This window comes from Schistocerca cancellata, chromosome 7, assembly GCF_023864275.1.
Source record: "Schistocerca cancellata isolate TAMUIC-IGC-003103 chromosome 7, iqSchCanc2.1, whole genome shotgun sequence".
NCBI classification, from domain to species: domain Eukaryota; kingdom Metazoa; phylum Arthropoda; class Insecta; order Orthoptera; family Acrididae; genus Schistocerca; species Schistocerca cancellata.
In genome coordinates, this window is record NC_064632.1 from 194225823 (window position 1) to 194297911 (window position 72089).

Below are 72089 nucleotides of genomic sequence, written 5' to 3' on the forward strand. Positions count from 1 at the left end.
TCAGTGGTAAGAAGAACGGGGCAAAAGTAGATTGAACATCTATTTATTTGTTAACTTTCTTTTTTATTTTAACTTAACGCACTAATTTTGACTTACTAACCATCTACTGGAGAAACAACTCCATTGGTTTTGACTAGCAAGAAACAAAAAAATTTACGACCATTAAACTGTACCAGACTTATTAACAGCAAACTGAGGAAATACGATAGTAAAATCTGTAGCAGTATAATAAAAAAGCTAAAAAATTTAATCTATGAAACTTTAAGATTTAAAATCCAAAATAGATGTGTACTCCGCAAATAAGCACCACATAAGAAAATTTCTGCATCGCTGGATAGCGAAGGTGACCAAGGCATGTAAGAGAAATAGTCAGACAAAGCTGATGTTAAATATTGTGTCCTTAATGGTACAAATAGTCATGAAATAAACGGTTGTTAAATCTCATAGTGTTTGGCCATTAAAAAACCAGCAGTGTACACGAGGAGTAAGATCAAGAACTACTCAACTGGCCAAGCTACATTTAAGTAAGTAAATCCAGTAATTACTCAGTTGGCAAATAGCCGGTTAACAATTCAACAATTTATATGAGTTCGAACTAAGTAGGTACAGTAGGCATGCAATGGATACGACACAAATAAATACATCGATGTGTTATTCAGCCCAATCTTGGCTAGGCGTAGTGGGCTTGGAAAGATTAAGTAGGGCAGGTACACTTGCATCCTGCTGCCCGTTCGCTCGAGCTCCAACTTCGCTTCGCCTTCGGACCCTTCGGTTGCTCTATCAACCAGACAGTTTCATCCAAGTCCGACCAAAAGAAACACAAGTGCTGCCTAATTTACCGAGAAATATCGAATTTGGTACAGAAATTGGGCCAGTCGTTTACTAAAGACCGAACGCCTCCGCACAACAGTTCGAATTACAGCAACAAGAAAAACGAAAACAAGTACAAGAAATCTATGAGTTAACGGAGTAAAATCAGTCAGGCGGCCAAAATCTAAAAACAGTTGGTAAACGCAGATACCGAACTGGAAGTTCGAGTGACAACCACAGGTTGTATCAAACTCGCGACACTTGGGGGTGGGGTAAACAAGTAATGACACAACGAGTGGAGCACCAAATCTCAAGCAAACGCCTTCGGCTCGCTAACGAGCCCCTGACTAACAACAGACTCAACATTACCTTCTGGATAACATTACATCCGCGTATAGGATAGTAATAATAAACGGAAAATTAAGTAATCACTGAGAGAGATTTAATAATTAAGATAAAGGGACTCCTCCCTCACAAAGAATAAATGAACACAGTAACTGGGCAGTATTGACACCCAGAAAGACAGTGGGCGAAATTGTGGGCTCCATTAATAGCACATGAAATAAACCCACCTAATAATTAAATGCGCGCCGCCACAAATCCGACGCCTTACAGCAGTATCAACAACCAGAAGCTGAATAAGGAGTGGGACGTACAACTCGAAAACACAACCAGAAAACTACCGGACTAAAGAGTCACAGTACTGGTACAGCACATGGCAATTATAGCAGTGGTTACTGCCGATGCTCGGCTCACTCGCATCCAATAAATAACATTGGGTGTTCACCAGTCATATCTTCACAACGATCCAGGAAGGACAGTGTGGTGCCGACACACAGTTTCAACACAGCTGCGGTCGACCGTCCACCTCCTGGTGCGCTCGTTCGCAGAAGCGCGCAAGGCGCTCCTTCCCTCTGTGCCAGTCCCACACGAACAAAGCTTTGCAGCCGGCCGCAACCGAGGTATTAATAGTTCTCAATCCGGGAACCGGGCTGAGTGTCTCTTCCCGGTATCGCTCCTACGCTCAGAGCTGGTGATTGTCCACTACCGAACTTAAACTACCCATCAGCTGCCAGCGCAACACTCGGCTCACCGCTAGGTTCCAACTCGGCCGTCTCGCCCCGAGCGAAGTATTCCACCCACACGGTCTCACCGTAACTGCCTTCGCCCCTCCAATGTCCGCGCAACCCACGCCCTCCTAAGGCAAGGCCGCTCTACTAAAGACGATGATGGTACCTATCGATCGCACGACGGTTAAGCCATGTTGCCCATTACGCAGTATAACAAAATAACATTTTTTGTTTGCTTGTTTCATTGGGCCTCCAGTTTGTTCTCTGTTTAGCCACCGAGAACAAATGTTCACATAGAATAGGTAAGCATATAGAGAAACTAGAGATGCACATTTGCGGAACTGAAAGCTCAAGCACTCAACTTTTTGTCCATAACCAATGTTTGAGAAATAGAGTGATAAGTAAACTACACATATATTTATGTCATCAGTTCACACTGCTTAAATTTACTGCTAAGTGGCACACATAAATGAAAATTGGAGTCTGACAAACTTTTTCCCCTATGCTCTTAAGAAAGCTGAAAAACATTTTGTACAGACGACTGTCTTTAGGAACCAAAATAGAAGACGCTGATTCAGGGACGATGTAACCTAAATGCGTCAAACTTCCTGGCAGATTAAAACTGTGTGCCCGACCAAGACTCGAACTCGGGTCCTTTGACTTCCGCGGGCAAGTGCTCTACCATCTGAGCTACCGAAGCACGACTCACGCCCGGTACTCACAGCTTAACTTCTGCCAGTATCTCGTCTCCTACCTTCCAAACTTTACAGTAGCTCTCCTGCGAAAGTTGCAGGACTAGCACTCCTGAAGGAAAGGATATAGCGGAGACGTGGCTTAGCCACAGCCTGGGGGATGTTTCCAGAATGAGATTTTCACTCTGCAGCGGAGTGTGCGCTGATCAGTGCGGCTCTCGCAGCCGAGCGAAGCAGACGAGCAGTGTGTGCTCCTCGCCTTCAGCGAGAGCCCGCGCACCTTGTTTACTTTCTTCGGCCGACACTACCGTGACGCCGTAGCGCTACAAGACCGTGGCAAACCAATACTGAAAATCAACTTTGAAATTCACATTTCGGAACGACTTTACCTGACCAAAGGCGCTCAAAGAACGCTTTTTAAAAGAGGAAACCAAGATCCCGGCTGCCGACATTGTCGGCATTCACTTTTCGATCGTCAGTAGCACGGTCCATGTAAAGCTCATAAACGAAAGTACATGCGACAAGGTGCTTCGTGAGATGAAACAATAACTCCGCTTCTGCCACGCAGATGGAAATGTTGGCCACGTCGAGGTCGGCCATGCCGCAATGGGACTGCGGACTATACGCATATTCGAACTTCCATTTGAACTCCCGGCGGCAGAACTTGAAGCGGCGCTCCGCCCCGACGGCACGGTACACGAACACGTGGCTGAAAAATGGACCCAGTTTAAGGCGTATCCAGTACTCAATGGAGTATGCCAAGTGCGCATTGATCTCCAACGACACGTGCCATCCTATCTACAGATATGAGGATGCCGGGCCATAGTTATTTGTGACGGCCAGCCGAAGACGTGTTCCGGATGCGTCAAGGAAGGTCACCTTCGTTCAGAGTGCCTCCAGCGTCGGATCACACAACGCCCACCGAAGGACGTTGCACCACCAGACTTACGCGGCGGCGCTCGTGACGTTCTCCACACAACAGACACAGCCGACCGTTTCAGCGGTACAGGAATCACTTTCCACGGACATAAACCTAGATGATCCGCCGACCTGGCCAGTGGTGGAAAATAGTACTACGACTCTGGAGCTACCGAACGCGACAGACATTGACGACAGCAAGATGGCAATTGATTCCCTTATTGTACCGACGGAAGCGTTTGTCCCGGCGGAGGGTGCGTCAGTGGCGTCTTCTGACAATGAAGGCCTTGTACGGAAACAGTGATCACCGATCACCGGGGAAGCACAACTGACCACTCAAGAAGCCAGTCGCGAAGCTGAGGCTGTTTCCACTGACTCCAACCTTGCAGAACAGACAGAAAAACATGCATCTTTCGACCATGAGCCCATTGACATAAACAGTGAGCAGCGGGAAGGTACCAGTGCAGGCAGCGAAATCGCCCGGTCCCCTACTATCAAACATTCCGAGCCTAGGGAACATGAACACACATCCGCGCCCGCTTCGTGGGCCCAGGACGTCGAGACGCACGATCCCGATCCGCGGCCAGGTGAGGCGCCTCCGGATCATGCAGCATAAGCAGCACAAGGAGGACCGCGTTCGGCGGGGGGTTACATCACTTCCGATGTTCGCTTCTCTCCTACATCAACATGGATAACCTCGCCCAAACAACGCGTTGCCAGGCTTGCCGCCTTACGACAATGAATATGAACATGATAAGTTCTCCTGTCAAGATCCAACTTTGGAAAGAAACAATACGAGCCATGGGAGTTGACTTCGCTTTCCTACAAGAAGTGAAAACGACTGCACTCCCGAACTTTTACGGTTACGCCACACATGTGACGCCCGGTAGCCCTGCAGACACCGGAGTGGCAATATTAGTGCGTGATGGTATTAAAGTTACTGACGTCACGTATCTTCCCTCTGCGCGAGGAATAGCATTTACGGCGCTCAACACCCGATTCATTAATGTTTACGCGCCGTCGGGTACCACAAGACGTCACGACCGCGCCAGATTCTACTCCACAGAAGTCGCTCCCCATTTCCTTGGACGATACGACCACAGCGTCTTCGCCGGCGATTTTAATTGCGTACTTCACCCCAAGGACCAAATCCCAAATTACATGCCCTGTCCGGAACTGGGTGCGATGATCCAAGCGAGCAATCCGTAGGACACATGCAATATGGCAAGGACGTGAATGCGTGACATCGACAGACCCTCGATTTTTACTACGCGGCACGCAGGGACCTCGACGCCTTACCCCCTTCCCCGGAGAGACAACATGGCCAAAGCAGAATCCAGGCTCACATACTATCACTGACGAAGCGCCGACTAGTAGGTGCAGTAGTCCGCTCGCGACGGCACGACCGAACGGTTGCAGAGGAACCCACTATGCACCACGATGTGGCGGATAAGCGCCGACAACGCCAACATTTAATTACACAACTCAGGACACACGACGATCGCTTATGTACGACCAAAGCAACCACAGTAAAGGCGGTGGAGGATCATTTTCGTCATCATTACCAGGAAAGAACCGTCGATGACGAGGCCACTACTGAATTGTTACAGCAGGTAACACGTACTATCGACGAGGCTACCGAGAATGCACTAACAGAGGAAATCTCACTCGAAGAAGACGAAGACGCCGTGGACAAAGGTGCGGCCAATAAGTCTCCTGGACCTGATGGATTGCCCATCGAATTCTACTGGACTTTCCGTGACATCATGATGCCTCGCTGGGTTATAATGTTCCGCGAACTTATGTCTCCAGACTGTGTAGTGCCGCCAGCGTTTGTAGAAGGACTTCTCATACCGGTACACATACCAGGTGGAGGGCTATCGATTAACGACTATCGGCCGCTTACAGTGCTGAACGCTGATTACAAGATTTTCGCCAGGATTATGGCGAGCCGTATTAAGACGACTTTGCCGATGATTCTCGCTCCGGAACAGAGGTCGCATGGCCTCCGGTGACTGCAGGGACTTAATAGCGAACGCTTTAGGGTGCCGTCTGCGAGCGTCCCCGTCTCCATCGATTTCAACCGCGCCTTTGATAGAGTGCACCACAACTTTCTCCTACGCCAGATGGACTGTATGGGATTCCCCCCGGGCCTCATCGACACCCTACGGCGTCTTTGGACCGCAGCCAGCTCACACGTCCAGGTCAATGGAAGGACGGTAGGACCAGTACCCATTAAGAGGTCTCTACGACAGGGTTGTTCCCTTTCTACCTACCTTTATGCAATCGCACTCGAGCCACTCCTAGGGGCCCTTAACCACCGCCTATCTGGCATCACGCTGCGGGACGTCAAATTTCGCTATAGGACATACGCTGACGGCCTGCTACTGCTAGTTCGTTCCAATGACGAAGTACAAAGCGTACTAACCTGGACTGAGCGATACGGACAGGCCGCAGGCAGTTTTATGAACATCAACAAGTCGGCGGCGTTGGATATTGGGCGTGGTCTCGGACCGGAAGCCCTCGCTCCCCTCCCACCAGTTTCTGATCTGCGATATTTGGGAATCACTTTCAAGAAGGATGTACGTAAAACAGCTGCAGCAAACTACCGACGGTTATTACAGATCATACTGCTCCGGGACTTGAATCAGCTACAACGTGTTGAATACCTGAACCTCTACGTCGCATCAAAACTCAACCACGTGGCACAGGTCCTCCCACTACCGCTGCAGATAGATCGCCGGCTTCATGCGGCCTTTAGTTACTACGTTTCCGCAGGTCATATATTTAAAGTACGATACGACACTCTTACCCTCCCAGTGCACAAAGGGGGGCTGGGATTGGTCAACGTCAGGGCAAGAGCAGCTGCCCTTTACCTGAGCAACATGAGGAAACGATGGAAAAGTCAACATACCCCTCTCACGGGTCGTTTACTACAGGTTCTGATGCCAGCCTCTAACGTCCCGCCGGTGTCGGTTGCGCACGTCGCACCACAGCTCTCCCATGTGTAGACCTTCATTATTGATTACAGCTACGTCAGCTCGAACCTCTCCGCCACACGTCCACCAAAGTCGAAAGATTTTTATACCAATCTTCTGCGGGCTGTTCCCCATAACGTGGTGGAAAACAAGTACCCTACGGTTCACTGGCCAAGAGTGTGGAGAACGATACACCACAACTTTCTGTCATCCACGGTGCGTTCGAAGTGGTATCAGATCGCCAACAAAAAATATGCCACACGACAGCGACTTCACACTATTGGACTGGCTGACTCACCTTATTGCCCAGATTGTCACCTCTTGGATACCGACGAACATCGTTTTACTTGCGCATCATCGTCCGGAGTTTGGTGACTAACACAAAAGATATTGGCTTGTTACCTCCGTGTCACACTTGATATGATTGACCCTCAGAACCTACTCTGTCCAGATGAAACTTACTTTCCGGCCGCAAAATACCATGCGCTTACATGGTTCAAAGGACTTACCGTCGCGCCGGCCGTGGTGGTCCAGCGGTTCTGGCGCTGCAGTCCGGAACCGCGGGACTGCTACGGTCGCAGGTTCGAATCCTGCCTCGGGCATGGGTGTGTGTGATGTCCTTAGGTTAGTTAGGTTTAAGTAGTTCTAAGTTCTAGGGGACTTATGACCTAAGATGTTGAGTCCCATAGTGCTCAGAGCCATTTGAACCATTTTTGAACTTAACGTCGCCTATATCTTTAGCGACGGAGAGAAAGAGCAACTTGATTACTGTTGGTTCCTAAAAAATGGTCACAATGCCCTCGAACGCACACCGAAATACCGTACGCTCTTCGCAAATTATTTACGCAGCGTTTTCGTTAAACCCCACTCAGCTGGGGAGTGCCAAGCTGCGGTTAATGTTCTGTGCCGCATAACATTAAAAGCTGAACGTTCTGCCTTGTCAGCCATGAGCGAAGGAAGAGACAGGTTGCTGCAAGGATGCTGTTTTCCTTGAGGCACTAGCGACGCAGAATGCCTCCGTTGCCGATGCCCTTCAAAGGCGCTGTTGAAGATATCAGATAACGATGGCGAAGCACCAAGTGGAACCAGTTACGTTTATTGAAGAACCTTTTAGTTGGAATTGCATCAGTGATTTACATTTCTATTTTTTTTATTACTCTTTTATGCCACCTTTGTTGTTGTAACACTTACTTGTAACACTTAGTTACTAGAATTCTCATTTGTACACGTTCCCTAAATGTAATCATGTAAAAAAAAATAAGAGCGGTCTGAGGCAATATCTATTGATCACAAAAAAAATTGGTAGAGCACTTTCCCGCGAAAGGCAAAGGTCCCGAGTTCGAGTCTCGGTCGGGCACAGAGTTTTAATCCGCCAGGAAGTTTCATATCAGCGCACACTACGCTGCAGAGTGAAAATCTCATTCTGGAAACATCCCCCAGGCTGTGCCTAAGCCATGTCTCCGCTGTATCCTTTCTTTCTGGAGTGCTAGCTCTGCAAGTTTCGCAGGAGAGCTTCCGTAAAGTTTGGAAGCTAGGAGACGAGATACTGGCAGAAGTAAAGCTGTGAGGACCGGGTGTGAGTCGTGCTTCGGTAGCTCAGTTGGTAGAGCACTTGTCCGCGAAAGGCAAATGTCCCGAGTTCGAGTCTCGGTCGGGCACACAGTTTTAGTCAGCCAGAAAGTTTCATATCAGGGCACACTCCGCTGCAGAGTGAAAATCTCATTCTATATGCGTCAAACTTTTCAGAAATTCCAATCGTTCAACGTAAAATTTGTTTCACTAAAACAAGATGTGGTTTATATTAGCTTCTGACTCAGACTCACACTCGAAAATCTTGATTCTGTATCGATGTAAAGGAAACGTGGCTTGGCTAAAGCGGAACCGAGTGGTGGCAGAAGAATGTAAGTCGATTCAGATGCGTCATCGTAAATCACAGCCTTGTAGGAAACTGAGGTTGTAATGCCTAATAATATATACTACTCGATTGCTGTGACACATTCGCATCTGTTGGCATTGAGGTTTCGCGTGGCTCTTGATTTCCAGTAAGTAGTCTTTATACGGCAATTTCAAATCCATTCCATTCATTCCATCAAATGCAACTTTCTTCGCTAAGATATCATCTTCCTCGTTATAGCAGATGCTAGCCTGGAAATGCACCCACAGTAGAATGATAATCTGCCCTCTCCGTTTACAGCGAATATATCCCTGCACCACATCCATTATATAGTAATGAGCCAAAGTATTATAACAACCTGCTTAATAGCTTCTTTGTCCGTGTTTGGAACGAAATAACCATGCGACTGCTACGGTCGCAGGTCCGTATCCTGCCTCGGGCATGGATGTGTGTGATGTCCTTAAGTTTAAGTAGTTCTAAGTTCTAGGGGACTGAAGACCACAGCTGCTAAGTCCCATAGTGCTCAGAGCCATTTGAACCATTTTTGGAACGAAACACATCAATGATTTTGCGTATCAGGGATCCGACAGTGTGTTGGTAGGCTTAAAGAGGTGCGTGGTGTTAGGTGTCTGCGCACTGGTCACGTAACTCGCGTTAATAACGGGATGCTGATGTGCGTACGTGGTGACAGCGCCTCATAGCGACCCGGATGGGCTCCACAGGATTTACATCAGGAGAATGTGGTAGCCGTGAAGTCTACGTGAATTCACTATAACGCTCCTCAAACTACTGTAGCACGTTTCTCGTCCGAGACACGGACAGTTATACTGGTGAAAGATGACGTCACCGTCGGGCAGGATTTCAAGCGCGAAGAAATGCTAGTGGTTTGCATCAGTCAACGTATCTTCAGATGCTTCAAATGGCTCTGAGCACTATGGGACTCAACTGCTGAGGTCATAAGTCCCCTAGAACTTAGAGCTACTTAAACATAACCAACCTAAGGACATCACACACATCCATGCGCAAGGCAGGATTCGAACCTGCGACGGTGGCGGTCACGCGGTTCCAGACTGTAGCGCCTAGATCCGTCTGGCCACTCCGGCCGGCCAACGTATCTTCGATTGCTACCAAAGGTCCAAGGTGAGCGCAGGAGAATGTATCCCATAGCATAATAATACTAGTCCCAACAGCCTGCGTCTGTGGGGAGGTGCACGTTTCGGGCAGCCTTGATGACGATGTCTATGGAGAAGACCATCGATTTAGCACAGAAGGGATGTGATTCATCCGAAAAAGCCGACACGTTTCCAGTGATCGACAGTGTAATCCCTATGCTCCCATGCCCACTGCAATCCTAATTGACAATGTCGTTGAGTCAGCACGAGAACGCGTGTTGAAAGGTATATGCTAAGGTCTTACGAGGGTATCTCCAGAAAATAGTCGGTGGTTGCCAACCGCAAGGTGGAACGAGTATAATATCTTTGAGTAGAAGGATCTTTGATAGTTAAGAGAGTCGGGCGCGCGCAGTAACAAAAAAAAAAAAAAAAAAAAAGAATAAACAGAGAGTTGCAGGTAGGTGCGCGGAGGAAGCAGACGTGTGGTGACAGCGTTAAGGTAAGTCGCTGCCGCTGACCAAAGCATGTAAATGAGAGAAGATAAATAATCATTTCAAATTGGTTTTATTTAGATAATGTTTAGAGTTGGGATTTGAATGTCCAAGGTTTGACGCAGTACGCGTTTTGTAAAATTTTTTGTAAGAGTGATTAGTGCTACGAAAATGTTTGAAATAGTAGGTTTTGTGTATGACTTAAAATTTTAACTATATATATATATATATATATATATATATATATATATATTGTGTTTAAATCTAACAGCCTGAATCATAATCCACATCCTTCGCTTGTATTGAATATGAAAAAGAGCAGTAAACTAAAGTTACCCACCCCAATGAAAGAACCAAGTAAACATCAGGGTCTAAAGTTAATTTTCCAGTACCATCTTAATGTCATTGCACAAACGGCATATATACATTGTGTTTAAATATAACAGCCTGAATCATAATCCACATCCTTCGCTTGTATTGAATATTGAAATGAGCAGTAAACTAAACTTACCCACCAATGAAAGAACCGAGTAAACATCAGGGCCTACAGTTAATTTTCCAGTACCATCTTAATGTCATTGCAGAAACGGCATTATTCTCTTAAACTTGATTGCTGAGTCAAATACACGTTGCATTTCTGGCAAAATGGAGGAGTGCAAGAAACAAGTTCACAGACGCAGTCAGATGGTGGTTTCCTGAATAATTAATTTAGAACAATCTCGTCACTGATACTTCCACAATTTTGGTTAGATAGTGTGCTCCGGAGTTCCATGTTCAACAATGTACGATGAACGGTTGCGCTCCGCAGCGTTGTGCTCTTTCGGCAGAGATGCCGCAGATCACTATCTATCCTACTTCACAGTGCACAGAAGGCTACGTTCTGTAATGAGTCGTGGTCGTTCAAATATTTAGCGCCTATTGACAGTTTCACTATCCTACCTCTGCTCACGACATTAGCACTTGAACAATGTTGGAGATACACGTTCACAGGCTCTGTGTAATAATAATCTGCCCTTTGTCAAAGTCGCTTATCTCAGAGGATTTCCCCATTTGCAGCCCACGTCACAGCTAAGCTCATTCCCAGTCCACATTTGCTCCGCTTATATACATTTCTCACCGCATCACGTGCCCGCAACACCATCAGGCGCCATCCATCGTCGCGGTGGGCACTGGTTTTTGGCTTATCACTGTATAACGGCTAGCTGTCGTATTCCATCTTCGGTGTTGAATACTTTGAGAACACTCTGGGTGTCGGGCACGGTTAATATCTCTAATAAGAAAGTTGAACATACCAACTTAATTGCTTCCAAAATTGCCACCCTTATCCCCGTAAAAAACTAAAGCCCTTTAGGCAGCATTTAGGTTTTACTGGTGTAGATCTAAGGGAATAGAAAAGAACATGCAGTATACTTGTGAAATTTTCGATCAACAATACAGGATATGAAATTCGAATGTCTTGAGCACCCACTTTATTCACCAGGCCTCATGCCGAGCGAATTTCGTGTGTTCAGACTCCCCCGGAAGAGCTTGGAGACAAGCATATCAGAAGAGATGAATAGATCAAAACTGCAATGCACGAGTGGTGGGATCACCACCAAAGGAGTACCTACGCACTTCTGAAGTGGTGGAATGGGTGCAATACACATTATGCGCATTGTGTAAAAAAACAATGCACATGTTATTTATCTATATTACCTCATTTGCATAATAATATATAATGAATATTTTCGTGAATTACCCGCGTATTCTACTGTTTCTGTCACTTACATTTCTGTTGGATTGCTACTTTAAATTTAAAAACGTTGTCAACAAAGATAAAATACGAGGGTGAGTCAACATATAGCTCGCAAACGCCAGAATACCGTATAGCGTTTCCAATTTCGCGCCTGAACACGTTTCTTGGAAGGTAGTCGCTACACAGCACTCTGCCGCCAACGCTTAATGATCTAGACCAAGATGCCAGTCGTGCTGTGACTGCCTAACTAGAACAGCGTCATTTTTGTGAGCGAAGGGACTGCTGCAGAGGACGTTCGTAGTGGCCATCGTCTCGTTTATGGTTACAACGGTATTCCATGAAAAGTTACATTCAGTTGGTTACAGGGATTCAATGAAGAACAAGAAAAATGGCAAACAAGTAGCTTGCTGGTCACTCTTGTTATCCACTGAAGCCACACTGATTTCTCGACTAGGGGTACGTCGCTACATCAGTGACACATCTGCCTTGTGGGTTGCAGCAATGTAAGGAGCTAAATATACTTCTTATAGCCTAAGAGGTCACTCGTTGGATAAAAAACGCTAATACAAGAATTCTATGCTGTAGGCTTTTAAGGCTTTTAAGGCCAAGTCTAACGATAGGATAAGTGTTCAAATTTATAGGGGGAATCTATTGAAAAGTAAGAATAATCTCAGGCTACTACACGCGCACTGCTGCCTCTACCACAGTTTGCGACGTATTAACTGACTCACCCTTGTAGGTATAACACAAAGTCAGATGTAAAAGAGGGGCTTATGGTCTTCATATTTCCAGGATAAATAAGTAAACTAATTGATTAAAGAAAGAACAAACTGTTTAACGTGGGAGAGAAGCCTCGTGGAAATGTTAATGCAACATTGAAAGAATCTAACTGCATTCCAAATGATCTCCGGAAGAGATGTTTTAGAAGAAAATTGTAGATACTTTTCCTCTCGTTTGAATGAATACTGGCAGTCTTTCTATAGAGAAATCGTTACCGCTTAGGCTTCTTTTATGGCCTCGCATTTAAACGCACGAATGCAACTGAATGAAACACGTGTCGGGTCTTTTTCCATAGCGAAACTTTCCTTTCAGAGGGCAGAGGGAAAAGACACGCGGAGGATTCGGAGATGGATGCCGAATGGTGGCAGAGGGAGGGGGAGGGGGGGGGGGTAAGGGGGCAGTGGTGCGCGCTCAGGAGTTCGGACTGTTCCAGCGAGGGGCTGGTGAAATGTATTCGGTCGCAGGCGGCGCTGCGCCCTCCGAACTAATATTGGCGGGAAACTTGGTGTAACCTTTCACGGCCTCTCGGGCCGGTCTGGCGGTCCTGCAGAAGACCGCGCCGTGCTTTTACCGCGGGAGTGCTCCGGAATTTTGACGCTATCCGTTACGGAGCCACGGTGCTCTCTCCTGACGGAGGCCGCCAAGTTCGCCGAAAAAGTAGTCCTCCAAAATTCTACGTAGAGACGTATCGGAAGGCACTGACTGCACTGCTGATCACAGTTCCTCATAGAGACACTGATCCGTTCCACGTAAAACGTTTAGTCTATTAAGTGTTTCTGTCTAAGGAAAAGTTGGGAAAACGAATTAAAATTCAGGGAAAACGATACGGTGTGCTGCTTACACTGTAATTCTGTAAGAGACGACAAAGGAATTGCAAGAACAGTTGAATGGAAAGTTTTAAGACTAATATTAACAAAACTAGGTAATGAAATCAAATCGAAGTGAATAAAGTTACTAGGGAATTAGATAAGGAAATAAGCCAATGAGAGTAGTAGACGAGTTTTACTATTTGTGCAGAAAAATAGCTGAAGATGGAGACCCGCAATAACAACATACTTTCTGAAAAAGAATTATTTGTAACATCGAATATAAAGTTAAGTATTAGAAAGTCTTTTGTATAGGTACTTGTCTGAAGTTCAGCCACGTACCAAAGTGAAAAATGGGCTATAAGCAGTTCAGAGAAGAGGAGATTACAAGCTGATTAAATGTGATGCAACAGCGGAATGCCGCAAAATTAGATGAGTAGTTCCAATAAATAATGATGAGATACTAAATATAATCGAAGGAATAAATAAATTTACGGCACAGCCTGAGAAGAAATCTATTGATGGGACACGTGCTTATGCATTAAAAAATTGTCGATTTGGTAGTGAAAAGAAGTATGGAGGGTAAAATTTTAGATACCAAGAATTGTATACAGTACAGACTAAAATGAGTGTAGAGTGTAGTTGTTATGCTAGGATTAAGAGGCTTGCAAAGTGCTGACTAGGATGGAAAAGCTACTGCAAACGATTCTTGGGACTGCAGACCACAAAAACTATAATTATCTACTACAATTTATTTCTACATTACCACGATGAAAATGAAATTAATAGGTAGATTTAAGTTAATGACCGTCCCTATATTGGTAACTGTGTGGATACGAGATGTGTTTGGTCGGTAGTAAGTTAGTACAGAGTGCCAGTGGCGGGACCACTGTAACTATCTTACGGTTATCGTATTGTGTTCTCAGATGACGTATCATTCTGACTGATGGGTGGCGTTTAGGATGTCTGAACATCCCAGGAGCCGAGTTTCACGCTCTTGCGAGCTACAGTTTGGGGCTTATTAGAGTTTTAGCGATATGTTATTGAGGCTGAGATCGACTTCACACTTCAGCTAGAGCACCAGTTTTGGTATCTGTGAAGTTGAAGTCCATCCACAGGCCCTGGAGGGGCCATCGGTGCCAACCGACCATCATGTCATCCTCTGCCATGACGTCGTGGGATGCGGTATGGAAGGACGTGTGGTCAGCACACCGCTCACCCAACTGTTGTCAGTCTTCATGTGATGCAGTCGCTGCTTCTATGTCGCGTAGCTGCACAGCTGGTATGACGAGGCTGAATATACCCCGTTCTGGCCCTCCCACCAGGGAGAAAAATCTCTAGCAGTACCAGGAATAAAAACCTGACCCAGTGCATGGAAGTCAGCCGCACTGACGATCGTGTGGTGAGCAGCGTTTCATGTTCGGAGTAGTGATTTTTGGGTTACTCGTGTCTGCCTCTGTTTATTCCACATCGTTGTAGATTATCTAGTAGTAATTTTCATCGAAGGTCAAAACTATTAACATATTACTCCACTCTATTTTGGCCCAACGTAGCAACAGCTGCAGAATGTTCCAAAAATAGAAAACAGCCTCTGTTGCAAGTGTTTTATTACTTTTAATTCGCGTCATTATTAATAAAATACCCTCTCTGCTATTTTGGAAACAAAATTATTAATTTCATTGTGCAGAACAGTACAGATTAGGAAACTGTGTCAAGTTTGAAGTTCTTCAGACTGATAACGCAGTGCGTCGAAATTGTTGAAAAATTTCGTCTAAGTTGTCTAGCAAAATTATTTCATTTAGAAAAAATTCCTACTGGCCTAATTTTATAGACAGGAGGTTACGCTTTGTAGTGTGGATAAAGAAAGTGATGTTTCATGGTATAAATACAAGGAGTTAGTGGACGAGCGAGTTGGGTAAAGGGAAGCGGTTGAATGCCTCAGCAAGTGAACACTTAACCTTGGCGAGGTATTGTGCTAATGTAGATTCTGCTGGAGAAATGCACCCAGTATTGACTTAATTATTCTGATGTGCGAAATATGCCAACCAATTTTAACAAGTGTGCTGGGCTCTGATTTCGAACTGTTACATCAAGTCGGGGTTGAAAATAATTTTGGTTATAAGGTTGAAAATAATTTAGGTTATGTGTGTTCAAGGGTGGCACTCTGAACATCATAGAAGGCATTCAGTTCAGAGCTATAAAAAAAGCATACTCGCAAAAAAGCATTTTAAACGTTTGTGAGCGTAGTAGGGTTTAGGCGAGGAAGCATTTGCTGAACTTTTACGAATTTTTTTATTCTTGAACTATAGGATATGAGGATTTAGAACATTTTTTCAAATGCACCGTTTCAAGTATAAACTGGTGCATCCTTTAAAGACATGAATGTTTTGTTTGACTATAAACTGTGTTTACCATTAATATCCTACGTCATTATCCGTATCCTGTTGAGTAAATTATACTGCCAGTGTGGATGTTCTGGCCAAATAAACCCTATTTGAAACTGAAGGATCATGCGTCGCACTCCTATGTGGGGTTAAAAATAAAAGGGGAAACTGGACATTGCTGTAAGAATCGCACAGTAGCACTGCGTCTATTTGACGACGAAATCTGGCCCGGTTCTTTATCTGTCTGACCAGATTTAGCAGACTCTCCGCTTATTACAAATTACTAGTCCTACCAATTCCCTCCGTCAACAGCTTGGGATAAAACGTCCCGAGAACACAAGAAAACGTCTCATACAAACTTTCCCATTTTCGTAATGAGAAGTTATAGAGCAGATACAATACATTTATAAATATTTATTGAAGTAATTTGAACGGAATTATTTAAAATTTTGATTTGGTGGACGGCAAGTGCCTTGGTGTGGCACTAAGAAGGTGAGTGTCTTCCAAAATGGGGATACACATGCAAAAGAGACGGGTTTTATGGATTGATTTAATTCGGCCTAGCTGCTGAATCTTGTAAATTTAATCTCGTCAAGCTATAGAAAGTATTACTAAATAGAAAACAGACGTACTATATACAGTCTCAGAGACTGATTTAGAGACGATTTGGCCTGAGAGCTATTAAAATGGGTGAATCGGAATTCAATTGTGAATTAGCAGCTGTTGACGTCCCATGCCGCAGGGGAAAGAGTGACTGATGTTTTCATACGGTTTGCCCGCGTACATGGCTTAGAGACCAACTGCTCGGTCAGCTGCAGACGGTAGGCCAGGCAACTTTCGGTACATACATATTGTTGTGTACTGGGCTTTTTCCTGTACTCACTGTCGATGGAAGGCAGGAATCTACACACTTCCGTTGCCCATCTGAGCACGTTATTTGCTTCTGTACCTCGTGCAAAAATTTCTTTTGTTTCTCATCGCCTAACTGAATGCCTCTCCTTTTGCATGGTCCCGCTGAAAGTATTCCAATGTTTCTCCCGTGTTGCTGCCATATCGCCCTTGATCCCTTTTCTCGTGATTGCTCACAGTACAGGCTAATCTTTAACAACATCTGACTGGCTGGAACCTTTTCCCTTTCGCTGTTTTTCAAAGCGCCAGCCCATCACAAGTGCAGACAAAGTATCTGACTTTTGGTCGTCATTCACCAGCCATACGGCCGACTACCCATGTTATCAAAAGAGTATACTTGTAATTGGGGCATTAATTTATAGACAGATGTTGCCAAAGTGCCGCATTTGAGGGTTCTTCAGTGGTCACGTTTGAGAAACTTAACAGTCCTAGCCGTAGCGGACTAAATTGTAGAACTTAAGCAACCATTCTTCCCACCGTACAGTACAAATTTTCGCTTATTGGCCACTAGCAACCATTTAAACGGAGCAAGAATGAGGTGAATAGATCATCTGATCATGTCACTCCCTACATCCCTTCATTTTCAGGCTCCACGTAATTTAGAACATGGCTGAGCCCAAAAGTTGTAAGGTATCTCTAAGAGAATGACCTTATCCATTCCATCGGGCAAGGATTCCTTAAACATCGAATGTCTGGTTATGACGTCGAAAAATCGCGGACCAATGCAGGTACAGGCAGTATTTCTTGAAACCCTAGACGCACTTGAGTTAGTGCTACACCAACGCCTGTTAACTACGGTATGATCAGATTTGGTATGAAAGGAATTTTTAATTGTACAGAGGACTCATTTAAGGAGAAGGAGCACCATGGTATTTTGGATCCAGTGGCATCGACTAATGTGAAAGTAATTCCAGGCATGCCTCACTGTAGTGTTCTGGGATCCTTGCTACTGAATTTGTATATTAATGGCGGATGATAATATCGTAGACGTTTCTGTAAACTGTAATGAAGAACTCCGTGAAAGAAGTTGCAGAGTTATGCAGTCACACATTAATAAGGTTAGAAAGTGGCACCGAAAAAGCTACTTCTTTAAATTAACTGAGGCGATAAGTCATGCACTCCACAAAAATTAAAAAGATTAATAACTGGAATCCGACAAGTTGTACTAAAATCCGGATATAATAATATCACTGAACAAAAAATTAATCACACTTAGAGAAACAATTACATCATTTAATGAATGGATTTCTGCCTCTGGACTTGATAATTGCCTCCATTCGGTTAGGAAGTGAATGGACAACGTTGTGCAGGAACGTCGTATTCCGGTTAACCAAATAAATTGCGGCGACGCTGATGTCGGCGTTTTAGCCGCTGTTCTAACATTTCCCGCAGATTTTCTATGGGGTTCAAGTCAAGCGATTTAACAGGCAGTCGAGATTGACAGGGTGTGGGAGTGTTCAGTAAACCAGTTGCATATTCTTAAATCACGATGAACTTTGCTGTTATCGTCTTGAAAATATGGGTATCAATAGTAAACTGTTCATGCAGATGTTAACTAAAAGGCAAAACCCGCTCATTCAGAATGTTGAAATAAACCTGCTGATTGTTATCACAGGTCATCTCAGCCAGCGGTCCCAATCTGTGATTAGAAAGTCATTCCCAAAACATCATAGACCCACCTCCAGCTTGAACCTCAGGATTAAACGCTTCATTTGGATTTTCGTGTACTCGATGATGTGAATGTAGGCAAAAACGTGATGTTTCAGAATACACTGCGAGTGAGCTTCTGTGCACTTCTGTTTATTTCTAGCCCAATCAGTCCCTAAGCTTACACACTACTTAACCTAAATTATCCTAAGGACAAACACACACACCCGTGCCCGAGGGAGGACTCGAACCTCCGCCGGGACCAGCCGCACAGTCCATGACTTCAGCGCCTAAGACCGCTCGGCTAATCCCGCGAGACGCGCAGTTTAATGCGCCTGTGTGATCAATGGTAGCTTGCGAGGCGACCGACTCCAGATGTTCCCTGCATACAGTTCCCTTCGCAGTGTTCTCTCGCTAACAGGTTGGTTTGGACCTTCACTCATTGTTGCTGCAATTCCTGTCGGCTTTGGAACTGATTATGGTTCACAATCGGATCCCGCTGAGGTAGGATGTTTTTCCGAGCATAATTTCGATGTCATCCTTCGTGGCCACATGTGTTACACACTCCCTGTGGACATGTTGAACAGTCCTCCCCGAAACACCGACAAATCCAGCGTCTTCACTCTGCGTACGGCAATAGTCATGGGCAAATACGATTGCCCCCATTCTGCCACTATGTGACATCTATTTTCTCATGTTTACTTACAATGATCACTAGAAACATACATGTCTCGCTGATTCTGTTTACATGTGCTCACATAGAGTCACTGCGCATACAGCTGAGCGCGTGACTCGATAGTTGCGCTATCTGTAAGGGCTTAACAATTCGTCTGTGCGTGCGCATTGGGGTGGCTAATAGATATGAAATACAGGGTGGCGCACGAAATGCGTCACCAATTCTTTGTTTCACAATTTACAACGCACATTAGATATCCCTGTATTCTCTACAGCAGTACCAGCATAACTTGGAAAAACAAATGAGTTACGAAATGACGTTTAATTCACGATACTGCCGCTAGGAGACTAGTAAGCAGCAATGGCTGACAATGGAAGACTGACGACACAGTAACGATCGGCAATTGTGTTACTTTTTCATGGAACTAAAAGCCTTGTTGTGACTCCGAGGCGTTTTTGAAAACAGTTTAATACACAGTTTAACTTGAAAGAAGACCACCCACAGGTTGTACGATAAATTTGTACAGGAAGGAACAGTATTGGAAGCGAAGCGACCTCTGTCTAAGCCTGTTTGTTCGCCGGCGAATATTGAAGCGGGTACGAGTTGCTGTACAGAGAAGTCCCGGAAAATTGTGTAGAAAGGCAGCAGTGCAACTGGGAATATCAAAACGCTCCGTTCAACGTATTCTTAAAAGTGACCTCCTTATGTACCCATACAATATGACCTGTGGACAGAAGCTCACAGAAGAACACAAGCAGCAGATACTAATGTTTGCTCAGTGGACTGAGAATAGGGCAGAAATTCTCAACAACGTTTGGTTTTCAGACGAAGCGCATTTTAATTTAGGCGCTGTGGTTAACTAACAAAATGTATGCCTTCGGTCCACTGAAAACCCACAAGTGCTTCACGAACGACAACATTATGCTCCGAGGATTACAGCGTGGGCATCAATTTCCAATCACGGTCTAATTGGACCCTTTTTCTTTGAAGAAACTGTGAACAGCGAGCGTTATTTGAGCATGCTTCGCAATAGCTTCATTTCACAGCTTCTTGCTACTGCCTTGCCCTTCAACACGCAGTGGTTCATACAAGATGCAGTAAGGTCACATATTGCAAACACTGTGTTGGAGTTTTTACACGAGCATTTCGACATGCGGATCATTTCACTCAGGTTTCCAGGTTGCTTCAATGACGGACAAAATTGGCCTCCCAATAGTCCAGACCTCAATCCATGTGACTTTTTTCTTTGGGGGGTACCTAAAGGAAAAATTTTCCCGAAACGTCCACGTGATTTAATGGAGCTCAGAAGACTTATTCTTCAAGCTTGCAGTGAAATAATGGAAGACATGTGCCGTAGGGTAGTCTCTAACATCAGTGTTCGTTTGAAGGAAGTTAGGAAACGAAATGGTGGACATACTGAGCATGTGCTAAGTTAGAACAAATCTCCATGGACGGCTCTTCATTGTAGTATATGTTCCTTTCAGATTGTACTGATAATAAAGTTTATTTTCGCGCGCCACCCTGTAAAATAATCAAGTACATTCAGTCACAGTTTAATCACGTGGTGGGCTACAACCCATCGGTAGGATACCTGAAAAATGAAATCACTACAGAAACAAAACTGCTTACGAAACACTTGTGCGACGGGTTTAGATTGTTACTTACGCCTGTGCGACCCATAGCAGCTAAGTCTAGAAGGTGTACTGAAAGTACGCAAAGTAGGGCAGCATTAATGATATTAAGTTTGTATGATCCGAGAGAGATCATAATGAAGGGGCTGAAAATCTTGAACTGTCAGACACCAGAAAATAAGCGCCAACTATCAGGCGAGTGGATATTTATAACGTTGCAGGAACCGATATTTTGTGAGTATTTTAGTAATATACTAGAGACTCTACGTGTCATTCCGATACGGACCACAGAGACAAGAATTGACTACTCACAGCGTGCCAGGGCACTTAAGCAATGCCTTTTTCCCGCACACCTAATGGGATGAATCGGGAAGGAGCCCTGATGGTCCGATGTCTGAAAGTTCACTCACATTGATGTTCATTTTTTTCTCAGCGATTTGTAGAGCATAGATAAAGATGAAGAGTCGGTCACTACGTTATTGAAATCATCAGTACGTCATGTGATTTTATGGGTCAAATGGCTCTGAGCACTATGGGACTCAACATCTTAAGTCATAAGTCCCCTAGAACTTAGAACTACGTAAACCTAACTAACCTAAGGACATCACACACACCCATGCCAGAGTTAATTGTGTAATCATGATTTGCTTTCCTTCACACACCACTCCTAGGTTACAGCCACCAGATGTTGCATTTTAATGCATTTGCAGCTTATTACAATCAAGGAGCTGACAAATGGTTTCACACAAACTCTCACAGCAATACTAGTCAGACATGGGCTGCTCAGCTGTTAGGAGTGTAATATGGCGAGGCAGCCACTGTACGAAACTCTCTCGGTGGCTTGCCAAAACTGGAATCTAGCCACTGCATCCACAATTTACCAGGATACGAACTTTGGGGCAACTAAATGTAGTACATAACCAGAAGCTATTAGTGAGCAAGGAGACTTGAGTTAGCATATAAGTCGCTATGGACCGGAAAGGTCATGAAAAGTAAATGAAGTTACGCACTCCTGAATACTTCAGCTTCCAAGAAACAAACCTGTTACAGGAATAGTTTAAATAAGTGCACACCATATGTTCATTAGATCAGCTCTACAATAAAGAGAAAGAAGAAAAAAATATCATCCTTGTTGAGATCACTGGTAGACCTTACGTGAGGCAACTCCTTGACAAGGAATCTGAGAAAAACAAAAGTAAACCTAACAAATCTAAAACTGGCAAATAAAGAAATGGCTAGACGTCGTCTAGCTGGTTGAACAATATCTGTGAAGTTCACCAGGAAGAAGAAATCAGTAAGTTCCAGATATGTTGTGTACGGTTCCAAACCCAGTGTGTGAAAGTAAGCTCAATGAGAAAACAATTTATTGTGATATCTGCCAAATCTGAATGAATAGCTAATTCTGAAACTGTTCAGTTTAAGTCTAAAGGCCGGCCAGGGTGGCCGAGCGGTTCTAGGCTCTCCAGTCTGGAACCGAGCGACCGCTACGGTCGCAGGTTCGAATCCTGCCTCGGGCATGGATGTGTCTGATGTCCTTAGGTTAGTTAGGTTTAAGTAGTTCTAAGTTCTAGGGGACTGATGACCTCAGATGTTAAGTCCCATAGTGGTCAGAGCCATTTTTGTTTTCAAGTCTAAAGGTAGTTAAACATTGAAATGATGAATATGTATTAAGGGTTCAAATTTCTTTGCCGGCGCCTTCAAAATTAAAATAAATATCGGTCATACTCACCGCATATTTGTATTTATTGCTATAGTTGAGAAAATTTGTATTCGTACAATTTAAAATACCGGTGATACAATTTACAAGGCCTACCTTATCCACTGTGGCCGAGCGGTTCTAGGCGCTTCAGTCTACACTACGGTCGCAGGTTCGAATCCTGCCTCTGACATGGATGTGTGTGCTGTCCTTAGGTTAGTTAGATTTAAGTAGTTCTAAGTTCTAGGGGACTGATGACCTCAGATGTTAAGTCCCATAGTGCTCAGAGCCATTTTTTTGAGCCTACCTTATCTATTAAAATGCAGGAAGTTTATTTTCGAAACTTTCGACATAATGTCTAAGAGAATGGGCTACTCATATTAATATTACAGTAAAATCAGAAAATACTGAAACTAGTTAATTGGGTACAAGACTATATCCTGCATTATAAATATGGCCACTGTTATCTTGCAGTCACACTGCATACAGTACTTTCAACGGTATCTCTCAGAATCATGAAACGGTGGTTCATAATTTGCTCGCTTTCCTTAAAATGCAAGCTGATTATAGGACTGATTTACGTCTCTTCAATCAGCCGTTCTGTTCGTTCATGATATAGCTTTATAAATACTAGAATTCGTGTATTGAGAACCCGTAATTTCGTTACTCATTTCAAGTAACTTACTTTGAATTAGCTGCATTGCGGGCTTCGTGAATCATCTGCTATATTCTGAGAAATGTATGTATGCAGAAAGTCTCTCCTAAGAATCGTCAGGTGAATATTTTATGGTATTTTCACAGATGTTAGCAATTTCGTTTTTGCAAAGTGTGTCTGGAGTCGGCCCAATACTGCTTGTGACTTCTGTCATGCGACGGTTTGCTTCCTTTACAAACAAAATGACTTTCAAATCGGAATTTCACGTGCCCATTCGATAGAGCGGTCCTCAATTAGTCTAGCAGGACATTAGTTTTATCAGATTGTGTTAACAGAGAGAGTAAAACACGACGCATAACCATCACTCCTGGAACGAATGAGCAGCTCTGCTGGGCGTCGGCAGGAGTGGCCTCAGGGCAGGATGATATTGTCGCTGTTGGAGTACCGGTTATTCTTCCTGTTTTTCTGCCCCTGTTAATACATATCTATAAAACAAAAATCGCACTAGATTATTTCTAGATAGCTCTATCGAATGGACACGTAAAATTCCTCTTTAATTCTTTTAATAATGCGAAAAAAACAGAGGTATTTGGTAGAAGTTGGACGTCGCATGAAAGATGTGATGAGCAGTATTGGTTGGGGCTGACACGAGCTACACGTTGGGAAAAAGAAATTGCAAATATATGCCGAAACACCACAGGAAATGAGCCTAAAGTTTCATATATATATATATATATATATATATATATATATATATATATATATATATATATATATAATTTTCTCTGGTGTTTCGGCATATTTCTTTTTTCCAACGTGTAGCTCGTCCGGGTATGACACTGTAACCTAGTCGATTTTCCCCTCTCGTATTTTAAGTAAAATTGTCCTGTTACCTTTTCCGTCTCTACCAAATTAAAACAAATCGGTATGTGACGAGATCAATAACAAATAGCGACGATACCCACGATACTCTAATTAGCAACGTATAACACGTCAGCTGACTGTATCAGGACGCTGTATTGTAACAGGGCTCCGTTGATAAAGCGCTTAGCAGACCTACCTCGGTCTTTCTGCAGCTCTGAAGTCCAACAAACGCACAATACACACCTGTCAACCCTACCTGAGTCAGCCATAGGACAGGTAATAGCACGTTGCACACCACACCGTGAAGTGACCGTGAAGTCTGAGTACGAACGTAATACGCATTTTCTGACATCGTCAAAGTATCTGAGTTTGCCACCATGCCGAAAACACTTCAGATTCACTTCCTTCGTTACTTGCCTTTCGACTACATTATTTATGCATTATGGGCACATCTGTGGAGCTGCCTCGCGATACGTCCACTCGCTACGAACCCCGACCATGTTCTCCTGACCAACAGCGCATCCTACCGTCTACTGCCCCAACAGGGCGAAAATAACGTCACGCTACCACCTTTAATAATTGTGAATGCTTTTGACATTAGAATACCTTCGGTCGTTATCTCCAAATGAGACCACTGCAGAATGATATCTGCCTGAATTTTACCTCTCTGATAACTGTTACAGTGCCTAACTTTATCAGAGTCTACTTTGTCTCTGTTTTTCTGTGTTACTCTGGACTCGTCCGTCCATTCTGGAAGGAGGAGTGTCCGCTGCTGTAAACTGCGCAGTATTGTTTGTTTAGGACCCATATCGTAACTTTCAGCCCGCCTTCGATATTTCCAGAAGGAATAGTTGCGCCAGCTCATTGATGGCTTGCGTTTCTCGGCCAACACCGCCCCACAGCGCGGCACTGACGGAGCCCACTCGCTCTGCGCCTTCGAGAATTAAAATCAATCAGCCTAATTAAAAAATACATTTTTCGTGAACCGCTACTCGGGGCATATTCCAGTTTTCACCTACATTAAAACTAAACTAAACTCTGTACTTATAGGTCTGGGGAGACATTGACGGCACTGACCGACCACCGTGTTTTCCTCACCAATATAGGCGTCTCTGGATGCGGATATTAAAGGGCGAGTGGTCAGCAAACCGTTCTCCTGCGAGTTGCCAGTTTTCAGGAGCGAAGCCGCTGCTTTCCAGTCAAGTAGCTCCTCAGTTAGCCTCACAACGGCTGAGTGTAGCCTCTTTGCCAACAGCATTCGGCATCTCGAGCGGTCACCCATCCAAACGTTAGCCAAGCCCGACAGCGTTTAACTTCGGTGACATGATTTTTGCAAGCCCGTTGTCACTTTGATCTCCACTAATCTGATAAAATTCTCTGTGTACAGTGCCGTTTCTCATGTTAACTGAATTATTATAGTTATTTACATATCTCTACGATCACCAACCTTTTACGCCTTCAGACTACCAGTTTCTGTTAGTAATGATCGTCTTCAGATCCGCAGTAAAGTATCCGAAAACAAAAATACAGTCAGTAAATTGCCATCTGAAAACAGACGATAATGGAAAGTAGTAATGACATACGTGTGAAAATTATGCGCTTTAAATATGACGATGTATACCTGTTTTAAAAAACATGTCCTAGTATAATGGAGCCATAGTGGCATTGTCAAAAGACAAGTAAAACATCAGCTCAGCATCACCCATATAAATAAAATATGGTATATACTAGAGCCATCTTGTTAACCACACAACTGCTGAAAATCAGCTGCCGTAGAGTTAGTGTCACTAGCTCACCAATGTTTGCCTCTGCCGGCGCACACACATTCTTAAATCATATAACTGTACGATATGGAATAAAAAGACGCAAATTGTCGGTAAAGACTATAGTAGGCTTACTAAGTGAATAATTCGCTACAGCAATAAAATGCGATATATTAAACACACGACTCATGTGAGATGGTTAAAAACGAAGCAGTTCAATCACAATAATTCTGACACCCTTTGTGGCGAATTTTAGATGAAAATATAATGGCGCATATGGGAAGAAGCTTTCGCAGTTCACAAAACATGCAAAAATAATAAAACAAATAGGGAATGAACCCAATTGAATGGAAAGAAACTGTAGTAAGTAATCAGTGCCCTATGTTGGCGCGACTGCTATAACGCCGCATAGGCCAGAACTGGTTAGAGGAACTCAACCGCGGGATGGCCCCTCATACCCCTCGACAAGCCGTCCTAGAAAAAATAACAGAATATCGTAACAGTCAATTAACAAGATTATGTAGTTAGTGAAGTATATAAACAGAGAAGGAACAAGAAAACACGAGAGTGAATTAATCATATGCTACCATTGGAAGCCATTAGCAATGAACGAGGTATGTGAGAAAAGTTACTGTGATCTGACAACGCTGTGTTGTTCTACTTGTGTAGACCTGTGTGTTTAACCCTTCGAGGTGCTCAGTCCAAGTTTTAACTCCTTGTAGACAACACGCGCTTTTCTAGAGTGCCATCAGTGAATTTTTGTTTTCGTTGTGTATTTCGAAACCGGAACAACTGAATTTAGAGCAATTTTATGCCATCAAGTTCTGTGTTAAACTTGGGACTTCTGGAAATTTCAAGCAGTCCATATGAAGATCAAAAGATTTTCGCTGATACAAATAATGTTCCGAAGACCGAGAACACGTTTTAGATGAACCTCGTTCAGGAAGACATTCAGTTAAAATACCCGACGAAAACGTCGAACGTTTGCCTTGCTCTGGTGAGACCGACTTATAACAATAAGGATGATAATGACGGACCTGTTAAACAGTTTCACCGTACATCAAATTTTGACCAAATATTTGTACATGCGAAAGGTTTTTTGCCAAAATGGAGCCGAAAAGCCTCACAAGAGAGTAGACGGACAATCGAAGAAACGTGTACGTTGATTATTTCGAGAAAATTGCCTATGGCCACGAAAGGCGAGATCGCCTTACTGCAGATGATGAATCCTGGATTTATGAATACTATCTTGAGACAAAGTGGCAAGTGAGGTGTGGCACACTGTTAGCTGCTCGTCCGAAAAAAGCACGAATAAGTAAATCAAAGATATAAACAGCGCTTATTTGATATTTTGGCAGAGAAAGTATCGTGGATACAGAATTCGATCCTCTAGGACAAATTGCGCTCATGACCTTGCTGTTTAGCGCCCTCCACCTTAAATCATCATCATCATCTAGGAGAAATTATCAACCATGCTATTTGCAAAGATGTCCTTCAAACGCTTATGGAAATGGCGAATCGAGTGAGACTGTACATTCGAGACGAGCGCATGGTGACAGCGCCCCATGTCACAGAGATACTTTCTTCACGAAATTTTTGACCTCAAAAGGCATTGCTGTTGTTCCTCAGTCACCCTGTTCACCTGATATGAATCCTCGTGACTTTTTTCTTTCCGCGAAACTGAAAAAAGTCTTGAAAGGACGTCATTTTGGGACTCTGGAGAACATTCAAGAGAATCTGACCGATGCTGCTGCCTAGACTGAGAACAACGGCTCCACGGGTGCGTAGGTGCCGACAGCAACTACTTTGAAGGGAACAACATGGAAGGTTCCCAATGATGATTACATATTTCCTAAATCTAGCTATGCAAAATTCATTTCGCTGCACCTGCGTTACGCAAGTGTCTCTGTCTGTGACTATTTCGTTACACATTTGTGGTTAAGTTGCATTTTCACTCCGTTCTCTGCGACATAAATATTCATATAAAAGTACAACATAGCTAAATCTACATCTACATGAATACTCTGCAAATCATATTCAAGTGCCTGGGAGAGGGTTCATAGAACCACCTTCACAATTCAATATTGTTCCAATCTCGTATAGCGTGCGGAAAGAAAGAACACCTATAACTTTCCGTACGAGCTCTGATTTAACATATTTTATCGTGGTGATCATTCCCCCCTATGTAGGTCACTGTGAACAAAATATTTTTGCAAAGGGGCTCTGAGCACTATGGGACTCAACATCTTAGGTCATAAGTCCCCTAGAACTTAGAACTACTTAAACCTAACTAACCTAAGGACATCACACACACCCATGCCCGAGGCAGGATTCGAACCTGCGACCGTAGCAGTCCCGCGGTTCCGGACTGCAGCGCCAGAACCGCTAGACCACCGCGGCCGGCAAAATATTTTTGCATTCGGAAGAGAAAGTTGGTGATTTGAATTTTGTGAGAAGAGTCCGTCGCAACGAAAACGCCTTTCTCTTAATGATTTCCAGCCAAAATCCTGTATCATTTCTGTGACACTCTCTCCCATGTTTCTCGATAATACGAAACGTGCTGCCTCAACTTTTTCGTTGTACTCCGTCAGTCCTATCTATCCCACACCGCGCAGCAGTATTCTAAAAGAGGACGCTCAAGCGTAGTGTAGGCAGTCTTCTTAGTAGGTCTGTTACATTTCCTAAGTGTCCTGCGAAAAAAAATGCAGCCTTTGGTTAACCTTCCCCGCAACATTTTCTATGTGTTCTTTCCGATTTTAGTTGTTCGTAATTGTAATACATAGATATTTAGTTGAATTTACGGCTTTTAGATTAGACTGACTTATCGTGTAACAGAAGTTTGACGAGTTCCTTTTAGTACTCAAGTGGATGACCTCACACTTTTCGTTATTTAGGGTCAACTGCCACCTTTCGCACCATTCAGATATCTTTTATAAACCGTTTTGCAGTTAGTTTTGATCTTATGATGACTTTAGTAGTCGATAAACGACAGCGTCATCTGGAAGCAACTGAAGACGGTTGCTCAGATTGTCTACAAAATCATTTATATAGATAAGGAACAAAAAAAATGGCTCTGAGCACTATGGGACTCAACATCTTAGGTCATAAGTCCCCTAGAACTTAGAACTACTTAAACCTAACTAACCTAAGGACATCACACACACCCATGCCCGAGGCAGGATTCGAACCTGCGACCGTAGCAGGATAAGGAACAGCAAAGGGCCTATTTCATTACCGTGGGGAACACTAGAAATCACTTCTGTTTCACTCGACGACTTTCCGTCAGTTAGTACGAACTATGCTCTCTCTGACAGGAAATCACAAATCCAGTCACATATCTGAAACGATATTCGATAAGCACGCAATTTCACTACGAGCCGCTTGTGTGGTGCAGTGTCAAAAGTCTTCCGGAAATCCAGAAATACGGAATCTATCTGAAATCCCTTGTCAATAGCAATTTATTTAACTGTTCGTAGTAGTGTGTCGTATCACACAATACACGGCGCACAGTATAAAGGAGAATTTCGCTTTAAATTAAGTTTTGACCCACAAAGAAAGCTCCCATACCTGAAACCATTTCTCTTGTACTGCACTTTGTTACATTTATACTAGTATGTATGAAGAAGGAAAAGAAGTTGTTAGTAGCAGCAGATGAATAATTGGAAGCTGCCAGAAAACAGGACACATTCAACAAAGAAAAAAAACGTAATACAGGAAGACAGCGTCTGCAGTAAGGGCAGCATTTGGCAGCGTTCCTTATTCCTAGTCTGGGTGCCGTTAACTCCCACTGACGCAGCGGAGCTGGGAGCAGCAAGACTGCCGTAACTCTAGCCGACCATTGTCCTGCGAGGTGCTGGAGAAACGAGTCTGCGCTTAGTCTTCGCCCTACGGACGACTCGCTGCACAACAGACTGCCGTTTTCCTGCTCTGCTACGGAAATGTAGTGCTGGAATTCAGTGCTGAAGTAAACTCACAGATACCTATTTTTCTGCGGTTGGCGGGTTCAGGATGGCTTCGAAAGTTCTACGGGTCACTACGCTCACTTTAAGTGCGCATACGGAGGTGTTACACGTGATACGACACGTCGTTTCCATCTACTAGTCCTTTCGACCTCCTACATCAATGCAGAGGTGCAGATTCTGCTAAAAGATAACAAACAAAATGGATTGTTTTCTATTTCAGAATATTTCGAACGTGCGTTTTACGAAGAATTTATTTTTCTGATAATGTACAAAAACTGATAGATTTTTGTAGCTCGGTAATTAAGTAGATGAAGCAATGTTACTGAAGTTCATTGGTTCGATCACGACTCGGTCCTAAACCTCATCTATCACTTCCTTTACTTCCCCCAGTGATCGTCAATGTGGAAAAATGTCAAGTCACAGCGTGGCGCGAAACTCACGATAATCTGTAGGCCCCATCCTTCGTAGTTAGAATAGCTTAAGATTTTTGTTTTACTTAATTTCTTAATAATTTTCCTATTAGATCCTTACTATTACGCTTCAGCGCATATGCCCACACGCGGCGTGAATGTACCAAATTTCGCGCCCCTTTTATTCTTTTAACCATTAAAGATATCGAAAGGAGATTTATGATACTGCACATGAGTAATATGTAATTTGTTGTAATCCATTATCTTAACTATAGAAGAAGTGGTTCAAATGGCTCTGAGCACTATGGGACTTAACATCTGAGGTCAACAGTCCCATAGACTTAGAACTACTTAAACCTAAATAACCGAAGGACATCACATACATCCATGCCCGAGGCAGGATTCGAACCTGTGACCGTAGCAGTAGTACGGTTCTGGAGTGAAACACCTACAACCGCTCAGCCACAGCAGTCGGCCTCAACTATCGACATGGTCATTAGAGAAATTATGTTTCTTCGATCGAATGATATACTTGTAAGAGCATTCAGAATCTTTTGATAAAACAAGTGAAATTCTATTACCTTTGCTACTGTTTATATTGAACTTTTCACAAAATGTTTAAGAAATAAACTAAAGGGCACGGCGCCTGGATATTTTGGAATTTTGTGGTCAGCTTCTACGGGACCAAACTGCTGAGGTCATAGTTCCCTAGACTTACATACTACATCATCTAACTCAAACAACCTTATGCTAAGGACAACACACACACTCATGCCCGAGGGAGGACTCGAACCTCCGATGGAGGGAGCGTGAACCCTGACAAGGCGCCTCTGACCGCGTGGCTAACGCACGCGGCACGGCACCTGCTATGGAGTTGTAAACACAGTCTGCTGGGACTGTAGTGTGAGGCCCTGCCGTCGTATCAACCATTTCGAATTTATCGTTTACTTGTTTACACGAAAACGGGAGGAGGAACACGTATTTGAAGTAGTTTTCTAGCCCCCTTCTGACATGCTACAAGGTACCGCATAATTCCAGTTATAACAATAGTCACTGGCGTTGTATCTTTTCACATGAAGTAGGAGAAGGACGAATTTTGTTCAAACTTAGTAGCCTAAGCTTATCTGCTAATTGATCACAACGGCAAAGCCTGGCATGAGAGTCTCATTTGGACCCTCAGTTCTAGTGTATGTACCATGCCGTATCTGCTCGTCATATTTCCGGCAGACGGACGGCAAAATGTTTGTGTTATTGTTTCGGGGTTTAGTCTGTAAGATAACCAGGCAATTTGTGTCATGATCTTGGCACAAGTCGGAAATCTGAAGATGTTCTGAGAATAAAAGCAGCCGTAACACAACAAATGTGTAATAATAGAGCCCAGGGGCTTCCATTAACCATTAATATTAGACTCAATTCTCGTTCATCTCTCAGGAGCCTTCAAATGCCTTTAAAATTACAGGAGTTGGACAAAAGTTTGGAAACACAGCGAAAAAAGTACGCTTGACCATAAATGCAGATGGTAGCCAAGCCAGCAAGTTCCTCCTCTGTCTCTGACCACGAACGGCATTTGTGGGGTATCCTTAGTACGCTCCTCAGTCGTGGTCGGGGTGGTGTGAGTGCGTGGCTGTGAGTGCGTTATGTCGGAGGTAAGTGAATTCCAACGTAGGCGGATTCTGGGTAACAGTATGGTCGCTAATGCCGTAGCCTAGGTGGTCGAAGGAATAGGTGTTTCAAGAGACATTGTATGGAGTATTCATACCACATACAGAGAAAGCGGAAAAACACGGCCAAATGTGTGTGTTCTGTGTTCGAATCCTTCCTCGGGCATGGATGTGTGTGATGTCCTTAGGTTAGTTTGGTTTAATTAGTTCTATGTTCTAGGCGACTGATGACCTCAGAAGTTAAGTCGCATAGTACTCAGAGCCATTTGTTGAGTGTTCGTGACAGACGGTTACTGAACAGTATCGTGACGAAAAATTATAGTATGATAGCTGTAAATGCCACCGCAGAACTGAAGTTCGCGCTCGTGAACCCTGTCAGCATCTAAACAGCGCGAAGGCAGGTTCATAATCGGGGTATTACAGGTAGAGATGGAATGCCAGTGACGCAAACATCCACAACAGGATAACGTGGTGCCGAAGTACACTCCTGGAAATTGAAATAAGAACACCGTGAATTCATTGTCCCAGGAAGGGGAAACTTTATTGACACATTCCTGGGGTCAGATACATCACATGATCACACTGACAGAACCACAGGCACATAGACACAGGCAACAGAGCATGCACATTGTCGGCACTAGTACAGTGTATATCCACCTTTCGCAGCAATGCAGGCTGCTATTCTCCCATGGAGACGATCGTAGAGATGCTGGATGTAGTCCTGTGGAACGGCTTGCCATGCCATTTCCACCTGGCGCCTCAGTTGGACCAGCGTTCGTGCTGGACGTGCAGACCGCGTGAGACGACGCTTCATCCAGTCCCAAACATGCTCAATGGGGGACAGATCCGGAAATCTTGCTGGCCAGGGTAGTTGACTTACACCTTCTAGAGCACGTTGGGTGGCACGGGATACATGCGGACGTGCATTGCCCTGTTGGAACAGCAAGTTCCCTTGCCGGTCTAGGAATGGTAGAACGATGGGTTCGATGACGGTTTGGATGTACCGTGCTCTATTCAGTGTCCCCTTGACGATCACCAGTGGTGTACGGCCAGTGTAGGAGATCGCTCCCCACACCATGATGCCGGGTGTTGGCCCTGTGTGCCTCGGTCGTATGCAGTCCTGATTGTGGCGCTCACCTGCACGCCGTTAAACAGGCATACGACCATCATTGGCACCAAGGCAGAAGCGACTCTCATCGCTGAAGACGACACGTCTTCATTCGTCCCTTCATTCACGCCTGTCGCGACACCACTGGAGGCGGGCTGCACGATGTTGGGGCGTGAGCTGAAGACGGCCTAACGGTGTGCGGGACCGTAGCCCAGCTTCATGGAGACGGTTGCGAATGGTCCTCGCCGATACCCCAGGAGCAACAGTGTCCCTAATTTGCTGGGAAGTGGCGGTGCGGTCTCCGACGGCACTGCGTAGGATCCTACGGTCTTGGCGTGCATCCGTGCGTCGCTGCGGTCCGCTCCCAGGTCGACGGGCACGTGCACCTTCCGCCGACCACTGGCGACAACATCGATGTACTGTGGAGACCTTACGCCCCACGTGTTGAGCAATTCGGCGGTACGTCCACCCGGCCTCCCGCATGCCCACTATACGCCCTCGCTCAAAGTCCGTCAACTGCACATACGGTTCACGTCCACGCTGTCGCGGCATGCTACCAGTGTTAAAGACTGCGATGGAGCTCCGTATGCCACGGCAAACTGGCTGACACTGACGGCGGCGGTGCACAAATGCTGCGCAGCTAGCGCCATTCGACGGCCAACACCGCGGTTCCTGGTGTGTCCGCTGTGCCGTGCGTGTGATCATTGCTTGTACAGCCCTCTCGCAGTGTCCGGAGCAAGTATGGTGGGTCTGACACACCGGTGTCAATGTGTTCTTTTTTCCATTTCCAGGAGTGTATTATAACCTACACCGTGGAGCAATGGGCGAGTGTCATTTGGTCGGATGAATCTTCTTTCACATTGTTTGGAGCTTATGACGTTCTGTACGTCCCAAGAATGAAATATTCCTGGCAATCTGTGACGATTTCGGCAGCGGTATTGTTTTTGTTTTACTGCGTGACGCCCACGGCTATTCTGCAAGGTCTCATTACTGCGACGGATTATGTGACAATTTTGGCTGCTCAGATCTATCCCACGGTACAACGATTGTTCCCCACAGCTGAAGCTATGTGCCAATACGTCAGGGTCCCGGTTCACACAGCTCGCATCATACAGGACTGCTTTTGTGAGCACCAGGATGAATTGTCGCATCTCCGTTGGCCACCACAGTTTCCAAACCCAAATATTGTTTAACTTCTTGGTCTACTTTAGAGAGAAATTTGCGTTATTCCTACTCACCTCCGTCACCGGTATTCTATACTACCACTATTTTGTCAGGAAGAATGGTGTGAGATTCTTTTGAAAACGATACTGAGCCTGTAATTTCATTTTTCCGAAAGTCATTCTACCGTATGACTTTCGGAAAAATATCATCTACACACTTACGAAGACTGCAAGAGCTAACAAGTGCGAGAATTATCGCACAATCAGCTCAACAGCCCTTGCACTCAACTTCCTGACAAAATAATATAGAGAAGAACGGGAAAGAAAATTGAGGATGTGTTGGATGACGATCAGTTCGGCTTTATGGAAGGTCAAGGCACCAGAGAGACCATTCTGACGTTAATGCTGATTATGGAGGCAAGACTAAAAAAAAAATGACGACACGTTCACAGGCTTTGTCGACCTAGAAAAACCGTTCGACAATGTATACTGCTGCAGGAAGTTCAAAACTCTGAGAAAAGTAGTGGTAAGATACAGTTAGAGAGTCGATAATACACAATATGTACAAGAAACAAAAGGAAATAATAAGAGTGGACGACCAAGAACGAAATGTTCGGATTAAAAATGGTTTAAGACAGGGATGTAGTCTCTCGCCCCTATTGTTCAGTCTGTTCACCGAAGAAGCGACGATGGATATAAAAGAAAGGTTTAGGAGTGGAATTGGAATTTAAGGTGGAAGGATATCAATGACACGATTCGCTGATAACATTGCTATCCCTAGTGGAAGTGAAGAAGTGTAACAAGATATGCTGAATGGAATGAACAATCTAATGAGTACAGAATATGAATGAGACTACATCGAAGAAAGAAGAAGGTAATGGGAAGTAGCATAAATGAGAACAGCGAGGAACTTAACATCAGGATTGATGGTCACGAGGTAGATGAAATTAAGAAATTCCGCTACCAAGACAGCAAACTAACCAATGACGGACGGAGCTAGGAGGACATCAGAAGCAGACTAGCGCTGGCACAAGGGGCGTTTCTGGCCAAGAGAAGTCTACTAGGAGCAAACATAGGCCTTGATTTGAGGAAGGAATTTCTGAGAATATACGTTTGGAGCACAACACTGTATGGTAGTGAAACATGGACCGTGCAGAAAACGGAACAGAAGAGTATCTAAGCATTTGAGATGTGCTGCTACAGACGAATGTTGAAAATTAGGTGGACTGGTAAGGTAAGGAATGAGGAGCTTCTTTGCATAATCGGAGAGGAAAGGAATATGTGGAAAACACTGATAACGAGAACTGACAGAGGATGATAGGACATCTGTTAAGACATCAGGGGGACTGACTTCTATGGTACCAGAGGGAACTATAGAGGGCAAAAACTGTAGGAGAAGACAGAGATTGGAATACATCCAGCAGATAACTGAGGACGTAGGTTGCAAGTGCTACTCTGAGTTAAAGAGTTTGGCACATGAGAGAAATTTGTGGTTGGCCACATCAAACCAGTCAGAAGACTGATGACTCAAAAAAAGAAATTAGCTATTCCGAGACGACTGGAACCTGTTTTGCCTGCCAGTGGGTCTCCAACAAAGCATTTGCCACGGGAACTCATTTTGTCTGTCGTACCTGCATATATTTTTACAGCCACTGTACATCGTCCCATTTAAGAAAACCACGCTTGTTTCAATATGTCGGCTGTTACAAGAGATAAATTGATTAAACATTCAGCAAAATGACGGGTTCCTCGGCATTCTGTCATATACAGAGTGGCTCATTCCGACAACTTGAACGGATCACGAAATAACACTTATATTATGACTCAGCCAAACAATTCAGCCTCTGGGTTCCTTGGTATGAATTAAAATATTAAATTGTTTGCAATGAGTTCATTGGTGAAATGAGATCGTCCCATTAATTGTAGCAATTCTGTATTACATTACTGTCTTCATTATGAAAAATCCATGCTATGTACGAGGAGTAATGCAACAAATTGTTTGCAGTAGGTTAGTTTTATTGAGGATTAAAATACATCATATCATTAGCAACTCTTTTAGCTACAAAATTCTATTTCTCAACAAAATGTCCGTTCAGTGAATGGCCATACTCTACCTTACTGGGAGGGCCCGTATTGATTCATGGTACTACTCTGCTCCTCGACGTCAGAGCCAACGTCTTGCTGCATCAATAACCTCCCCATCAGCAACGTACTCCATCCCACACAGTGCATCCCTTATTTGGCCAAACGGTTGGAAGGCGGAAGTTGGCGGGATCTGGGCTGTAGAGTGGATAAGGAAGTGAATTTTCATAACCTTCTCCCGGGTGCGCGAACTTGTGGGAAAGGAAAATGTTCATTTGCTTTTTGTTTATGGTCTTCCGTTAGGCGGCGAGGAAACCATTGGGCATACACGTTTGGATATCCCAGATGATGGACCAGCGTGTCGGCACTACCAACACAGACATCCACTTGTGTAGAGAGGTGTTTGTGCGCGATGATTCAGTTTCCGCACGACCCAACATCGCTGCAGTCACATATTTGAGCGGCCAGCTGGCACGAGGGAGATCGGACTGCTTTGCCCGATCTCTTGGCGAGGATGACAACTGTCTCACTCACTGACTCATCATGCTTTTGTTCACTGGCAGGCCACAGTAGACCTTCCGGAAACGCCTATGAATATCTGCGATGCTCTGGTTTTCCGACAAAAGAAACTCAATGACAGATCTCTGCTGGGAACGCATCTTTATTGATGACGCCACTTTATACGCTACTTATAGCAGCATCACCTATAGGGGTTGAAGTCCAAATATTCCACGATATCCTACTACAAATTCTGCATTGTTTCAACCGAAATTCGCTGAGAAAAGAATGTGTGCATTACCTGATGAACGCTTCTCGTAAAAAGCAGGACTTTAAAAGTCTCACATCTCTCTGGCTGCCCACCACCCCCCCTCCCCGCCATCTCTCTTTCTTTCTTTATTCATTATTTCTTTCTTTCTCTGTTTCCCTCACCAGCGTTTCCCTTCGGACCTCCTTCCCCCCTCCTGTTTACTCTACACGCTACATGCATTTCTGTTTATATATCGCCTTCTGATACACCTCGTACGGGCGCGCGCGGGCGCACACACACACACACACACACACGACACACACACACACACACACACACACACACACACACACAGTCACACACACACACACACAGGTACGCGTGCACACACAGACACGCGCGCGCAGATGTACTGTGAGAGCGAGTACAGTGGCATACGCTCGGGCAAACGGGCGTGGGATGTAGCGGCAGGGTGATTGATTAACATGCAACTTGACACTCATTCATAATGCATACAGCAGCGGCCGCAAGGAAAGCAGCCCCCTCAGCCGGCGATAAACACGGCGGCAGCCATTCGCAGCGCACGCGCGCCCGCGCACAGTGTTTCGTGGGAGACGCGTCGCTGCAGCTCGCTCGTTATGAAGGCAGCTCTGCGCCGCCTTGATTGTATCCGCTTGTATGCTTATTAGCAAGCCGCGGGGCCGTTTCAATATTAAGCGCCGCGCTCCTTGCCGGGCCCGTGTCATACTCCTCTCCAATTTGCCGAATGTTTGCCGCTAGATTCCCCGTTCATACAGTCGACTGCCGCGGCATAGCACCTTCTACCGTTTCACGATAAATTGGGGTCATTTATTTCGCCAGATCTGCTACCAGTAGCACAATGAGTGATTTCAATGTCTCATTTCTTAAATTAAACTGCCAAAAGCGGTTTTCTGTATGCGTGGCGCATGTACAATATGCCATACGATGTATAGTTTTATATTTTTAATTATCACCATGAAATATTTAAGTTATCTATTATTTTATATGTACACGTGTCCCGTTCAGGTATACAGGGTGGTTCACTGATAGTGACCGGGCCAAATATCTCACAAAATAAGCATCAAACGAAAAAACTACAAAGAACGAAACTCGTCTAGCTTGAAGGGGGAAACCAGATGGCGCTATGGTTAGCCCGCTAGATGGCGCTGCCATAGCTCAAACGGATATCAACTGCGTTTTTTAAAATAGGAGAAATAGAGAAATAGAGAATCGGGAATCTCAAAAACGTCGGTGTTGAGAATGTTACATCAACATCGATTGCACCCGTACCATATTTCTCTGCACCTGGGTTTGACTGGCGACGACTTTTAACGTCGTCTACACTTCTGCCACTCGGAACAAGAGAAATTACGGGATGATGACAGATTTTTTGCACGCGTTCTATTTCGAGACGAAGCGTCACTCACCAACAGCGGTAAAGTAAACCGTCATTATATGCACTATTGAGCAACGGAAAATCCACTATGGCTGCGACAAGTGGAACATCAGCGACCTTGGCGGGATAATGTGTGATGCGGCATTATGGGAGGAAGGATTATTGGCCCAGATTTTATCGATGGCAATCTCAATGGTGCAATGCATGCTTATATCCTACGTAATGTTATACCGATGTTACTACAAGATGTTTAACTGCATGACAGAATGGCGATGTACTACCAACGTGATGGATTTGCGCCACATAGCTCGCGTGCGGTTGAAGTGGTAATGAATAGCGTATATCATGACAGGTGGTTTGGTCGTCGATCACCACACCACGTTCACCGAATCTGACGTCTCCGGATTTCTTTCTGTAGGGAAAGTTGAAGGTTATTTGCTATCGTGATCCACCGACAACGCCTGACAACATGCGTCAGCGCATTGTCAATGTATGTGTGAACATTACGGAAGGCGAACTACTCGCTATTGAGAGGAATGTCGTTACACGTATTGCCAAATGCATTGAGGTTGACGGACATCATTTTGAGGATTTATTGCATTAATGTGGTATTTACAGGTAATCACGCTGTAACAGTATGCGTTCCCAGAAATGATAAGTTGACAAAGGTACATGTATCACATTGGAACAACCGAAATAAAATGTTCAAACGTACCTATGTTCTGTATTTTAATCTAAAAAACCTACCTGTTACCAACTTCGTCTAAAATGGTGAGCCATATGTTTGTGGCTACTACAGCGCCATCTATCACAAAGCGAAAAAAGTGGTCCAACTAATACACTCATATTTCTTTACGTACTACACGAATATGTAATAAAAAATGGGGTTCCTATTTTAAGAAACGCAGTTGATATTCATTTGACCTATGGCAGCGCCATCTGGCGGGCCAACGATAGCGCCATCTGGTTTCCCCCTTCAAGCTAGAGAAGTTTCGTTCTTTGTAGTTTTTTCGTTTGACGCTTATTTCATGAGATATTTGGCCCGGTCACGATCAATGGACCGCCCTGTATATTAAAACACCCCGCCACAGAATAGAAAAGAATGGAATACAGGCCCAATCTTCACTTGCCTTTCAGTATGCTTTCCGTACATTTCTCTTCGTCAGTGATTTCACTAGATAAAACAATACATTATTAATTATTGTGCAAAATATGCGTGTGGAGTACAAGTAGATACACAATGCTCACAAGAACTATGGCAACAAGACTTTCGGCGTCTGTCATATTGCATCGAGGAATAATTGAAGACTGGGTACGTTACCAATTTATACCTCTATGTTTCACAAATTAAATACGCAACAAAAATTCAGTACAACGTCGACTATTTACATAAAAAGAAATGAAATGTCCGATAGTTGTCGTAAGCAAAGGGGAAACACTCGTTCATCCCATCATCCGCGTGCTTTTTGTTGGACTTCGACAGCTTCAATGACATATATGTCCGACGTGAGTGTTTATCAGCGCCTGACACGTCCGCAGCTCGTGGTCTAGTTGCTAGCCTTGTTGTACATTGGTCACGGGGTCCTTGGTTCTCTTTCCGGTCGGGTAGGGATTTTCTCTCCCGGGGTCTGGATGTTTGTGTTGTCCTCATCATTTCCATCATCATTCATGATAGTGGCTAGATTCGACTGCGTAAAAAAGTTGGAGGGTGTAAAATTTGGGACTTTGTACAGGCGCTGATAGCCGCGCGGTTGAGCGTCCCAAAAACCAAACATCATCATCATCATTAACCGCCTGACACCTACGTGGAATACTCTATATAAGTCTACGAAGGTCATCCTATGGTATCCATTGAAGTAATGACCGACGGCGAGTTTCGATCTAAACGCCGTCGCACGTATGTGGGACGTGTTATAGACACGTTCGTCGCCAGAACTGAAGACGAGGTCGGTAAGCTTACAATGAGACTTCAAAGTGTAGCGAAGTCACAAGCAGGGAAAGTTTTTCACGACTTCTCTTTCACCCACTTCTCAGCAGCGTCGAGTAAATCATAAATCGTCTACTAATGCTTTAATCGTCTGTCTCGTTGTTTCACTCGTCTGTGCACTGTCATACCAGTGTACCTGTGACGTATTCGCCAACTGCCAACCGCTCAACATAGACATCGCAAGTGTGGCTGTGGTTGGTAGCTGCTGACATATTTCAGAAACAAGGGAATATCGATTTTCCTAAGCATCATAGGTCACGGTTCAGCATCAGTGTTACGGTACAGTTATTAATGAAATCCCTTTCCTATGAACGGCACATGGACACTCCTGCGGTAACAGAAGAGTTGCACTCTAAACTAGAAGTTGCTACATGTTTAATTCATATGTCAACCCTATATAAGTTTTTGGTCTACGCGCTACACAAGTAATTTGACTGTTTTCGTATTTGGTTCGAATGTTTTCATACTGAAGAAAATTTCTTTAGTTTTAATTTTATTTGTAGATAAAAGATTGGCTCCTCACTGGTCACTGCTCATTTCAGTCCCTACTCTGTAGTATTATGCGATATGTTATTGATTTCCTCTATCTCTAATTAGTGTCGCATCACACTGGTGTGTTAATGGAGAAGTCAGTGGTATACAAAATGAATAGGAAAGGCCCAAGCACTGAGCCTTGAGGGATTCTTCTCTCTGTTTTGCTAAGTGCTGACCTTTGGTCATTTGTCTCTGCTAATTGTAACCTACTGGTTACGAATGACCGAAATAGTTTAACGGCTTATCTACAACCCGGTAATGTTCTAGCGTTCTTATCATATTGTCACGTGTGACAGAGTCAAAGGCTTTGCTTAACACTGTGGTGTTCTCGCTCACTGTGACGGACAGAGGTTAATGTCACTTCTTTGACGTTTTAAATCAGTCCTGAGGCGGTAAATGCACGCAGTCCACTCCATTGCACCCTGGCTATGTGGCCCCGGTGCATTTGCAACCGCAGGACTCAATGAAAACAACGCCAAAGAAGCAACATTAGGAGCTCTCCATTGCAAACATGTGCACCGCAGGATTAAAACTAACATTGTTGAACAAGTTAGTTTCTTGTTCTCGTACCCAGCATTTTGTTACTGGCTATAGACTCTTCCGCATTCCTTGTTGATAGCTAAGATGTAAAGTAACACCGGCTACTACTCAGTAATTTATCATTTTCAAAATAATTTTCATACCCATACTGTATCCTATGCTTTTGATATAATGGGAACTGCAGCGTAGCACGCTGATAGACTATCGTAACGTAATGGTGCAGCCTCAGGTGAATCGTCTTCCTTGTTCCTTTCCATTCCGTTTATCTCGAATCTTTCTGTACCTAGTTATTGGCTTTGGCGATGGTAATGGCATATGGCAGCCGGACGCCCTTTCTTTCGCCACCTCTTCCATCCATCCCTCCCTCCCCACCCCTCATCGCGGACGTAATTTGTGTGCCCAACTGTCCGCGTCTAGTGTTATCACTTGGAAAAAATGTGCGAACATTTTCCTAATGTTCGCGAATCGAGTGACTAAGACAGGACATGGGTACCAGCTGTGTATTCACCCTGTCTGATGTGGGCAAGAGTATATAAACCACATCCAGGTCTGCCGGCGCATACATAGTTATATATTTCCTATTGGAAATGTATGGTCTTACATCAAAAAGAAGTAGCAAGGAAAAAATTCTTCACGGTGAAAGAACTGTCAACACAAATTCGGCGCATCTGGAGATCTTTCCCACGCGAATACGTGAAAAACTTGTTTCCAAACATTTTTCGGATATGCCAAGCTATTATCGACGCTGCGTGTGACTGGATGTATTATTAATTGTAATCGCGTTTTTTCCTTTGTTCATATATAAGGCATGAATATATTTTAGTTTGTTGTTAAATACATCCTTCTATTGCCTACCCTAACCGCGATCTTATTGAACAGAATGTGTGAGAGAGTAAGTTGCTGTGAACAGTTCAGTGATAATACTGATCTCTAGAAATCGATAGTAAACAATTTCCAGCAACAATAGCTAATGCCGTATAAACACCGAGGCCCCAAGAAGAAGAAAGAGAATAAGGCATGCATCTGATTTCAAAAGGTAATTGGGTATGTAAATGGATATCTCATAGGTCCTGGATTCGAACCCCGCCGCTGCTTAAATTTCGATTGAAAATAATCACAATAGCGGCCGAAGACTTGTGGCGCTAGAAGTCACCCACTTTCTGCCAACGGCCTTGTCAAATAGGGCAGAGGACCAGACAGAGGTTCAGGGAACTCTGTTGAACTCGGGACAGAGAACTGCCACTTAAAGGAGGAAGAATCAGTAATCACCAGCGGCATGAGTGTGCAGGAGGCAATGGAAACGTCTACATTAAAGGAGCGTAATCTGTATCCAAAGAACATATGACGTGTAATTGAAAAAGTGTCATGGTGACCCCTCAATTGATAGAAGATTTCCGATTGATACGGGAAAGGAACTGCAAAGTGGGAGGTGACAATGAGAAAAATATTCTATAAACAACAAATATAACGGTCTACGTTCTACGGGTCTGTTAAGAAAGATCGTGGTCACGTTAATCAGTAGAACGATATATTTAACAAAAACTAAAACACATACATGCTTTATAAGTTTGAACATGGTAGGAAAATTAAAACATCTGGAAAGGGAAATGCAAAGGCTCAATCTGGATACGGCGTATCGTCAGTGAAGTGAAATGGAAAGAACACACAGATTTCTGATCAGATGAGTACAGAGTAATATTAACAGTAGCAGCAAATAGCATAACATGAGTACAGTTCGTTATTAATAGGAAGGTTCAGCAGAGAGTGGGTTACTTCGAACAATTCAGTCGTAGGGCAGTTTTCATCAGAATCGACCGCAAACCGGCATTGACAATCTCATCTCTGGTATACAAACCGACGTTGCAAGCAGAAGATGAAGAGACAGATACAGTATATGAGGATACTGCAAGGGTAGTCAAGTACGTAAATGGAGATGAAAAGCTAACAGTCGTGGGAATTGAAATATAGTTGAAGGGGAAGGATTAGAAGAAAGCGCTACGGGAGAAGATGGGCTTGATAGTACGAATGAGAGTTGGCTAACACTAAGTGAGTTCTGCAATAAATTTCAGCGAGTGATAGCGAATACTCTCTCAAGGATAACAAAAGGAGCAAGTATACCTGGAAAATGCCGGGACGTACAGCAGCATTTCAGACAGATTACATTATGCTCATGCTGAGTTAACGAAATCAGATATTGTATTGTAATGAATACTCAGGAGAAGAAAGTGATTGAGATAACACTTTAGTAATGATGAAGAGTAGGCTGAAGTCTAAGAGACTAGTCAGGAAGTATCAGTGCTCAAAGAATTGGCATACAGAAGTATTGAGGGATGAGGAGATACGCTTAACGTTCTCTGCGGCCATAGATACTGCGATAATAGACAGATCAGCAAGCAGCTCATTTGAAAAGAATGGATATCTGTCAGAGGTGCAGTAATATAAACCTGTATGAATAATATGAGAACAAGGAATGTAAATGCGAGAAAACCATGGATAACAGAAGAAACACTTCAACTGATCGATGAAAGAAGGAAGCACTAAAACAGTCAGGAAGATTCAGGAATACAGCGATACAACTCACTTAGAAATGAAATAAATAGTAAATCGAGGGAAGCTAAGGCGAATTGGCTGCATTAAGAATGTGAAGAAATCGAAAAAGAAATGACTGTCAAAGGGACTGACTCAGCGTATAGAAAAGTCTAAACAATCTTCGGTGAAATTAAAAGCAAGAGCAATAACATTAAGACTGCAGTGTGAATCTCACTCAATGCAGAGGAAAGAGGGGATAGGTGGAGCGAGTACATTGAATACCTCTTTGAGGAGAGGATTTGTCTGACCACGTGACAGAAGAAGAAACAGGAGTCATATTGAAGACATAGTGATCGGGTATTATAATTTAACAGAGCTTTGGAGGACTTAGATCAAATAAAGGAGGAAGAATGGATAACAGTCCATCACAATTTATAAAATCACTGTAGAAGTGGCAATAAAACGTTTATTCACGCTGATTTGCAGAGCCTATGAGACTGACGATGTAAGATTTTCCAAAATACGTTATCAGCGCTATTCCAAAGAGAGCAAGACCCAACAAGTGGAGGAATTATCACACAATCAACTTAGCAGCTCAGGCATCCAAAGAACTGGCGGGAATAACGTATAGAAGCTGGAAAAGGAAATTGATGATGGGTTAGATGATATTCAGTTTGTACTGATGAAAGGTAATGCTACGAGAGAGGCAGTTCTGACGTTGTGGTTATTATGGAAGCAAGACATATGAAAATTCTTTCCATTCATGGATTTTGTCGACCAGAAAAAGCGTTCGAGAATGTAAAACAGGGCAGGATATTTGAGCTTCCCTAGATAATTAGGTGTAAGCTATGGAGAAGGATAGGAAATATATGATATGTACACAAGCCAAGTGCGAACAATAAGAGTGAAAGATCATGAACGAGGTACCCGGATTAAAAAAGGTGTGAGACTGGGATATAGTCTTTCGCCCCTACTGTTCAATCTGTTCACTCAAGGAGTTGCGACGAAGTGAAAGCAAGTTTCAAGGGTGAAATTAAAATTTGAAGAGAAAAGATATTAAAGATAAAATTTGTTGATGAAATTGCTCTCCTCAGGGAAAGTGAAGAAGAATTATACGGTCTGCTGAGTGGAATTAACAGTCAAATGAGTACAATATATGAATTGGGAGCAAATAGAACAAAGACGAAAGCAATGAGAAGCATCGGAAATTGGAACAGAGAGAAACTTAACGTCAGGACTGATGATCGAGAAACAGGGGAAGTTAAGGAACACTGCTATGTATGCAGCAAAATAATCTATGACAAATGGAGCAAGCAGGACACCAAAATCAGACTAGCACTGGCTGAAAGAGCATTCTTGGCCAAGAGAAACATTCTAGTATCAAACAAAGGCCTTGATGTGAGGAAGAAATTTCTGAGAACGTGCGTTCGGAGCACGGCATTGTGCCTTAGTGAAACATGGACTGCGCAGAAAACTGAATAGAAGAGTAAGTAAGCATTTGAGATGTGATACAATACATGAATTTAGAAACAAAGTGGACTGATAAGGTAAAGAATGAGAAATTTCTCTGCAGAATCGGCTAGAAAAAGAAAATATGGAAAACATCGACAAGAAGGGACGGTAGGATAGTTCATATGTTAAGACATCAGGGAATAACTTCCATAGCAATAGAGGGAGATGTGGAGGGTAAAAACTGTAGGGGAAGAGAGAGTCAGGAATACATTCAGCAAATAATCGAGGACGTAGGTTGCAGGTGGTACTAAGAGATGAAAAAGTTGACTGATGAAAAAACGGGGGTGGGGGCAGATGATAAACATAACAGTGTTAGCAGAGAATATGGGGTAGGCAGTAGGATTGAAAGAGGTGAATGTTTGAGTTCTGCAGCAGATTTCAGTTAACAATAACGGATAAACAATACAAAATTCACAAGAAAGAGGGATATATGGAAAAGGCGAGGAGACCAAGAAATATTCCAGAAGTACTAGGTCATGGTCAGATAAGGATTCCGAAATCAGATGGTAGATTGTATGGCCAACACATTATCAGACAGAGGCTTTGATGAGGGTTTAGTAGTGATGAAGAGCAAACTGATGATTAAGAGAAATATTCAAAACAATCAGTGTTGGAGAAAGTTGGATACGATGCACTGAAGAATGATGATATGTGTATGAACGATATGGCGACGAAGACAGTTCAGCTGAATAGGAACTTACGTTTCTGAATGACGCAGATGCGGAAACTGGACAAATAAACATAAGCACAAGGTGGGTAACTGAGAAGAAACCTAGATAACTGAGAAGAAACCTAGATTAACAGAAGAAATACACCAAAGGAAGGTTGCACGAAAATGTTCAGGGAAAGACAGAAATAAGACAAACTATGTCCCTTATTAGTTAAATTAACAGGAAGTGCATGGAAACCAAGATGAAGAGACTGAAAAATAACAGTGATGAAATAGAAAAACTCTCTCTTTCTCTCTCTCTCTCTCTCTCTCTCTCTCCCTGTGTGTGTGTGTGTGTGTGTGTGTGTGTGTGTGCATGAGGGTGCATTGCACCAGATCTTTCCGAACCTTAATTGAGTGATATGCAGCGGAAACCTCACTACGTTTTGCCAAACTCAGTATCCTGTCACTGTACCTGGTATGTACAGAGGGCCAAGGCCACTGTCTCGTCTTACGTGAGCTGCAGGCGACTTGTCGGGGATTCCGCGTTGTTCGAATGGGGGGATTACTTTACTGTGAATGCTCTCTTGCTGCATCACTTCACTTCAAACGGGTTAAGTGCGCCTATGCAGGCGCTACACAGCACCGAACGAAACTGTGGTTTCATGGATCGGTTCTGCGGCTGTCCCACCACACAAATATATTCTGTACGCTGACCACAGAACGAGCTTGTGCTGCGACTGACTGCTAATAGATCAACGCAACCCACCTATTCCTTCCTACTGCTACAACCGACGCTGCAGGGCGACTGAATAAACGTTGCAATGTGTAGTGGACGTGTATGTATGTGTGTGTGTGTGTGTGTGTGTGTGTGTGTGTGTGTGTGTGTGCGTGTGTTTTCGTGTGTGCTTCTGCATATGCGTCTAGGCAGTTGTTTTGGGCTATCTTGCATTTTAAACTACACTGTGCAACAGAATTAAAGTATTGCTTTTTCGAAACCCTGTGATTGCCTTCTATTGCGACGCATAAGTTTCAAATTTGGCTCAAAGTTGTCTACAGCTTTCCTCCGTAACGGGGAAAAATCTTGCTGCCCTCCGACATAAGCTTCAAACAGCTAGTTATAGACAATTGCGAGAAAAAGGCCAGAATTCAGAACCTCATTTGAGGAGTAAGCAAGGCTAGATTGTTACAGTCCATGCTACCCACATTTCACCCCTTCTTTTTATGTCTCTGCGATGGAGGTCAGATCCGCGGCACCCCGAGTTGAAACCTCGCTCTTTCCTTTATGAGTAGCCAAGGAAAACATACCAGACATTCCGCTCTTCAGAGTCGACACGAAAAAGCCTAAGGGGATGGCATAAAGGTCGTCAATGAAATTACCAATTTCCCTGGGCCTCGATTCTCACACACTTCGCAGTCGCAAATGAAAGTTAGAAATTCACCTCCAAGCCTGAGGACTGCTCTAGTGCCTGAGGGTTAGGCAAACACTCCGACGCCACTTTGATGGCGTTTGCCTAGCCTCAAGAGCTACAGCAGCCGCCAGCCGAATTGGTCTCGAAGTTTCTAAGCGGTACATTTGTAACCTGCTCAACAAAGTTGCGTATATGGTACCGAGGGTTCTGACGCACAGGTGTGGAGGGGGGAGGGCGGTCTTAGAGCTTAGAGGAAGTCTTTGTCTTTTTATTCACGTGCATATTAACGTTGCGCTCCCGCGTAATCATACTACAGGTGGGTGAAAAACCAGAGGGCTGAAAAAGTATAAGTACGCTTTGCTGCCGCGGATCACGTTCAAACTTCGTTGAACGGTTTTCAAAGTAATATGTTCAGGGAAATTCAGGAATACAGGAAAACAAGACGCTTAGGAATAAATAGGATGTGAGGGGTAGCTAAAGGGCAATAGCTACATGAAAAATGTGAAGAAATGTAAAAGGAATTGACTCGAAAGGACTGACTTAGCATCTAGAAAAGTCAAAACAACCTTCGTTGACGTTAAAAACAAGGGCGGTAACATTAAGAGTGCAATGGCAATTCCACTATTAAATGCAAAAAGCGGATAGGTGGAAAGAGTACAATGAAGACCTCTATAAGGGGAAGAGTTGTCGATATAGAATCAGAATTTAAAAGAGCTTTGGAAGGCATAATATCAAAAAAGGGAGAAGGGATAGACAACATTCCACCAGAATTTCTAGAATCATTGTGGGAAGAGGCAAGAAAACGACTATTCACGTTGGTTTATGGAATGTATGACTGGCGATATACCTTCCATCTGACGCTGAAAATCATCATCCACACAATTTAGAAGCCTGGAAACGCTTAAAAGGGCAAGAATCATCGTATAATTAGCTTAAAAGCTCATGCTTCCAAGCTGCTCACAAGTTTAATATACATAAGGATAGAAAAGTAGTTCGAGGATAATCAGTTTGGCTTTAGAAATTCTAAAGGCACCAGAGAGCCAATTCTCACGTTGTGATTGATAATGGAAGCAAGACTAAAGATATTGAGAACAAGTTCAAAAGATTTGTCGTCCTGGAAAAATTATTCAACAACGTCAAATGTAGAAAAATGTACGAATTTCTGATGAAAATAGACGTAAGCTTTATGGAGAGACAGGTAATATTGAACATATACAAAAGCCAAATGGGAATAATAAGAGTAGAAGAACGAGAACGGATTGCTCGGATTAAAAAGGGTGTAAAACAGTGATGTATTGTTTTGCGCCTACTGTTCAGTTTACACAGCGAAGAAACAATATAGAAATAAAAGAAACGCTCAAGAGTGGAATAAAAATTCAAGGTGAATGTATATCAATGGTAAGATTCTGCTGTCCTCAGAGAAAGTGAAGAAGAATTACAGGATCCACTGAATGCAATGAAGAGTATAATAAGGTCAAAATATGGACTGACACCCTAAGACGAAAGCAAAGAGAAGTAGCACATATGAGAACAGCGAGAAACTTAGACTCAGCACTGATGGTCCGAAGTAAATGAACTTAGGAATTATGTTAACTAGACAAAAAATATCCCATGATGGATGGAGCAAGGAGGACATCAAAAGGAGACCAATGCTGCCAAAAGGGCGTTTTTGGCTACGAGAAGCAAATTATTATCAAACATAGGTCTTAATTTGGGGAAATTTTGGTGAATGTTCATTTGGAGCACAGCAGTGTATCGTAGTGAAACATGGACTGTTGGAATACTGGAACAGAAGAGAACGGAAGCATTTGAAATGTGGCGCTAGAGAAGAAATGTTGAAAATTAGGTGGCCTGATAAGATAAGGAATGAGGAGATTCTGCGCAGAATCAAAGGAACACGAGAAAACCTGAATTCAGTAAAAATTATGTATATTATAATTTGTTTCAGGTGAACTACTGCTGTAAGCGACCCACAATAAAATTACACCGGAAAATTTAAGTCAGATTTATGAATATATATATATTCTTCCGCTCTTGAGGACGCTGTGAACCGAAGAATAGTAATTGACAAAAAAAAGAGCGAATAAATGTCTGAGCTTCACGTAGCTGTTAAAAGAAGGGCACCCTGTACTAAATTACTGGAAACAAAATTAGGATGTTTTCATTTCAGTTCACTCTGTAAAGGAAACGAAGGATTACTGAGAGCAAAATATTATATAAATTCTTGGAACTTTTTTAAAAACAATGGCAACTCATAGTAATAACTTCCTAATAGTCTTTCAAAAGAAATCAAGTATAGTTGCAGTATCTCTAGCGTAAAATTACGTTGGTCAGTACAGAACGAATAGGCGCTAATTGAATAAATAATTTCATCCTTCTTCTTTCTGCGATTCAAAAGGTGGTCACAGATTTCGTGACTCTCAGTTCTGCGCCATCATCACATACAATCAGTTCTCTAGAACTCGAAGCTAGGTGGCAACGCGGACAGTTTTTGCTTATTGAACACAACATCAGTTTGAAATCATTGTATTCCCACTTCTACATTTGACATTAACATTTTAGCGGGGAATAAGAATAAGGTATGTAACAGGATCCTTACAAGTTATTTCACCCCATTTGCGTTGAAAAACTCGTTGTCATTGTTTTGCAATTTCTGCTTGTGCATAGTTGGTTTTGAACCTGAAACACACGTTAGCAATCAACATTTGTGGTATATACAGTCAAGATTAAGTTACAAATATGTCTCTGAGTTTGTTAGTTTTTCTTTGTCCATTAAATTGAATTTCTCTGCGCTGAGTAATTTAATAACAGTTTCAGGAATTTTGATTAAGTAATGCTTCACGCTGCATTATCGTGAGCAGTTTATTCAAATCAACTTGCGTAATATTGTCAGCAGCCTGTTGACAGCCATGGCTGAGCTGTGGTATTGTCGCGGTAGTGTTTACCATGACCAAGTGCTAAGACTTCTTGTAACTATCTAAATCAGCTAGGGATTTTCGCATACGGGAATCAGAGAGACGTCAATCGGCATTCATATTATCGGAAGACTGGGTCACGGAACAAAGTTTTGCGTGCAGTGTGAAAATGTGGAAGGCCAGTCAGTAGCACTGTCGCCGGCATAGCGTTTGTTTCATTGCTGAGTTCTACTGGAGTCGATAGTTAATTTTGCTGGTATTATCGCTGTATATTGGAGTTTCTTTGCTTTCTTTTCTTGCCTGTTTCCTGCTTCAAGAAGAAATGCTAGCTGCAGACTACTGATTTGCAAGGAAGATTTAGCGCATTGTTTGAATTTAAAACTGAATCTGAAATCGTATACAGGATTTATTGCGACCTAATAGATAACTTTTCCGAAAGTACTCTCGAAGAAAAGTTGTTTCTACCTGGAATGACAACTTCCTACGTTAATGTAAACTGGGTGATTCCCCTGCCCCTAGGGACGCAAATTTATGCAACCTGCAATGTTCCGTCTGGCCATTAAAATCCACGCTCGAGGTTTTCACATTTTCTCGCTAGCTACGCGCAAACTATTAGCTCTACAGAACAAGATGAACAGCTTGTTTTTGTAGGAAATTTCATATAGTTAAATTTCGTACTGGGATACGTTTCCGCTGGAGGCCATGGTTTTCCAGTTACTCAAGACAAACCTACAAAGGTGACCTTCAATCGTACCTCCGCACCCACACTCATCGCACACCAGTCAGGATTTCCAGTATGCTGTACATGGCACTCCCTCCTACCACTATACAAAAATTTCCAGCTGCACGAACTGTTCCCGGTTTTCGACCGTTTTTCATGTCTGTTGATTGGGCTATTACTTCTCAAGTAGGCCCTACAGCCGGCTATTTCGTTAACGTTATTTTGTATCTACCCGTGTGGTAATGAAAGAAGAGAGGCATAGCCATCATGATGATCTTGAACACATGGTTTAGTTTAATCAGTGAATTGTGTTGTAATTTCTTGCCGTACGTGTACTGGCAGGCGTCTCCTTCAGTAGTTGCCAGGGCTATCGGCTGTTGCTATTAAGACGCAAGCTGTTTATGTGAATAAGACTTCATTTCCGTCTAGTTTCTCATTTCAAAGTACTCAGTTCAGGGTTCTCTAACATCGTGCATGAGTCAAGAGGAGAAGAACCTGGAACTATTAGTAACGTGGAGCTATCGAAGAACCTTAAAACGTTAGTGGACAACAGAGGCGCGATATGAAGTAGAGCTGTATGGAAAACGCCAGAAGTAAGGACAAGTTAGAGTGACGTCTGTTGGGACACATACAGAATGTTAACTTGACACTAGAAGGAGCAGCAGAAGTGGAAAACAACAGAGGTAGACGAAGGCTATAATCTACGTAATACGCTGTAGTGGGAGAAGGGTGTACGGGTAAGTGGAAATATTAGCTGCGTTATGAGGATCAGTTTACGTAAAACATAAATAAAGAGAGATTGTATGCCGCACCGGGACACAACTGAGGAACCATCCATTACGCGAGTAATCTACATAATTCATGACTCAAATTATTGACGATCTATCCAACAGTTTTCAGGTGCATGAAAATTTAGATTTTCAGTACAGGGTGTCCCAACATAATGCATACACTCTTTGAAACTAAACGTTTCTTTAATGAAAGGGGTAAGCAATACAGTTCTATTGGTGTTAGGTTCCTCATGGTCAGACTTAAGGTTGTAAACGTTCAAACTGGTGTCAGTCCATCGCAATACACCGCCGACAACGACTTACGACTGAGTGACGTGCCAACTTTATTGTTTCCAACGGAATAGCATCACAGGGCTGCTCGATTTGCTTTCTAAGATCATCCAGTTTGTGTGATCTCGCAGCGTAAAGTATTCTAGAGTGTACCCCACAGAAAGAATTCTAGAGGAGTAAAATCCTGAGATCGAGCGGGATACTCCACACTCCCTCTTCGTCCTATCCATCTGGCAGGGAATGCACGATTGAGAAATGCCCTCACATCCAGGGGAAAGTGTGGTGGCGCCCCATCCTATTCAAAATAATAATCTTCATTTCCAAACACAACGCAAAGACCATTTCCCATATTTCCAAGTAGGAGTCGCCCGTGACAGTGCTGTCAAAGAAGTTTGGCCCGATTAACCCTCTAGAAGACAGACTACGTCAGACTCTTACTCCTGGTAGATAAACATGCCTTTGCTTGGTTACGTATAGATTCTCCCTGCCCCAGTACACACAATTATGACAGTTAATTGTTCCATCAAGTTTAAACGTCGCTTGATGTGACTAAAAAATTCGCCCCTGGAAACGTTGCTCTTCTTCACATCTGTTAAAGAACCACTCACAAAATTCGTTTCGCCTATCAGGATCATCCTCGCGAAGAGCATGAAGAAGTCTTGGAATGTAAGGCTAAAGTTCTGAGAACTCAAAATTCTATGAACACTGCTTCCCCAGATCCCGGTCTCACGAGAACATTGCTACACTGATTTCTTCGGGGATCTTGTGTATCCATTGATTACTGCTTCAACACTCCCATTGTCTGTTGAACTTCTCTTTCGTCCGCTGTGTCCCTGCTTCATATCGTGCACCGTTCCTTCGACTACAAGCTTGTCTCTGATTCTTATAATTGTTACTCTTGTCAGTGGTGGTTTTCCAAATTCAACTCTCCAACGTCGGCGTACCGTACTGACATTCTGTGTTTTCCAGTAACACTTTAGCACCCATTTCCGTTGTTCAAACGATAATGCCATGTTCGCTGACAATCCTGAAAGAAATGAAAGCATTGTTATGTTTTTCACCGCTTTCTAAAATATAACCAATAAAAATTATATTTCTGTCTCCTTTAATGAAAGAGATATTCTGTTTTAAAGAGTGTATAAATTGTTTTGGGACTCCCTGTATTTCATGTAGTGAATTTAAAATGCTCTGCAAAAGCTTGGAGGATTATTTCCACAATGAACTTTTTCCTCTACTGTGGAATGTTTGCTGGTTTGAATCTTATTGCCAAATTAAAACTGTTTTTGGGTTTGAGACTCGAACCTAGATCCTTTCCTTTGATGCGCAATACTCTTAGCAGCTAAGCTACACAAATACAGCTGACGACACTCCATCATAGTTAACAAAGGATGAAAACAATTGAACTATATGAAATACAATCGTCATAGCTTCAGAACGGTCTGCGTTACGTTCAAGCTGGATGGTTCGCCGCGGGAAATGATGGGAATTAGTATGCGCATGGGAACGCGCCTTGTTGTTGTCGGCTATTTGCACGTCAAAATGTCACGGTACAGTGCGACTGAGCGTATGTCGCTTGTGGAGCCCTACTACGCGAGCAATAAGAGCCCAACTCTAGTTCAAAGGAATCTGCGACCGAGTTCAAGCTAAAGCCAACCGGTACAAGTGTGCTAACAATCAAGAATTTGATTTGCAAGTTTGAGAGAACGGGTAGTGTTCGTCATGACAGTGATGGCAATGGCGGTCGTCCTACGAGGGTGAAAACGCCTGAAAATATCCAGAATACACGCGCTGTGTTTCAAACCAGCCCCATGAAGTCGATCATACACTACGTGATCAAAAGTATCCAGACACCCACCAAAACATACGTTTTTCATATTAGGTGCATTGTGCTGCCACCTACTGCCAGATACTCCATATTAGTGACCTCTGTCATCATTACACATCTACGTCTACGTCTACGTCTACGTCCATACTCCGCAAGCCACCTGACGGTGTGTGGCGGAGGGTACCTTCAGTACCTCTATCGGTTCTCCCTTCTATTCCAGTCCCGTATTGTTCGTGGAAAGAAGGATTGTCGGTATGCCTCTGTGTGGGCTCTAATCTCTCTGATTTTATCCTCATGGTCTCTTCGCGAGATAGACGTAGGAGGGAGCAATATACTGCTTGACTCTTCGTTGAAGGTATGTTCTCGAAACTTCAATAAAAGCCCGTACCGAGCTACTGAGCGTCTCTCCTGCAGAGTCTTCCACTGGAGTTTATCTATCATCTCCGTAACGCTTTCGCGATTACTAAATGATCCTGTAACGAAGCGCGCTGCTCTCCGTTGGATCTTCTCTATCTCTTCTATCAACCCTATCTGGTACGGATCCCACACTGCTGAGCAGTATTCAAGCAGTGGGCGTACAAGCGTACTGTAACCTACTTCCTTTGTTTTCGGATTGCATTTCCTTAGGATTCTTCCAATGAATCTCAGTCTGGCATCTGCTTTACCGACAATCAACATTATATGATCATTCCATTTTAAATCACTCCTAATGCGTACTCCCAGATAATTTATGGTATTAACTGCTTCCAGTTGCTGACCTGCTATTTTGTAGCTAAATGATAAAGGATCTATCTTTCTGTATATTCGCAGCACATTACACTTGTCTACATTGAGATTCAATTGCCATTCCCTGCACCATGCGTCAATTCGCTGCAGATCCTCCTGCATTTCAATACAATTTTCCATTGTTACAACCTCTCGGTACACCACAGCATCATCTGCAAAAAGCCTCAGTGAACTTCCGATGTCATCCACCAGGTCATTTATGTATATTGTGAATAGCAACGGTCCTATGACACTCCCCTGCGGCACACCTGAAATCACTCTTACTTCGGAAGACTTCTCTCCATTGAGAATAACATGCTGCGTCCTGTTATCTAGGAACTCCTCAATCCAATCACACAATTGATCTGATAGTCCATATGCTCTTACTTTGTTCATTAAACGACTGTGGGGAACTGTATCGAACGCCTTGCGGAAGTCAAGAAACACGGCATCTACCTGTGAACCCGTGTCTATGGCCCTCTGAGTCTCGTGGACGAATAGCGCGAGCTGAGTTTCACATGACCGTCTTTTTCGAAACCCATGCTGATTCCTACAGAGTAGATTTCTAGTCTCCAGAAAAGTCATTATACTCGAACACAATACGTGTTCCAAAATTCTGCAACTGATCGACGTTACAGATATAGGTCTATAGTTCTGCACATCTGTTCGACGTCCCTTCTTGAAAACGGGGATGACCTGTGCCCTTTTCCAATCCTTTGGAACGCTACGCTCTTCTAGAGACCTACGGTATACCGCTGCAAGATGGGGGGCAAGTTCCTTCGCGTACTCTGTGTAAGATTGAACTGGTATCCCATCAGGTCCAGAGGCCTTTCCTCTTTTGAGCGATTTTAATTGTTTCTCTATCCCTCTGTCATCTATTTCGATATCTTTTTTGTAGCTCGCGGCTTCATCATATCAAGCAAGCCGGAGATCTCACCCATTTAAAGTTTGAGAATAGGTTGAGGTCGTTTCGGCCCCAAGGCCTCTAATCATTCGCTTTACCGGATGAGACTCGTACGAGCACCAGCTATCCTGAGGGAAACTTCGGAGGGAACCAGCTACTAGATGGTTCGATTAGTCTTTCGCCCCTATACCCAGCTCCGACGATCGATTTGCACGTCAGAATCGCTACGGACCTCCATCAGGGTTTCCCCTGACTTCGTCCTGGCCAGGCATAGTTCACCATCTTGAAAGAGCAGAATGGGGTGTTCCGCGGAACTCACAGACTTCGAATATAGTCAAGTGATTGGTGCCACTTGTGTCATACGTCTGCACGCGTGATTTCCACATTCCTAAACATCCGTAGGTCCACTGTTTCCGACATGATAGCGAAGTGCAACGTGAAAGGACACGTACAGCACAACATGCACAGGCCGACCTCGTCTGTTGACTGACAGAGACCGCCGACAGTTGAGGAGGTTAGTAATGTGTAATAGGCAGACATCTATCCAGACCATCACACAGGAATTCCAAACTGCATCAGAATCCACTGTGAGTACTGACAGTTTGGCGGGAGGTGAGAAACTTGAATTTCATAGTCGATCGGCTGCTCATAAGCCACACATTACGCCGGTAAATGCCATACGACTCCTCCCATGGTGTAAGGAGCGTGAACATTGGACTATTGAACAGTGCAAAAACGTTGTGTGTGGTGACGAATCACAGTACACAATGTCGCGATCCGATGGCACGATGCGGGTATGGCGAATGCCCGGTGAACGTCATCTGCTAGCTTGTGTAATGCCAACAGTAAAATTCGGAGGTGGTGGTGTTACGATGTGGTCGTGTTTTTCATAGTGGGGGCTAGCTCTCCTTGTTGTTTGGCGTGGCATGGTCACAGGACAGGCCTGCATTGATGTTTTAAGCACATTCATGATTCCCACTAAATGAAGAGCAAATCGGGGATGCCGGTGCATCTTTCAACACGATCGAGCACCTGTTCATAATGCACCGCCTGTGGCGGAGTGCTTACACGACAATAACATCCCTGTAACGGGCTGACCTGTACAGAGTCCCGACCTGCCTCCTATAGAACACCTTTGGGATGTTTTGGAACGCCGACTTCGTGTCAGGCCTCACCTACAGACATCGACACCTCTCCTCAGGGCAGCACTCCATGAAGAATGGGCTGCCATTCCCCAAGAAACCTTCCAGCACCTGATTGAAAGTTGAATCTGTCATCAAGACTAAGGGTGGGCCAACACCATACTGACTTCCAGCATTATGGATAGAGGGTGCCACAAACTTGTAAGTAATTGTCAGAAAGGTGTTCGGATACTTTTAATCACATAGTGTATAAACTGCACAACAGATGGGAATAAACCGGGAGACATTGTGACAACTTGTTGTTGAAGATCTGCATCTCTACCTATACAAAATTAAAACCCATCAGTCATTAATCCCCAGGGCTTGGAACAGCGGCTGTATTTCGACAACGCTATTATCCACAGAACTGACGAACAGGACTTTGATGTAAATGTGTTTTGGTTTAGTGACGAAGCCCACTTTCATTGGGATGGGTTCGTCAATATGCAAAAGTGGCGCATTTGGAGTACTGAAAATCCACATTTCGCGATCTAGTAGTCTCTTTACCCTCAACGGGTGAATGTGCACTGTGCAATGTCCAGTCACGGAATAATCGGTGCCATATTCACTGATGGCACGGTAACTACCAAATACTACGCGTAGGTTTTGGAAAATGATTTTGTAAGTAGGCTGTTTAGATTTTTATATTGGTAATGCCACGTAGCGCTCTGTATGAAAATCACTGGCTGTGCTGTGTGCAGTCTGTGGCTGGTTTGCATTGTTGTCTGCCATTGTAGTGTTAGGCAGCGGCAGCTGGATGTGAACAGCGCGTAGCGTTGCGCAGTTGGAGGTGAGCCGCCAGCAGTGGTGGATGTGGGGAGAGAGATGGCGGAGTTTTGTAATTTGTCATGAACTGATATATATATTATGACTATTAAGGTAAATACAGTGTTTGTTCTCTATTAAAATCTTTCATTTGCAGACTATGCCTATCAGTAGTTAGTGCCTCCAGTAGTTTGAATCTTTTATTTAGCTGGCAGTAGTGGCGCTCGCTGTATTGCAGTAGTTCGAGTAACGAAGATTTTTGTGAAGTAAGTGATTTGTTAAAGGTATAGGTTAATGTTAGTCAGGGCCATTCCTTTGTAGGGATTTCTGAAAGTCAGATTGCGTTGCGCTAAAAAATATTGTGCGTCAGTTTAAGCACAGTCTAGTATACAATTCTTCAAAAGGGGATGTTTCAATTTCATCCCTGTTATCCAAAGTGACCCTGATTTCAACAACATGTAGGTCACGCAAGACGGAGCTCGACCCCATCGAGGCAGGAAAGTGTCTGATGTCTTGTAGGAGCACCTTGGGGACCGCATTCAGGCACTTGGGTACCAAGAGGCCACTGGCGTAGGCCCCGATTGGCCACCATAGTCTCCGGATCAGAACAAATGCCCTTTTTTGTGTGGCTGCATTAAGGGTAATGTGTACAACAATAAGGACAAAACCATTATTGTACTGAAAACAGCCATTCAAGAAGTCATCGATGGAATCGACGTGTCGACACTTCAGCTGCTCATGCAGAATTTCGCTATTCGTGTGCGCCACATCATCACCAATGATGGCGGGCATATCGAACATGTCATAACCGGAATCTGAATCTCTGTCGTGATGTTTACGTGTTGAATACAGTGTGTGCACGCCGTAGCTTGTAACTAATTTACCTTTTTTCGCATAATTCAATAACTATCAGTCTGTAAGACCAGTGCCTGCAAAAGGCACGGTTTGGAGTTCAATTCCCAGTTTGGTTCACACTTTTTATCAGTCAGGAAGTTTGAAAACGGCACACAACCAGTTTCAGAGCGAAAATATCTTTCAATAAAAGGCGGGTCTCTACAATTTTGGCAAGAGATGGTTCGCTCACGAAGGAAAATGTCCAAAATACGGTTCAGTGAGCTACACCGACAGTCAGAGGAATGATTTCAAAGAAACGATCGTTCGCTCTTCCATTCAGGTTGGCATTGCTCCTACCTCAATGTCTTTTAGTCACTGCCGTTCTGTTTTGGGTGATCACTCGTTGCTTGCTCCAGCCCCGATATTCCTCGCTCCCGTCGTTCTTCTTCGGGAGGTCACTCGATCTTCGTTCTGGCTCCCCTGTTCCTCGTTCCTGTTTCGGTTTCGCTCTTTGTCTGGTGTTCACTAATTCCTCTTCCCACCTCCACTATTCTTTTGGTTGTCACTTGTTCGTTATTCGAGGTCCATCGTTTTTTTGGTTCAGTCGTTGTTTTAATTTCTTTCGTTCATTGTGTTCGCTTTTCTTGAACAATTGCAAATCGTTCTCGATATCTCAATTTCCAGTTCTTTGCGTAGGCCATTCAGCGTCCACTACTGTTAACTGAATGCCTTCTTATCATCATATATTTAAATTGAACAAGAAATCCCGATTCGCTGGAACTTGCTTTACTACATTGTATTTGGTATTTTCAAAACGAACTATTGGGTTCAGTTCTGGATAGGAACAGTGTTTCATTCCTCGTGCCAGTCCCTCTAGGATGACCCCAGAACCACTCATCCTGCTATCACATGAGAACTGGGGTATTACCCAGTGTGGAAAAGGGGGCCAGGAAGATAGGCTCACTGCCTCCCCCTGCCAGTGCCGTGATGAATAAGGGCTGTACTGTTAATGCATTACCGTCAACAGCACAGACGTGGGTTTAGGTCACAGACTTCATTCACTTTACATATATGTATATTTTCCACGAGTTGTTAAAAAATAAAAGTTCAAATCAAAATTAAATGCACCCGTGAAGGCAGAGCACTATACGATTTTCAGTTTCCGGCTTTAGAGGCACTGATGGAAATCATTTTAAGATATTAAATGACAGTTGGACTTACGGTAATCGATTGTAATCTTAGTTTCATGACGTAGCCACATTTTTAATTAGAACTGTGAGAATTTCTGACCCCACTTCAGTTTACCATGTAGGGTAATACGCCTTCTCCTACCTATGGGTTTTACACAACCTGTAATGCTTCGAAATATCACGAGCAGGATTTTCACGTTCTCTCGCTCTCTACATGTAAGCTATTTGTCCTACAGAAAAAAAAAGAACAAGAGTTCTTAGTAGGGAATTCAGGCTAGTTAAATATTAAACTGGGTTACGTTTCTCCTTGAAGCCGTCGTATTCGAATTATTCAAGAAGAACGTAAGAAAGTGACCTCCAAACGCGTTTTTCTAGAACACCTTTGAAACTGTGGTCTCTAGCGAAAAGTATCTTAGTACAAAGTTTATCTACATTAAATTGTATAAGAAAAGTCCTGCTCATTTCTTCAGTAGGATTAATAGCTGCACATAATGAGTGATAGAATAGGAAAATTTCTTACACGATGATTTTTGAAAGCATTGTGCATTGCATAAAACACTTAAGTATGGGCAGCTGAATCACCTTGAATTTATACTATTCATCCAAATATTTCACTTATTAAAACGACAACCTTTCATTACCTGTATATATTTGTATATCCCAGAATGGAGAAGCAGGAAGACTGTGTGAAGTGATGCTGCTCCAAGATAAAGCCAGCCCGTATTCTGCTACACTCACAGAAAACAATATACAGCCTGCCGGTGTGGACGAGCGGTTCTAGGCGCTTCAGTCTGGAACCGCGCGACCGCTACGGTCGCAAGTTCGAATCCTGCCTGGGGCATGTGTGTGATGTCCTTAGGTTAGTTAGGTTTAAGTAGTTCTAAGTTCTAGGGGACTGATGACCTCAGATGTTAAGTCCCATAGTGCTCAGAGCCATTTGAACCATTTTTGAACAATATACAGGAGTTATGTTGGGAAGTAATTCCGCACTCGCCTTATTCACATGATCTCTACGTCAGCAAGACGTCTCAGTTGTTGACAATAAAAGTCATCAGCGACGGTTATACCTCAGGTAAGCAGATCCTAACACGCAAAATCAGATGCTTAACATTATCTTTTGTGGATGCGCGCAGGTCTTCGTAAGGCTTGTTGCTTTCTTTGTTTGGGTACAACAATTCCTTTCTTTTCCTTATGTTATCATGAAGACGTCATTCCTCGCAGTAGTAACGATGCAGGACAGGAATGGACGGTGTTCTTCACGAGTTAATTTATGGCAAGCAAGCAGAAGTGCACATATGGAAACCTGCCGACTTCAGGATTTTGGTTTAGAGCGTGCGATATCCACATACCCGATTTTTGAACTTTCTCCATAGCTTGCTAATGTTGCACGATGATGGAATAATAACGGATCGTCTCATTTGTAGTTCTCGAATACACTGACATGGATCGTTGTGCACTATTGCGTTGAAACGATCATCAAACCCCAAAGTCTCTGTCTTCCTCTGCAATTTTCACTGACTACAGCTCACTGTAGTACCATAGAAGTTGTCCTGTGATGTCTTAACAATGTCCTAGCATCTTGTTCCATCTGTTTGTCAGTGTTTTCCATAGATTCCTTTAATCGCCGATTCTCCGGAATACCTCCTCTTTCCTTACCTTACCACTCCATCTAATGTTTAAAATTCTTCTGTAACACCACATCTCAAATGCTTCGATTCTTTTCTTTACTGGTCTTCCCAAAGTCCACAGCGCACTACCACACGTTGCTGTGATCTAAACGTACGTTCTCAGAAACTTTTTCCTCAAGGTTAATGTCTATGATACCAGAAAACTTCTCCTGGACGGGAACGCTCTTTTTCGCAGTGCTAGTCAGCTTTTGATGTCCTCGCTCGTTCCGCCCGTCATGGGTTATTTTGCTGCCCATGTAGCAGAATTCCTTAACCTCATCTAATATTTGACCATCAACCCTGATATTACGTTTCTCGCTGTTATCATTTCTGCTACTTCTCATTAACTTCCTCTTTCTTCGATTTACTCTCAGTCCGTATTTTGTACGCGTTAGACTCTTCATTCCATTCAGCAGATCTTGTAATTTTTCTTTACTTCCACTGAGGATATCGATGTCGTCAGCGAGTCCTAACACTGATAGCCTTTCACCTTGAATTTCTGCTCCACTCTTAAAACTTTCTTTTAGTTCCGTCATTGCTTCTTGGATGAAAGACCGCGTCCCTGTCTTACACTCTTTTTAACCCGAGCACTTCGTTCTTTGTCTCCCACTCTCATTGTACCACTTCGATCTTTTATATATTGTATGTTACCCACATTTCTCTATAGCTTACCCTATTTTTGTCAGAATTTCAAGTCCTGCCTTATTTTATATTGACGAACACTTTTCGCAAGAACGTGTCTTAGTATTCTTTCAGTCTTGATCGCTTATAACCGCAACGTCATAATTTGCCCTCTGGTGCCTTTACTTTTTCTAAAACCAGGCTGATGGTCATCGAACAGATCTTCAACTTTCTGTTCCATTCTTCTGTATATTATTCTTGTCAGCAATTTGGATGCATGAGCTGTTTAGCTGACTGTACGATAATTCTCGTTCTTGTCGGGTTTTGGAATCTTCAGAGTTGTGTGGACGTTTTTCCGTTAAGTCAGATGCTATAACGCCAGATGCATACATTCTACACACCAACGTGAATAGTCGAAAAGTTTTTAGAAATTCTGATGGATTGTTAACTATTCATTTTGGCTGATTCGATCTTAAGTGTTCCAAAACGCTTTTAAATTCTAACGCTGGATCCCGTATCTTTTGTATATCAACGCACGTTTATTCTTCTATGACGTCATCAATTAAGTGTTCTAGATTTTTGATGCCGCCAATGTACTCTTTTTACCTGACTGCTCTCTCCTCTGCATTTGACACGGGAATTCCCTTCTCACTCTTAATGTTACCACCATTACTTTTAATTTCTCCGAAGTTTGCTTTTATTTTTCTGTATGCTGTATCAGTCCTTCCGATAATCATTTCTTTTTGTATTTCTCAACTTTTCTAGCAGCCATTTCGCCTTGGCTACCCTGTCTTTCCTACGTCTTTTGTTTCTAAGTGACCTACATGTCTGTATTCTTGAATTTCCCTGAACATTTATGTGCTTCCTTCTTTTGTTGATCAACTGAAGTTTTTCGTGTGTTACCCATGGTTTCGTCGCAGTTCCCTTCTTTGTACCTATGTTTTTCTTTGCAGCTTACGTTGTTCCTCATCATTTAAACAGCCTACCGACTATTCCCCATCACCGTGTGGATACCCTCAGGGAACGTCAATCGTATCTCGTCATTTCTTCGTACTTCTTTACCGTACTTCTTTGGGCACTGATTTTTCTTGACTAGTATCATAAAATTCAACCTACTCTTCTTCACTAACAAATTGTTATATGTGTCTACCTCTGCTCCTGGGTACACCGCATAACCCAGTATCTGATTTTGGAATCTCTGCCTGACAATGATGTAATATAATTGAAATCTTCCTGTATCTTCCGACATTTTCCAAATACGTATACTTCCTTAAAATTCGAACATTTTAGGTTTGGCTTTACCGTGACTGTTATTGACATTGACAACACGTTTACTGTTACCAGTCACTATTTGTTTATCTCCACGACGCGTTTCAAAGGTTTAAACCTACATCATCGGGTGGATTTACATTTCTTAGTATGACATTTGTGTGTGTGTGTGTTGTAACAAACACACAAATAAATAGTGACCTGATGATGGAGGTGTAAACCTTTGAAACGCGTCGTGGAGATAAATAAACAGTGACTGGTAACAGTAAACTTATTGTTTCATTTGACGTATACTTGCTCCTCTTGTGATTCGTGCACAATGTAGTTGCCATTACTAGCTGAGGCTCATTACAGAATTCGGTCAGTCTTAGCTGAGGCTCATTACAGAATTCGGTCAGTCTTTCCCCTATCTCACTCCCAGTACAAACCCAACATTCTCCCGTAACCCTTTCTTCTGCACCTTCCCCTACAATCGCATTCAGTCCATCGCATTCAATCCCCACGACTATCAGAGTTTTATCTCCCCTTACCCGTTCAATAACCTCGTACACTTTCTCTATCTCTTGATCTTCGGATTCCGATGTCGGTTTCTATCCATGTATACCTGAACTATCGTTGCTGGATTGCTGTCGATTCTGATGAGAACAACCCTACCACTTAACTGTTCATATTAACTATCTCTCTGTCGTACCTTTAATTTCAGAGCGAATCCTACTCCTATTATGCTATTTTCTGTTGCTGTCGATTTTACCCTATACTCATCCGACTAGAAATCCTTGTCATCTTTCCATTTCACTTCACAGACCCCTGCTATATCTAAATTGCGTCGTAGCGTTTCTATTTCAGATTTTCTGGCTTTTCTTCCTGGTTCAGACTAGTGACATTCCTTGCCGCGACTCATAGAACGTTATCCTTTCGGTGGTTATTTAATCTTTTTCTCATAGTCACCTGTACCTTGGCAGTCCCTTCCCAGAGATCCGAATAGAGGACTATTCCAGAATCTTTTGTCAGTGGAGAGATCATCAGGATACTTTTGCAATTACAGACACATGTTTTGTGCAGCCAAATTATGTGTCTTTAACTCAGTGGTTTCATTGCCTTCAGCCGTTTCATTGCCTTCATGCCGTTTATCATTGACTGTTTTTTCACCCCAGGGCAGGAGAGAGCACTGAACCTCTGTCCGCTCATCCGTCTTCTTTGACAACGCCTTTGTCGAATGAGCGAGACTTATTATGCAGGAAGTCTTCATGCGCCGTTGTTGACGATTTTTATTCAAAATTTAAGCTGTGGCCGTGTTTGAATCTGGAATCGTGGACGTTTTGGTTACTAATCAAAGACACTATCCATGAACCATATTTTCATTTTTTTTATAAATTTTCAATTATTTTTTATTTATTTTTCTTCTTTTAAAAAGTAAATTTCATGGACTTAAATTCCACAATTCCGGGAATCAAAAGAAAACCATTTTTTTTTCTCTAGGAAGAACACAATGAGAGAAGGATCCATAACAAGGGGAAAAAAACCGATTTGTTGACGATTATAGACAAGGTGAGACATATTTGGAAATAAAGCACGATAATTAGGAAGCCTGTGGCACTTCCAATGAGCGCTCACCATGTATTGGCGAAAAACATGGTGGTCGGGATCCCTGGCACACCTGACTACATACTGGGCAAAGTGTCCGAGGAGCTACACGATCAAATTAGTCTTCGACCGAGGAAAATTTATGAAGTCCGGACAGAAGTTCAACCTAAAAAGCTACTGCAGATGATTGGGTAAGGAAAGCCAGCTGTCGGCGGATCCATTGTCAGTGTTCTCGTCCTCCTGCCTGTGTGGTAATGTATCACGTTGATGACATGTGTCGCCAAGACCAGTCGGACTAAGACCAATGCGGTGGTGGCGTCTGTTGGTCGGGATCACATTGTGAATGAACATATACCACGATGAGGCGACTTCCATGGGGAGGGCAGGAGGACTAACGTGAAACCATACTGTTTTCCAGGATACCGATGGTGTGGACATTTCAACTGGGGAGAGGGATGATCGTACGCCCCAACGAGAAATCAAATATCTGGTGCTAACGGGCGTCACTGATAGAATGTAGGCTTCCAGAAAACTTATAATATGAAATTCACGTCGGTACCGCAATTTAGGAGTTCACCCGGCCAACATCGTCAGGGCGTGTCAGACTGGCCGATCGAAGACACGCAAATAAGTGTCATGTAATAGAAAGAGATGCTCGAGTACATGTCAAATTTATACGCCATACAATCAACACTGAAGCCATAACATTGATATTGGGAAGTCCCAACCCTCCAAGGAAACGGGGCGTCGCAGCCATTACGTACTGTATTCGAAAAATATGACTTTTGCAAAGGAAACGACCGGAAATTTGCATCAATTTGTGTGCCATCACCGAAGGAAGAGGGTATACTTGTGCAACATAGTACACTTTGCTGAAAATGTAGGAATCTAAGACCAGAAATTTGTACAGAAGACTAAGGCCACCGCATTCGTGTTCACGAATTGCCCCCTGAATTCGATTCGTCACCGCCCCCCAACTAAGTACAGCCATTTTCATCGTGCAGCGATCTACAGTAATCTTCATCGATTTTTGGCGAGCAACCACCTTCCCCATGGAATGAAAATGTGTTAAAGGCCCTGAAATGGTAACAACGTACATTTCCATTCATTACTGTGGGTCCTAGAGAGAGAACAAAAGGAATCCTATATGTCTTTGAGGAAGGATATATCACAGATATGACGTAGCTATACCATAACATCACCGCGTACTCTCGCATCGAGAAGGTTTCTCCTAATATCATCAAGCCACTTAACTGATCAGCAACACGGCTAATCAGAGGTTGTTCTAAGGATTCTAAGGACAAGACGGAAAGTGACATGGAGAGGCAGCTCCCCTGCGGTAAGCCCCGTCGTATGGTGATCCGGGGAGTAAAGTGACCATTAACTACGACAGATGCTTCAATACAAGCAAAACGATTGGGTAGTACCTACACGCAGGATGATGGAGGCCGGTCGCCTTGAGCACAAACATCAAGAAGCCGTGACTGACCCAGTCAAATGCCTTATTAAAATCAATAAAAAGAAGGTTCCATTGTCAGAAATCTTGACAGCCACTGAGACGTCCCGGCATTCGATTACAGAAGTCAGAAACGTGCGCCCAGGTTCAAAGCTTTGGTGAAAAGCAAGAATTTTCTCTATCAGTATCGATAAAAGCCTATTAACGCCCTCGTAATAGTTTTGGAATCTAAATGAAGTACTGGGATCGGGCGGAATTTATCATTGTCTGGAAGTCCGTCTCTTCGGATTTAGAACGCTTTAACCAGCCTTGAAGGGTCAGGAATCCAACTCCCCCTGGATCACCTCATTTACGAGCGACATAATGGTGCCACATATAAGAGACCTAAAGTCTACATAAGATTCGTAATGAATACCGTCGAGTGTCGGTGATTTTTGATATGGCGAACCAACAATAAGGCGATATATTTCATCATGAGTAAAGTTACTTAGAAATTCGTCATTTAATACGGGAGTAACCACACAATACAGGAGAGGAGTTAATGCACTATTGACAATCGTAGTTGCAAGGACATCATAAAGGTCGGCAAAGTAATTATAGATCGCTTTGGAAATGTCATGTAAGGACGTCAGTACGCGACCATAGCTTTGAGGCTTTGGTTAAGCCACGTCTCCGCAGTATACTTTCTTCCAGGAGTGATAGTTCTTCAAGGTCTCCAGGAGAGCTTCTGCGAAGTTTGGAAGGTAGGAGACGAGGTACTGGCGGAATACAAAACTGTGAATCGCGCTTGGGTAGCTCAGATGTCGCCGGCATGGTAGTTCAGCGTGTTCGGTCAGAGCGTTAGCTGCCTCTGTAATAAAAAGCAACTGAGTTAACGGATCAACAAAGAGCCTGAACGGGTGTCATCGGACGTCCGCCCCGAACGCATTCAACCAGCAATCCACTTCCCGGCGAGAAGCAAAATTCTCGAGTTCGAGTCTCGGTCCTTCACACAGTTTTAATCTGCCAGGAAGATTCAGACATTTCGTTTGACCACCATGTCCACACAAAGAACGCCATTATAAACTTATAAACGATGTTGAGCGGACCAGCGTTCTCATCCTATGTTCCGTACATCCCCAAATGGAAGGACAGTCACCAGGAAACTGCCTTAAACTTCGGGTGAAAGGCCAACGCAACATTCGTATATTCCACCATCGCGTTCGTGAGAATGACTACATTTTTTTTGTAAAAAAAAATTCTTTATTCTTTAATACATACACATATATATATATATATATATATATATATATATATATATATATATATATATATACATACACCCCTGGAAATGGAAAAAAGAACACATTGACACCGGTGTGTCAGACCCACCATTCTTGCTCCGGACACTGCGAGAGGGCTGTACAAGCAATGATCACACGCACGGCACAGCGGACACACCAGGAACCGCGGTGTTGGCCGTCGAATGGCGCTAGCTGCGCAGCATTTGTGCACCGCCGCCGTCAGTGTCAGCCAGTTTGCCGTGGCATAAGGAGCTCCATCGCAGTCTTTAACACTGGTAGCATGCCGCGACAGCGTGGACGTGAACCGTATGTGCAGTTGACGGACTTTGAGCGAGGGCGTGTAGTGGGCATGCGGGAGGCCGGTTGGACGTACCGCCGAATTGCTCAACACGTGGGGCGTGAGGTCTCCACAGTACATCGATGTTGTCGCCAGTGGTCAGCGGAAGGTGCACGTGGCCGTCGACCTGGGACCGGACCGCAGCGACGCACGGATGCACGCCAAGACCGTAGGATCCTACGCAGTGCCGTAGGGGACCGCACCGCCACTTCCCAGCAAATTAGGGACACTGTTGCTCCTGGGGTATCGGCGAGGACCATTCGCAACCGTCTCCATGAAGCTGGGCTACGGTCCCGCACACCGTTAGGCCGTCTTCCGCTCACGCCCCAACATCGTGCAGCCCGCCTCCAGTGGTGTCGCGACAGGTGTGAATGGAGGGACGAATGGAGACGTGTCGTCTTCAGCGATGAGAGTCACTTCTGCCTTGGTGCCAATGATGGTCGTATGCGTGTTTGGCGCCGTGCAGGTGAGCGCCACAACCAGGACTGCATACGACCGAGGCACACAGGGCCAACACCCGGCATCATGGTGTGGGGAGCGATCTCCTACACTGGCCGTACACCACTGGTGATCGTCGAGGGGACACTGAATAGTGCACGGTACATCCAAACCGTCATCGAACCCATCGTTCTACCATTCCTAGACCGGCAAGGGAACTTGCTGTTCCAACAGGACAATGAACGTCCGCATGTATCCCGTGCCACCCAACGTGCTCCAGAAGGTGTAAGTCAACTACCCTGGCCAGCAAGATCTCCGGATGTGTCCCCCATTGAGCATGTTTGGGACTGGATGAAGCGTCGTCTCACGCGGTCTGCACGTCCAGCACGAACGCTGGTCCAACTGAGGCGCCAGGTGGAAATGGCATGGCAAGCCGTTCCACAGGACAACATCCAGCATGTCTACGATCGTCTCCATGGGAGAATAGCAGCCTGCATTGCTGCGAAAGGTGGATATACACTGTACTAGTGCCGACATTGTGCATGCTCTGTTGCCTGTGTCTATGTGCCTGTGGTTCTGTCAGTGTGATCATGTGATGTATCTGACCCCAGGAATGTGTCAATAAAGTTTCCCCTTCCTGGGACAATGAATTCACGGTGTTCTTATTTCAATTTCCAGGAGTGTATATATGTGTGTGTGTGTGTGTGTGTGTGTGTTACATAACAACCCACCACCTAATGCAATTAGTGGGTCATAGTTGATACAGTTTGGTGTTACTACTACAGCTTACTCTATGTTAGTTCTCTTTTTCTCTCACTATGGGCACTACTGTTATGTTTTTCTATGTTATTTTATTCAACTTATGCTAATCTACATCTACCTGCAGCGTTACAGATGTGCCAGCGTTGTATAAACCTATGTTAGTGGCCCTGTTCACCGAGCTAATCCCGGTGAATGTGCCCCTGGCTGGAGTTGTTGATCGCTGCAGTACTATACTATTTTTGTTATCCTAGCTTATCCTACATCCAACCTAACTTAGCCTAGTGTCGAAATTGGTGAGTGTCTAGATCGGTAGTTGGGCACACCCTAACCCTAATCCCAGGCGTGGCGGATTCCAACCGTGAGGCTGCTGGCCAAGTCCACGCCCCGGCGGAAACAGGACAGGTGCGCGGAGTCAGATTTGGTGTGATGAGATCTTTGTCGTTGCTCCTAAGATATTCCTTTATTACTTTAAGTGATATCTCATTCGCCAATTTATTCAGGATTGAGAAATGGCCCTCATGCCTGAGCAGGTGATACGTGTCGAAATTGGGTAGCTGATGACGTAATTGCGCTGCTACGTCGTCGAAGAGGTGGTACTCATACACCACGTGTTCTGGGGGTGCCTGGTGTGGCACCACAGTCACACGCTGGTGTAGCCCGTTTCCCAAACCGGCATAAATATTCCAGATAGGGTCCATGACCTGTGAGGAAGTGCAGCAGTACTCGTGACGGTGTAAAGTGTTGTAATTGCAGTATTTCCCTGATGTTGGGCAGCAGTTCGTATGTTCTGCGACCGGTATCTTCGTTGTCCCATTGTTCTTGCCAAAGTTCTTCCCCCCTGCGTTTAATTTCCATTTTATATCCCACATTAATCCCCATTAGGTCGACTATTTTCTCCCTGTTTCCCTTCTTAACCCAGTACCATGTCGCTTGTTCTCTGATTTTTATATCAAGCGGACAGAGCCCCATTAACACTGTTAGTGCTCCACCCGGTGTTGTTCTGTATGCCCCCACTGATCTGAGAAGCATGTTCCGCAGCACTCTTCTCACAGCCATGGCAGGCACAACCCTCGTGAGTCTGTGGGCCCAGACTCTTGACCCATATCCTACAATTGATGTCAGTATGCTATTGTGATATAATTTGATTAATTCTGGTGGCAGGTAGAATCGCTTGTGACCAATCGCTATTAAATTGTTTAGTGTTTCTAATGATCTATGTGTGACGGTGTCAATATGTAATGCACAAGTCCATCTCTCATCGACGATTACTCCCAAGTATCGCGCATCGTGGCGTCGAAGAACTGGTGAGCCATCTATTCTTACTGTCGGATTCCTAACTAGTTGCCCTTTCATGTGTAGGTACGTGGACTTTGTTGGTGAAATCTTCATTTTGGTCGTATGGCACCATGTACTCGAGACTGAAATAGCCCTCTCAATTTTCGGCTCTAAGTCTTCGCTGCTACGGCCGCCAACCAGCAGGACGAGGTCGTCTGCGTAGGCTATGCCCTCTAGCACATCGTTACTGTTCTGTAGGTTGTCCAAGACGGGGTTCCATGTTAATATCCCAAAAGAGTGGCCCCAGGTCAGATCCCTGTGGACACCCCTTGGTGATCTTCTTACTTATTCTCCCGCTAGGGGACGATAGCCAAACCTCCCTATTCTCACAATAGCTCCTCAGACAGCCATATAGCGACCCCGGGCACTCTTTCTCTCGCAAGCGGGAGAAGAGCGAGGGCCACCACAGGTTGTCAAAGGCGCCACTGATGTCCACCATGATGCCGACCACGTATTTGTGCGGGGTAGTGGCACAGACCTCTGCAGCCAGGGCGATGGCGTCAGACGCCGATCTCCCAGCCCTGAAGCCGAACTGTCTGTCACTCATCCCGCACAAAACTCTGTGTGCTGCCAGTCTGTCTGCCAGCAGCCTCTCAAAAAGTTTCCCCAGTGTGTCAAGTAAACAGATGGGCCTATAGGACTTAGCTTCTTGTGGATCTTTATCCGGGCTTTTCTTGATTATCACTACTGTGGCTCTTTTCCAAATTTGGGGGAATTTCCCGAGCCTCAAGCACTCGTTGTATAACTTTGTGGCAGGTGCTACCAGCTGGGGGGCCAGGAATTGCACCACCTGTGCAGTGATGCCGTCCGGGCCAGGAGCCTTGCCTCTTTTGAGGGCATTTATCTGAGTGGCTACTTCTTCTTCAGAGAAGTGATATACCACATTGTTGATCTGGTATTTTTCTTGGTCTTGTCTCCGAATTTGTTGCTGTGCCTCAGAGTCATCGTTCTCGTCATCGTCAGGCAGCAGGACACGGAGTAGGACCTCAGCAGTTTCCTGCCAGGTTTCCGTCATCCTGCCCTGATACCTGACGGTGGACAGCACCATGGATGACCTAATCTTTTCCCGTACTAACTTGTACGGTACGCCCCATGGGTCCGTAGCTAGTTGTGTTCGTACATATTTCTCCCAGCTCTGTAGCCTTACTGCCTTAAGCTCCTGTTGGAAGTGTTCCTTTGCCTCTCTATATCTTTGCAACCAGCGTTGCTTCTCCTCCCAGACGACACTCCGCTGGTAGTACCTCCTCGCCCTCCGTACAGACTGGCGCATCTGTCCATGTTCTGTAGACCATGGTGACGGGGGGGCCGCTACGGCTCTCCTCCTGGTTGGTACGGCAGCTTTTACCGTCCTAACAACCGCTTGCACCAGTTCCTCAGCATATCCTTCGACATTTTCGTCACCATCTGGCAATATCTGTATTTCACACTCCCTTGACAGGCGGTCCCAGTCAGCTCTGTTGTAGTTTAACTGTGTCTCCCACCCCATGTCCCAGCGGCACTCTCCATTCCCCAATGAGAATGTAATAAGGTTGTGATCACTGATTGTCACATGATCCCAGACCATCCAATTGGTTACTCTGGTGGCGAGATTGGGCGTGACCAATGTGACTTCAATGTTTGTGCCCTTGTCCCCACCTCTTACATAGGTGGATGGATTTCCTTGCTTGTTGGCGACCATTAATTGTAACGCCATGATGGTGTCCTCAGCCTTTTCTCCTCGGTCGTCTCGTGTGCCGCTGAACCACAGGGGGGATTTGGCATTTATGTCTGCAGTAATGACACATCCACGTCCCCGCAACGCCATGGTTATTTGTGTAAGTTTGTCTAGGAATTCATCTATTGCCCGGCCGTACTGGAAGTACATATTGATGATGTACAGTACTCCAGCTGGTGTATGTAGTTCCACGACGTTGCAGTGATCGTCGCAGAACTGAGAGAGGACTGTGGCTCT